General features: G+C 33.3%; 8 protein-coding genes across 8 annotated transcripts in view; 3 read left to right on the forward strand and 5 right to left on the reverse strand.

Moving 5' to 3' along the window:
- Nucleotides 1–2,254, forward strand: part of LOC137818261 (vacuolar protein-sorting-associated protein 11 homolog) — a 6,694-nt gene extending 4,440 nt beyond the window's left edge. Inside the window, exon 5 of the mRNA XM_068621563.1 lies at nucleotides 1,392–2,254. Within this exon, the coding sequence (XP_068477664.1) occupies nucleotides 1,392–1,781 (390 nt within the window). The 3' untranslated portion in view covers nucleotides 1,782–2,254. The remainder of the gene's footprint in view (nucleotides 1–1,391) is intronic.
- An 8,524-nt stretch (nucleotides 2,255–10,778) lies between these two features.
- Nucleotides 10,779–12,539, forward strand: LOC137818235 (hydroquinone glucosyltransferase-like). Its single transcript, XM_068621525.1, has one exon. It carries the CDS (start codon nucleotides 10,978–10,980, stop codon nucleotides 12,373–12,375), a length of 1,398 nt encoding a protein of 465 aa, XP_068477626.1. The 5' UTR covers nucleotides 10,779–10,977; the 3' UTR covers nucleotides 12,376–12,539.
- Nucleotides 12,540–20,002: 7,463 nt separating this feature from the next.
- LOC137818232 (hydroquinone glucosyltransferase-like) lies at nucleotides 20,003–21,642 on the reverse strand. Its single transcript, XM_068621523.1, has one exon. It carries the CDS (start codon nucleotides 21,512–21,514, stop codon nucleotides 20,093–20,095), a length of 1,422 nt encoding a protein of 473 aa, XP_068477624.1. The 5' UTR covers nucleotides 21,515–21,642; the 3' UTR covers nucleotides 20,003–20,092.
- Nucleotides 21,643–34,927: 13,285 nt separating this feature from the next.
- On the reverse strand, nucleotides 34,928–36,533 carry LOC137818233 (hydroquinone glucosyltransferase-like). Its single transcript, XM_068621524.1, has one exon. It carries the CDS (start codon nucleotides 36,469–36,471, stop codon nucleotides 35,053–35,055), a length of 1,419 nt encoding a protein of 472 aa, XP_068477625.1. The 5' UTR covers nucleotides 36,472–36,533; the 3' UTR covers nucleotides 34,928–35,052.
- A 3,979-nt stretch (nucleotides 36,534–40,512) lies between these two features.
- LOC137818236 (uncharacterized) lies at nucleotides 40,513–43,660 on the reverse strand. Its single transcript, XM_068621526.1, has 5 exons — nucleotides 42,753–43,660; nucleotides 42,439–42,664; nucleotides 41,919–42,355; nucleotides 41,488–41,837; nucleotides 40,513–41,404 (listed from the first exon to the last, which is right to left on the reverse strand). Exon 5 carries the CDS (start codon nucleotides 41,348–41,350, stop codon nucleotides 40,682–40,684), a length of 669 nt encoding a protein of 222 aa, XP_068477627.1. The 5' UTR covers nucleotides 41,351–41,404; nucleotides 41,488–41,837; nucleotides 41,919–42,355; nucleotides 42,439–42,664; nucleotides 42,753–43,660; the 3' UTR covers nucleotides 40,513–40,681.
- Nucleotides 41,907–43,163, reverse strand: LOC137813325 (uncharacterized). Its single transcript, XM_068615483.1, has 5 exons — nucleotides 42,753–43,163; nucleotides 42,601–42,664; nucleotides 42,439–42,555; nucleotides 42,332–42,355; nucleotides 41,907–42,154 (listed from the first exon to the last, which is right to left on the reverse strand). The coding sequence occupies exons 1-5, from the start codon at nucleotides 43,161–43,163 to the stop codon at nucleotides 41,907–41,909; spliced, it is 864 nt and encodes a 287-aa protein (XP_068471584.1).
- Nucleotides 43,661–47,034: 3,374 nt separating the features above from the next.
- Nucleotides 47,035–48,703, reverse strand: LOC137818231 (hydroquinone glucosyltransferase-like). The gene has a single exon (XM_068621522.1). The coding sequence runs from the start codon at nucleotides 48,544–48,546 to the stop codon at nucleotides 47,125–47,127; it is 1,422 nt and encodes a 473-aa protein (XP_068477623.1). The 5' UTR covers nucleotides 48,547–48,703; the 3' UTR covers nucleotides 47,035–47,124.
- Nucleotides 48,704–66,095: 17,392 nt separating this feature from the next.
- Nucleotides 66,096–67,895, forward strand: LOC137818230 (hydroquinone glucosyltransferase-like). Its single transcript, XM_068621521.1, has one exon. It carries the CDS (start codon nucleotides 66,184–66,186, stop codon nucleotides 67,618–67,620), a length of 1,437 nt encoding a protein of 478 aa, XP_068477622.1. The 5' UTR covers nucleotides 66,096–66,183; the 3' UTR covers nucleotides 67,621–67,895.
- Nucleotides 67,896–71,296: the final 3,401 nt, after the last annotated feature.

Consider the following 71,296-nt stretch of genomic DNA (forward strand, 5'->3'; position numbering starts at 1 on the left):
AACTTGTACTTGAAATTTAGAGCATTAGCAACTGGGTGATTTTGATTATTCAATGTGTGGCAGATATCTGTTCTCTGTTACTATATCTGTTATGGTCAGCATCTTCATGTTATAAAACATGCCTTATGCTTGTTATTCATGTAAAATAATAAAATATCTGATCTCCTTTAGATTCTAGTTATTTTTCAAAAGCTTCAACAAACTCAATTTACATTTTTCAAAATAGAATTGATTTTTATGAAAAAAAATGAGTTCTTTTTTATGGATAAGAAATAATTTCTTTTGATGTAATATAATTTAGTTTATGGAAAAATATTTCTCAAATAGTGATAGGTTCCCAAAAAGAAAGATAAAGATTCACTCCAAGAACACTGTTAATAAAATGAATAACTCTGTTTTTTATTCCAGCACTGTCACAAAACACACAGAACAATTACAAAGGAAAACTATTCCTTTCACACAGGTACTACCTGTCACCACGTTACACATACAGTCTGATCCCCTCTCCCTTACCCGGTTGGTCTTTATTTAAAGACCATCCGTAACTAACTAACTAACCCCCTTTATCCTTTATTCTTAAATTTCCTCGTATGATACACCCTCCATATACTGTCCTTATTTTCTTGCCTAACAAATAATCATGTATGAAGATAAATTTCTGTACTCTAGAGGTTAGTCTCACCTATCTGATGGGGTGGAGTATGGGAAAAAAGAAGAAGAAAAAAATACTGAGATAAAAGCCTTCTATGTCATGAGAATGTAATACTATTCTTTTTTAATTATTATTCTTTCTGTAAACTATATGGAAGTATTCTATGAAGAGTCTGTGCAGGAAATTGAACAATATATTTTTTAGTTTCTATTACTCTTGAATCATTCCTTCATAATTAAATATGAAATGCATGAAAACTTTAGTAGAAATTGAAGACATCGAAATCTGTCATGGCTGAAGACCCAAGTAACTATTGAACTGTTATGAATGAAAGACTCTTGTTGAAATTTAAACATTAACAGTTGGGTGATTATGATTATTCAATGTTGAAGCAGACACCCATTTTCTGTTATAATATATGTTTTAGTCAGCATCTTCATGTCATAACAGAACATGAGGCTTGTTTTTTCTTCAGTTGAGTTGAATTTTCATCACCTAGAACGCTTTGGTTCCGTTTAAAGATGTAGTGTATTGTGATGATAAATGGGAAACACAAATGATGATTTTGATAAAAAAAATCTTTGAATATAATGAAATTTAATTTATTAAGGAATAGTTCTCAAATGCTCCTTTTTACGTAGATAAAATTTCCTTTGCCTCATGAGTCTGGTGATGTTCTTTGTTGATTGTTATTCTTTAAGTAGTAAGGAAGGATTTACGTAGAAGTATTTTTGTGCAGGAAGACACACTGTCAATGAGAAAAGAGATTCAAGATCTTAGGACAAATGCTAGAATTTTTCAGCTTAGCAAGTGCACTGCATGCACCTTCACCCTTGATCTCCCTGCTGTGCATTTCATGTGCATGCACTCATTCCACCTGCGCTGCCTTGGCGATAATGAAAAAGAATGCCCTGAGTGTGCTCCTGAGTATAGGTCTGTCTTGGAAATGAAAAGAAATTTAGAGCAAAATTCTAAGGATCAGGATAGATTTTTCCACCAGGTGAAGAGCTCTAAAGATGGGTTTTCTGTCATTGCCGAATATTTTGGTAAAGGGATCATCAGCAAAACAAGTAATGGATCCACTTCTGGACCCAGATCCGGAACTGCATCATCCACTAGTGGTTTCTAAAGGCTTGAGATTTCTGCCACTGGCTTTTCAGCACTTCTTCATTTAACATCAAGCATGTTGGGCTCTGGATTTTGGATGAAATTTGGTTATTTTTTGGGTTTCAGATAGATCTCTTAATTGCTGCGTGTTGTCTGGAGTCCAGGGTTCATATTTTCCATAATGTGCTGAATGTTGTAAATTTTAACCAGGAGTGGTTCATCCCTGAATGGTCTTGCGCTTTCGCCATAGTATTGAACTTTTTGGGAGGATTTGAAGCACTGTTTCGTTTCAGCTTTTACTTGATGGAAATACAACCCGCATATTTAAGGCAATGTGAGATTTACTAGGTATGAATTCAGGTGATGCTTTTCTTTTTCTTGTTTTTCAGTGTAAAATTATGCCGGAATGTAGTCATGGAAATGAGATTTTTATTTTGATTGTTTTAATTTTTGTGAAGGGTATAATAGTAATAATATGAATTGTCTGCTTTAGCATACTGTCACTGATTTTCCTTTAGATTTGATATTGTATTTGTTATTATCTGTTCTATTAAAAATTCCATTTATTTTGTATTTCTTTAAACATACATTGGTTTTTACTCTGTTCCACGTGACAACATACATGTTACTTCTAAATTCTGATTTGGTTCACCTCAGAGTATATAATTGGGTTAGACATGTAGAAAATGATGAAGTTCTTGCTCTATCTGATCTTGGATGTTTAAAGTTCAATCCATTATTAGTTTTTTTTTCTCCCTCTTGCTTTGAGTGCTTGCACCTCCAATTGATGCTGTGTGACTGGGTTCAGACCATTAAATTTTAGTTTTCAGAGTAAATTTTGAATTTTGTGTCAAATCTGGCCTTGGGCACAGGAGAAATCTTATCTTAATCTTTGAGAATTATAAGTCTTAGCATTTCGAATCGAACACATTAGAATTTTTCATCTATTCACTTATTATTGTTACATTAAAATAATCTAATTTTAGCATATTATTTTTTTATTTTCTCATTTTTTCCAACCAAATAAACAAAAGTCTTCTATGATATATACCTTCATAAAAAATTAGAGAAAATATCGTCATCATGATACACTAATGGAAATAGATGTGTTGCATTTGTATCACATTTTTTTATGATTAGAAGAACAGTCAATGTAATTAAAAAATTATATTATTATAACATTTATAATAAAAAAATGATCAAAACATGAAAGATGAAATCGGATGAAAATGTGTAAAAGGAATATTACTAAAAAGAATCTTCTTTGTTACTTGATGATATAGATATTAAAGGAGAGGATAAGAACACAGGATAAATGATTACATTACATAGCCTTTATTTCTAGTATATTGATTAGGTTGAGTAAATTAAATATTCTTATTAAATAAGGAAACCGAGTAATATTTATTTATTAAAATACAGTCATTGCATTAAAAGTATAATAGTTAGTGTGATTTATACTATTACTGATTAGAGGGGTATGGATGTTAATTTTAGAATTAGATGGGTGTGAGTCTCATGTATAAAGATGTTAATCTTAAGACTCATAAATATATTTTTTTTTTAAAATTAATTATGTGTAATTTAATTTATAGAAATTATTTTAAATTAGTCTAAATACAAGATGATTTTTATTCATACATAAATCAACCCTGGTTAACATGAAAATTATCTTGAAACTTACTATAATATTTCTTTGAATATTAATTTTATTAATATATTTTTCATTATTGTAAGATAACAAAATGTTGTGTAATTTATATCATAAATATTATATAATATTAATATGTAGTATTATATTATATAAATACTATGTATAAAGGGTATTTTTTTTATGTACATATTTTACTTTTTTTTTTAAATAAAAGTTTTCATGTTAAGCATCATTATGCAATTTGACATCTCAGCTATGATGATACTTCATGACAATCATTTGTCAATATATGAAAAAAATACCAAAATATGGAGGGATTAGATCAAAACTCATATGTTAACAAAAATGATATATAGGTAGACTATCTATTCATAAAGAATTCTAAGAACATACTAGATGGTGTAGTCTATTATACCAATGAAAAAGTTCTCTATGAATAAATCCTAAATTAACCAACTTATCACCACACACATTTCCTTCACGAAAAATATGAGTAACTCTAAACCTGATTTTTTCACAGTAATTAAGACAAGTATTTCATCGATTACGAAGCATCCAATGAACATTGGCAGTAAACGCAACACAAACCAAAACAGAATCACATTCCAACCAAACATTAGTAAGCCTCATTTTATGAGCTTCCTCCATAGCATGGATAAGCCCATAAAACTCAGCAACCAGAGTAGTCTGAACTTCAAGAAACACAGAGAAAGCTCCAATAAATTCCCTCATACTCCCACGGAAAATACCTCCACAAGTAGTAAGACAAGGATATCTCCTAATTGCCCCATCAATGTTAATTTTAACCTAGCTTGGTGAAGGAAACTCCCATCTAACAGAGGACGAAGAACTTTACCAGTACAAGTATTAATACTAAAAAACTTGATCACGTTGAAATTCAACATATCATTCTTCATTGAAGCTTTAGACGAATTTTCCACTAGACGAGTTAAATCTTTAATAACTGAAATAGTCCTAGAAACCTATATCTTATCCTGAAAACGAGTATAATTCCTCATACGCCATATCATCCAAATAGAAAAAATTATCATAGAAGGCTTAATCAATTTAACCAAAGGACTACCATCACTCTTAATAAAAGAGAGAAAATCATCCTTCTTAGAGAAATGAAAAGTAGGAAAAATTCACCGAACCCAACTCCAAATACGCAAAACATTAAAACATTCAAAAAATAAATGTTGAATAGATTCCTCGTGCTTTTCACAAAGCGTACACATAGAACAAATAAGTAGATCTTTATTTTGAATATACTGAATTGTAGGAAGTCGTCCATGAAAAACTTTCCAAATGACAAGAGTTTTGGAAGGCAGAAGATATGAAGACCAAATAAATTTATCCCAACCACAGGGAACTCCTGGATCCAAGAAAAAAGTCTTAGCCGATTTAAGAGTGAAACGACCAGACTCATCTAGAATCCAATTAGGAATATCCTGTACCACCCTAACCATGATATGACTAAAAAGATGAGGCATCTGCTGTAAAGACAATGGAATATTCCAATCATCACCTGTCCAAAATTGAGAGACTGTATCCGGAATGCTAACACCATAAGATAATCCTACAATATTCGTTAAAGAAGTAGTGCCACGTCATTTATCATTCAAAAAATTAATAAAAGAACCTGTACCAACAGTCCAAGAAGTATAATAAAGTATAATAGAATAAACCTGCTTAAGTGAAAGATAAACAACCATGACTACAAGAAAGAATACGCTGAATTTTGGTGACAAATCTTGTCGAATTATCTATGGTGAAAAAACTACTCTTAGAATTATTAACATATTGACCTGAGAAATCACCATATGTTTTAAGAAAAATACTCAAATTTCTAAGAGACTTATTATGTGCCCCACAGAAAACAAAAATGTTATCCGCATATAAAATATGAGAGGGGGTGAGAAAACCTTGCAGACTAGCCATATGTAATGTCTTCTTATCATTTACAAGCTTTGAGAGATCTCTACTAAGAACTTCCTCTGCAAGACAGAAAAGTAGAGGAAACAAATGATCACCTTGTCTAACACCTCTATTACAAGAAAAAAAACTCACCAAACTGCCATTTATTCTAATAGAAAACATAGCTAAATGGAGAATAATACTAATCCAACTGACAAACGAGAGGTGAAAACCAAAACTTGACAAAACTAATAGTAAAAACTTCGATATATATGTACATATGTCACTTCTCTTGTATATGTAAAAGTCACTCTATTTATTTTTTGTTTGTGGTTTATCTATTGGGATAACTATTCTTCTTTTCTGACTTTATTATAAATTATTAAAATATTCTTAATAATTTGTAACTCTATTTTAAAAATTAATGTAATTATAATTTTTATTACTATTTGAGAATAAAATATATGTTCTTTTTAAGATTGAATTCACTTTTTTTTGTTCAATTCATATTTTTTAGTTATTTAGTGAATATGTGTATGAGTTGTTAGTTTTTGTTTGGGGATGAGAATAGTCAAAATAAGAAATGGTCCATCCTTAACCATCCCCATCCCTGGTTATCTCCTTCCAGCAGTCAAAATTGTACTTCGAATTCTTATTACATTTTTTTTTATAAGTTTTAAGTTTTTAACTCTCACTTTCCACAGTTATTTTCTCTTGTCCCGAGAACTTTATATTTCTTTCACCTTAAATTTAAATACCTTAAATAATATATTAACCATATACAAAAACAATATAAAAGAATACGTATAAAAAATATGATCACAATTAAATTTTAATATAATAAAAATAGAATGTTAGTAAATGTAAAGGTGTATTAGTAATGTATCTGTATTTGCTAGTATTATATAAATATAAATATAAATATAATTATAATGTAAAAGTTTTGGATTTCTTTTGTATCATAAAAAACAAGAATGGTATAATAGCGGAACCAAAATTATGCAATTTTATCTTGTATTTACTTGCATTTTTTTTTTAAATTTATATAATTGGATAAGTAAGTCGTGATTCAGCTACTCAATTTCTGATTATTTTTTTTAAATTCAAATTGTGTGGTCATACCACGATTTAGGTGTTGAAATGTATCATGCATAACATTGAAAAATGCCCTGAAGAATGTGGAAGACTTGTATAACTGAAGTGACTTTAATGTAAAATTTTACACTGAAATTATGTTGAGCATACACAATTTCAGCTTGCAGATATTTCACTAAGTGGTTCTTTATAGGAGAATATCACTGCTATTTAAAATTGTGTATAAAATTCAACATAAAAAGTTCTGATGTGGTCACAATTTCAAGATGATGAATTTTACTTTATGAGATCGATCCACTAAAATATGATATACCTATTTACTTAAATTTAAAAATTCTCCTTATTTTTATAAATAGAAGACAAGACTGCAGCATAGCAGCAGTGAATAGAAAAGCAAAAACTTTAACTTTTTGTGCATAGAGCCGTGTCTAATAAGTAATTTTGGAGGAGGGACTTAAAAGGCGTTTAAACTCAGTCATTCGGTTTTAATATTGGGAACTGAATAAAATATATTTTGTTTTGAAAACGATATGAATGTAATTAAAAAAAACATACTTTCATGTATTTTAATAAGAAATTAGTTTTTTAATACATCAGACAAGATGTATTTTGATTGAACACATAATTCAAAATATAGTTGAAGTGTTTAATTAAATAATTACAATTTTAATATAATTTAAAAAAAAATGTATATTAATTTTAAAAATTTAAATTTATTATATAAATTTTCAATATAATTATAAAAATATCAACTGTAAAATATATTCTAAAATAAAATTAAAATATCTCACAAAACAATTTATATAATCATAATTATATAATATATAAATTTGTATTATATGTCTTATAAGTATCTTTCTATTTATATCCATATTGCATTAATGTGTAGAAACATAACCTTTAGGTGGTGTATTTGGTTTTAAAAGATAAAATTTAAAGAAACGAAAATAGGAAAACGTTGAGAAAAAAAATGTTAAATGAAATTGCGTAGTAGAATAAAAGTATTAAAAAATAAAAAAGTAAATACTTTATAAATTATGAAGTAAATACTTTCAGTACAAGTCATATTTTATTATTATTATAAGAAAATAATTATAACAGTATAAAAAATTAATTTTATTTAAACTCGATTAATAATTAAGATAATTGAACACGGGTATTTAATAATTTTCTATTTATATTTGTTGAAAGAAAAAATTAAAATTAATATATAATTAACCTTGTTTGCATAATAAAATTAATTTTCTTGTTAAAAACATATAAAAAGAAACATATATTTAATCATTAATAAAATTTAAATAAAATCAACTAATAAATTTAATATTATTATATTAAGATTATAATTTTTTTTATTATACTAAAAATAAAATATGATGAATACTTAATCTACGTGAACCAATTATTTTCCTAATTTTGAATAATTGAAAACTTTTTTCTTGGCTGTTCTTCTGTGTCTTAACCAAACAAGACATTGACTAAAAATAAAAGAAAATGGTTAGATATAAATATATTCTCAAAACCAGCGTACCTTTGTCTCTCACGTTGGCGTGTTATATAAATATCTTAAATATTCTTTTTGTCTTTTAATAATATGACTTTTTGTTTCAATTTTCATAAATTTGTTTATTCATTCAACTCTTTATATTTAATAAGAATGATATCATTTTATTTTGTATCGTTAAGAATTAAATATAAACAATTTTTTCATATGATTGCCAAAATTAGAAACTACTTTTATACCAAAACTTATCATATTACTAAAAATTAGAATATTATTAGTTTCTGTACGACTATGGGTCGCCATCGCCAGGACGTGTTGATAGCGATACCAACCGAATCATTATATATATATATATATATTCGTATTTTTTAAATATTAAATATTATTAAGAAAAAATATGGTGAAAATATTTTTTTCCGTCAATTGTAAATTTAAACATACAGTTTTAATAATTAAATTAAAATATAAAATATATTAAATAAATTTAAATTTATAATATAATAAACATAATTAAATCAAGTACGTCATCCATTTAAATTTAACTTTCAAAAAGAGAGATATTATGTTTTTCTATTTTTTTTCTCTTTCATCTTCACGTTCTAAAAAATGGAAAAGCAGGTAAAAGAAATAAAAAATATTTTTACATTGAACAGAATGAAAAAAAAAACTAAATTTTTATAATTTACATTAATTTTTTTTATGTTTTTTTTCCTTTTTCTATTTCAATCTCTTTTCCTCACACTTTTATTAAAGTTTATAACATGTTTTTTTACTGTCAAGAAATTAAATATTTTATCTAAATAACTATAATAGAAAATCTTCTAGATATAAATTATTAAACATAAATACCAAACACTTTTTTAAATATTAAAATAACTTTTGCAAACACACTCTCAAGTGAAAGTTAAAAATTAAAAGACATGACCAAAGAAAGAAAAAAAAACATGATTAAAAATAAAAAATCAATTATTCCATCAATAATCCTCCGGTGTCTCACTCCCTCGTCATACGAAAACAATTTGATATATATCACGTTAGTTTCTTGAACATTCTTAATTTGATTTTTTTTATACCAGATTCTTAATTTTTTTATGTGACATATTTTTAATTCGATTATTAAAGTATATATAACACCATATAAAAACTAATTTAAGAAGTTTTTATGTGGGAAGACTAAATTAAAAATGTGTCACACATTTATCTAAAAAATTGAAAGTACATATCAAAGTTACTTTTAACTCGTAATAAAAGACTCTTGAAACTTCAAAGCACGTGGTGGATCAAATTTAATTTTAAATATTATTATTATTATTATTAAGAAAGAGTAGACTTTAAGTCTAACTCAACCTCATAAAACCGGCTCAATGAGGTGAGGTTTGCACCCATTTATATATTATGAAATGTCCTTATCTCTAGTCGATGTGGGATCTCCAACACACCCCCTCACGCCGAGAGTGATAGATAGAAGCTCGTGCGTGGGACTATATATTTTGGGTGGTCCGATAGCGGCCCAATAGCGGGTGGCACGATAGGCCCAACAAATACTCGTTAGGATAGGCTCAAAATGGCTCTGATACTATATTACGAAGTGGACTTTAAGCCTAACTTAACCCCATAAAACCGGATGAGAGCCTTTCATAGTATATAAGTGGGTGCAAATATGAATTGGCTTAAATTGTGGACAGCGAAGGCGATGTCTGGTCGCGTGTTGGTTAAGTAAATGAGACGTCCAATGAGTCTTCTGTATTGGGAGGTGGCAAGCCTTGGTCGGGAGAGAGACGGGAGGTGTGAGTCATAGGAGTGGCCACAGGTGCAGAGTCAAGCATGCCAGTTTCTTGAAAGAGATTAAGCGTATACTTGCGTTACCCGCTATCGGACCGCTATCGGACCACCCAAAATATATAGTCCCACGCACGAGTTGGCAGTCTCGGCGTGAGGGGTGTGTTGGAGATCCCACATCGACTAGGAATTAGAACCTTTCATTGTATATAAGTGTGTGCAAACCTCATCCCATGAGCCGGTTTTATGGGGTTGAGTTAGGCTTAAAGTCCACTTACTAATAATTATAGTAATATAATATTCTAAGTATAAATTTTAATTTAATAATATAATAATCTAAATATATTGAATATCTACATCACTTTCCATAAAAGAAATATTCTAATAAAAGTTGTTAGACTATACTCACAAAGTAAAGTGAATATATAATTCTTTTCAACCTACAAGCATGTGCTTGGTAACTTTGTGGAACCTTTAATATCAGTTATTGTATATCTATTTATTTTTCTACGTAATTTAAAATTATATATATATATATAAAATAAATATTACTATAAAATTATTAAATAAAAATCAATTTTAAAAATAAAAAATATAATTAATATATTAATTAAATTAGATATTATTTTAAAAAATAAAAAAATTATTAGTATAAAATAATTTCTATTATTAATAAATTTTATAAACTAATTTTTAATCTGATCTAATTACTTATCAAAATTCAACTATCATCTTTAAAATTTAAATTAATCAATATTAATTAAATATCAATTAAAAATTAGTTTATAAATTTTAATCCTAAAAACTAATTTATATATCAATAATTTTTTATTATATAAAATAGTATCTAATTTAGTTAAAATAACTAATTATTTTTGCTCTTGATTTCTATTTAATTTTTTATAATAAAATAAATAGAAATCTTTCATAAATACCATTATATTTTTTTAAAATAATTAAAATATGAAGTTGTCATTCCATCTAATTAATTTGTAATTTACAATGAACTAGTGAATGTTAAACAACATCTCTCTTCCTAGTTAGTTTACGAGGAATAAGAAAAAATTGTTCTTTTATGCCATGAAACGTGACTCGTTTTTTCTTCTTTTTGTTTAACTTATTTTTTAGTTCTTGTAGTGATAATTGAGTCAAACTTGTTAATATTTATAGGAATTTTTCTTGTGCAAAGGATCCAATATAAAGCCAAAAGCAAGAGTTCAGTTCCACCAAGTTCTATGTGAAGAGTTGTGAACTTGGTCACAGATATCATCCATGGAGAAAAAGGTTCACATAGCAGTAGTTCCTGGTCCTGGTTTTAGCCACTTGGTCCCAATTCTTCAATTCTCCAAGAGGCTTGTTGAGCTTCATCCAAACTTTCATGTCACATGCTTAATTCCCACACTTGGTTCTCCCCCAAGTGCCTCAAAATCCATCCTTGAAACTCTTCCACCAAACATCAAATCCATTTTTCTTCAACCTGTCAAATCTGAGGACCTACCACAAAGGGTTGCCTTAGAAACTCAGATTCAGTTCACAGTCACTCTCTCTCTCCCATCTATACACCAGACCTTGAAGACCTTAACTTCAAAGACCCCCTTTGTGGCCTTGGTGGCTGATTCTTTTGCCTTTGAAGCATTGGATTTTGCTAAGGAGTTCAACTTGTTGTCCTATATTTACTTCCCTTCATCTGCAACAACACTTTCTTGGTACTTTTATGTGCTCAAGTTGGACAAGGAAACATCATGCGAGTACCGAGACTTGCCTGAGCCTGTTAAAATACCAGGCTGTGTTCCAATTCATGGCAGGGATCTCAATAACCAAGCTCAGGACCGATCAAGTCAAGTTTACAAACTCTTCCTCCAACGCGTTCAGCGGTTCTTTTTTGTTGATGGGATTTTCGTTAACAGCTTCTTTGAAATGGAAGCAAGTCCTATAAGAGCATTGAAAGAGGAGGGAAGAGGGTACCCTCTAGTGTATCCTGTTGGACCAATTGTTCAAACTGGTGATGATGCAAAAGGGTTGGAGTGTTTAACGTGGTTGGACAAACAAGAAGTTGGTTCAGTTTTGTATGTTTCTTTTGGGAGTGGTGGAACACTCTCACAAGAACAAGTGAACGAGCTAGCTTATGGTTTGGAATTGAGTAATCACAAGTTCTTGTGGGTTGTGAGAGAACCGAGTAGTTTAGCCTTTGATGCATATCTGAGTGCAAAAAAGGATGTTGATCCTTTGCATTTCTTGCCAGGTGGGTTTTTGGAGAGAACCAAAGAGCAAGGTTTGGTTATTCCTTCATGGGCACCCCAGATTCAAGTCCTTGGTCACAGTTCAGTTGGAGGGTTTTTGACTCACTGTGGTTGGAATTCAATCCTTGAGAGTGTGGTGCATGGTGTGCCACTCATCACATGGCCACTGTTTGCAGAGCAGAGAATGAATGCCGTTGTGCTGAGTGAGGGTCTCAAAGTGGGAGTGAGGCCAAGAGTTGGTGAAAATGGGTTGGTGGAAAGGGTGGAAATTGTGGAGGTGATAAAGTGTTTGATGGAAGGGGAAGAAGGTGGGAAAATGCACAAAAGAATGGAGGAATTAAAAGAAGCTGCTAATAATGCACTAAAAGAAGATGGATCTTCTACAAAGACCCTTTCAGAGTTGGTACTAAAATGGGAAAACTTGGTTTAGGAAAATTAGTTTTATGCAATGCTTTTGTAGGGATCTTTGCTTTTTTACCTCTTTTTTCTTTTCCTGATTCTGCTTTCCAATAACTGCTAATCGTTGTGTGCTATGGCAGCAACTGATATTACATGTAAAATTATGATGTGGAATGAGATCATTTGCTCTAATAATCTGCTATTGTAGCATGCTCCTGTGAAATTTTATTATACTGTTAATTTGAGTTCGTCTTGTCTTCAATATATGAACCCTTTACTTGATTTGCTTACTAATGTATTTATCTTTTTTTACATTTTTAGAGCTTTGTCCTTTTCTTCTTGCATAGAAGAAATTGTTAGCTACAATGAAAGTTTTTTGTAGTTGTTCTAAAAGGTGTCATAAGGTTTATTGTTCTTAGTTTTGTATTCTCTTCCATTTAATCTCTATTGTTCTAAGCTGCACTAATACATTTTGTTATTGGCCACGAGTCAACAAATTAAAATAGTATTGCACTATTTTTAGCCTACAATTCCTAATAACATACATTTTATGTTTAGAATCTCGTTGACAAAGTAATGGTTGAAATGAAAAATATACATAAAAAAACACACTTAGCTTCTTATTTTTTCCTTATTTCCTATCTTTGTTGTTTTCGTTATTTCTATGCCCAATTCTCCTATTTTGATTTTCCCTTTGTTCCTTCCTTTGTAGTTGGTGTGTGCAATTTTTCTTTTCCCTCCTTTTTTTTTCTAGCTATGTGCAATTATTCTCCCCTTTTCTGCTATGTGACTAGGCCACGTTTCTCTCTTAAGAGAATGTGTTAAACTTTATAGAAAAAAGAAAACAGATTTTTCCTTTATTGTGGGTGGTTGTAGAATTTGTGATATATGTTAGGGTGTGAAGAAAGAGACGTAATATAAGTGTATGTAGGAAGGAGTGGGTTTTATATGTGGAGGAGAGAAATGATTGAGGTGGTTACATAATTTTTTTATTAATAAATTATATTTATTGAAAATAAAGATTTTTTATTTCAAATTTTAGATAATTTTTTTTCTTTTTAAATATATTTAAAATAAAAGAAATTAAAATATTTTATTTAACATTTTTTAGAGTTTTGTTAAAATAAAACAGTAATTTTTTTTTACAACAACTTTCACAGATACATTAAACACAATAATACACTTTAAGTCTTTAGTATCATTATGTAAGAGTGCAAAGTGCAAACACACTCAAAAACTTTTCATAATAGTCTTTATCCACAGGATCAAAAGTAATGTGGTATATGTGAACTATGCAAATCTTTTTTTTTTTTTTTTTTACCAATTTTGAGTTTTATTATTTGATGGACTAAAACAAATGTGTTTGAACTTCATCATTGTCTAAACAAAAAAAAAGGTCTTTTTACCTCAACCTCATACACTCTATCTATTAGCATCATATCATTTTCCTTGTGTTTGAACTTCAAACACAAGCTATTGAACATGATAAGTTCATTTAACTGTTTTACCCAATAATTTGATACTTATAAGTTTTATTCAACACTAACTACTATGCTCTTCCCTTCCACATGTCACCACACAATCCCCTCTTGTATTTCTCAATCATTGACCTTGTTCTCCTTCCACCATCAATCCTTCATCTACACCTCAAGTTGTGAGTCTAGTAGACATGATCAAACCAAAATACTCATTACCATGCAAAACAAAGTTGTTTGGTGCCTCCATTTGCTTGAGCATGATTCTTGTATTTAACCCTTTAGACATTCATTTCATTACTTACACCAACCTTATCAAATATAGGAACAATAACCTTACCACCTTCTCAATTTTGATACCATTTAACTCTATTTCCAAACTCCTAACATTTTTTACTTCTTAGAATTTGACAATCTCAAATTTATTTCCCCTTATATCTACCTTATTTTTTTATGAATATATTTCCTACATCCTTCCTCATCTCTTGAAGACTTTGCATAAGTCTTTGTCAGCATACCCTATTGAAATTTCATACAAGTAAAGAAGTTGTGATATCCTCTTGATTTAAGCCATCTATAATTCTTTTACTCAAACTACATATGGTCTTTGTCTCTACTCTCTATCTTAAATTACTATGATCACATGATTTTTAGTCTACTTTTAGATTGTAATGAGCCAACAATTAATATTTTTAATAGTATTCCCATTTTTCAATGCTTTAATTTAAATTTAGAATACTTCATATTTTTTTTGTTTTCTTGTAAATTTTATAATAAAATGTAAAGTATTAACCATATACTTTATTTTTAACAATTCATGAAAAAAGTTTTCAAATGTTCTAATTTCAAGTTTGTTGAGATAAAGTTATTATGATCAATCACCGTATTTAATGTATTGTTTGTTTGTTTAGCTCAGACCTCCATCATGGTTTTGTCCCTAAAAATTGTATCAGAGAGTTAAGAGAGGAAGGTGTATTTAAATTGTCTTTAGTTTCGACTCTTGAGTAATATAAGATTATTGAGCGTAGTGAAATAAACCCTCCAGTCGAGGTCTAAGGGGAATGGTGGTTTGTCTTTGAAACCACTTTTCCATTCTCCCTAGTTGAGGACAACGGGAACAATGGTTCATCTTTGGAATCACTTTTCCATTCCTAAAGACGACGCCAATGTTTTGGCCTCAAACTCGTCGAGACAACATCATTATGGTCAATCATCACATTCGAGGTATTGTCCGCTTAGGAACTGCAAACTCCTTCACGGTTTTGTCCTTAAAAGACACATAAAAGGATTAGGGAAATAATATGTATTTAAATTTCCCTTGACCTCCACCATGGGGCTTGGACCCATGACCACAAGTTAAGAGCCTTCCAATAACGTCAATATAGAATGTCACTTATATCGATCTTTCCCTTAATAATTATCTTGTTAAGAATTTGGCTCACTTGGCCTATACCATAGAACAACTTATGAAACTTGAACAATCTCTCCCTCGACAATTGTTTTATTAGGATTCAAACTCATGACCTTGGCTTTGATACCAATTTTTGGAATAATTGTTTACCACTAGAGTCAAAATTTATAGATGATAGCCAGAACACAACTCTTTTCATTTAAGAATATAATAACCCAAATGTCATGTTTCAATTGAAACATGGTCCATTTACACTATGGGATAATTGATTCTAGTTTTGCACGAGTGACATTGGATACATTCCAAAACAAATGTTATGTGTCAACATCCAATTTTGTCCGGATAAATAAAACTTTTGTTTCTAAAATTTTTGTTAAAAGTATGTGTTCAATTGATTTAGAAAAAAAATTAAAAGATGGGATTTTTAATAATAATAAAAAAGTAAAAATTGAAAAATTTAGAAATTTTAAAAAAATAATAAAGCTTAAAAATGAAAATAATAACAAAAAAGTTTAAATTAAATAATAATAATAATAATAATAATAAATTTGAATATTTAAAATTAGTTTTAAAAAAATATTAAAAAATCTAAAAAGTAGCATTATTTTCTTTTTATTAAAATTTCAAATGTTTAAAAATATATTTTAGTATTATTTTTTTGAAAGTTATTAAAAAAAGTGAAAACAACCCATTTTTCTTTAAACCTAAAACAGGGGATAAAAACAAAAATCAAAATTTTTTTCTCTCACAACTTCTTCTCCCTTCTCACATTTACCCAGTTTTTTCCCATACTCCCTCTTTCTCCTTCCTACACTGGTGTAGAAAAAGTGAAAAACGACGATTATTTTAGCATTAAAATGACGTCTCTCAGACCGTTGTGTTTAAACACGTAGTTTATTCTTTTATGGAAAAGACAACGACTATTTGATCGCCATGTTAATGTCACACTAAAACGACAATTTTTACCATAATTGTTGTTGTACACATTCCCCAACCTCAGCACAGATGATGCACTAAATCAACAGTTATTACCATAACCGTCATTTTTTTATGGGAATTTATTTTTAGTTCATTCTGTTTAATGTTAATTCCCATCTAAATTGGCCTATTCAATTAAAACCCAGCCAGTCAAATACATAAATCGAGAGAATCAAATTATATATATTGATACAAATGTATTACAAACACTAATAACATATTCCTATCTACCTATCTATCTAATTCCTACACTATTGATTAAAATTAAGGAAATATGTGGCCCAACCATGTCTCACATATTCTATGGCGGGCAAAGGTAGTGGGCTCTCATCCATAAAGAACTGCATTACAAAATAAGGTTCACATTAATTAGTGTTAAAATACATATATGTTAAAGAATTATAAAAAATAATTTAAATATTATTACCTGCTCCCAATCCCTTGTAATGCCTACAAATACCTACAAGTTATTAGTTAAAACATAATCAATAATAATTTAACATAAAGTAAATTGAAATATAGGTAAAGATACTTGCATCATAAAAATTGAATTATATTTATACTAAGCTCTTGGTCTCCAACTGCAAATTCTAACAAATCTGACATGTATATGTACAGTGACATGTCAGTGTCTCTTTCAAAAAACGTATCATCCCACAAAATGTCCATAGGATCTTGGCCAATCTCTTTAGCAACTGCTGTTAAGGAAGCTATAAGGTCGTCAATGTGAACCTCATGCTTATTTTTTCGGACTTGATTTTCGACGAGGTTTCTACAAAATAAAGAACATTTGTATTAAATTAGATGTAATATATAAATATAAATTAATATAATGAAATGAAATTATTACCGGAGATTCTGGTATAATTTGAACAAGGTGTCTGGGCCAGGCTATTACTGTCTGAAATGCATCGACCACAATGGTTACCTCATCTAAAGGTAGTGGAACCTGAGCATCAACTACTCGTACTTTTTCCATTGTTACACCACATTAGGAGAGAGAGGAACGTTATGTAGGGTGGTGACCTCTTGATAGACTTTTCCAATGGCCACCACCTAAGGAAAGATGTCGCCCTCTATTTGTAGCTCACATTGGCTTATCTGCCAATGACATCCCCCCTGACATTGTAGGAGCTGCACAACTCCCCTTTGTGTTATTGGGAACGGGACTAACATGCAGCTCAAGCGGCTCAACACAATGTTGTTACGATAGAAACTCTTGTCGTAACTCTAGCCGCATGTGTTTAGTCTCCTTTCTCATCTCCTCCATTAATTCTTGACGTATCTTACTCGTCAGTTCTGCTTTGGTCTCTAAGGCAGGGGAGGAGGATGAGTGTCGTGGTGCAGCTTTGAAATAATTTTTAATTGCAACCCTTTTTCTAGTTGCACGTACACAACCAGGGTGTTCAGGTCGTCCAATTGCTTCAACTAGGATATCTTGACGACCTTGAGGTACAAAATTACCTTGAGAGCTTTGCTCAACCAAGGAATCCTGCAAGATACCAAAATCATATCAGTCTTCAATTAGGGGACTTAGATAAACATATATGTCATTTCCTAGCTGTCTTGGATCGGATATCATCATGGACAACATCATGTATTTTCGCTTCATGCACAATCTAGGAGATAAGTTGTAAGTAACTAGTAAAACAAGCCATGAACTGTGATTCATACTCATATTACCAAACATATTCATTTCATCTGTAGTTAAACAAAGTCAGATATTTCTTGACTCTTTACCAAACTTTGGAAACTCGTCATCAAATTTCTTCCATTGAATAAAATCAGTTGGATGTCGGTACATGCCATCACATTTCCTCTCATCTACATGCCATCTAAGATTCTTAGCATCAATTGGGTTTGCAAACAAGCGCTTCATCCTTGGAATGATGGGAAGATACCGGATAACCTTCATTGGGGGTCCATGCTTTTCTATTTGTTCAATAGTATCATCATCTTTTTGTTTCAACTTATAACGTGATAACCCACACCTCGGACAATTTTTCAACAAATCAAAGTCTTTCCTGTATAATATACAATCATTAGGACATGCATGTATCTTTTTATACTCCATACCCATTGGACAAAGAATCCTTTTGGCAGCATAATTACGATTAGGTAGAGTATTTCTATCTGGAAGCATATCCTTCAACAATTGAAGCAATTTCGTGATCAATCCATCCATTTATTTATTGCCTTCAAATTCATCAGTCTTAACACCACCGACAACCGTGTGAAGTTAGTTTATCCAGGATACAATGGAGTCTCTACATCGCTTGACATACTTTCATATCTATGCACTTTTGCAAAAGACTCAGCTCCAACATCATGAATCATGTCCTCCATTCGATCATCATCTACTTCACCATGTATTTCATCATCCATTGTGGACCCCACATTCTTCGGATACGAAAACACTTGGTAAATTTAATAATTCACCATGCCATGTCCAAGTTGTATAAGATTGAAGAAAACCATCACATAGAAGGTGCTCCCCGATTTTGTTAACATCCTATCTAATTCCGTTCAAACAATTAACGCAAAAAAACCTAAAATTTACTCCCTCATGACCACTATTATTAGCGTTTCGTTGCGCAAATAGTATCAATTCTTCTACTTCTCCTTCATACTTATCATTTATGCGCACGTAGTTAATCCAATTTTGATCCATTATGTTATGTAATGGTCATTCAGGTGTTCACTAATGAGTGTGAATTCTCACGTTTGTCGAGGGTCGAACACCCACGAACTCAATACCAACACGTATCAATTGTCGAGAGTCGAACACCCTTAGACTCAACACCAAGACGTATCAATTGCCGAGGGTCGAACACCCGTAAACTCAATACCAAAATGATAATTCTATTCTAACTTAACAACTAACATAATATAAATTAATAATAAATACAAAATATAATAAATATTAAATATACAATTAAAAATCATTAAATTAATTAATACTAAATATTATAAATCTATTTACAATCTAACAATTTAATAATTATACTCTAACCTAACAACTAACATAATATAAATATAAATTAAAAATAAATACAAATTATAATAAAGACAAAATATACAAATTAATAATACTAAAAAAATATGAAAAAAAATTAAAAACACCACCAACCTTGTGCGTAAAGGCAACGATGGTGAAGAGCAGTGTCGATGAACGATAGCGACGACGATGACTAGCAACAACAAAGAACCAATGGTGGCAGAAGGAAACCAGTGAAAACAGCGGTGGAGCAATGAAATAGTAATGACAACCAAGAAAACCTTCACCAATGGAGGAAAGAAGCCAATAAGAGAAACTAATAAGCAATGGAGGAGAATGAAATGAGTGAATGAAAGAACTTACAATGAGTAGAGAGCACGAAGATGAAGAAGAAGAAGAAGTACAGAGCACAAAGACAAAATGCAAAGACAAAGGAAAAACAAAAGTGTAAGTGACACACTTCGAATTAAGGTAATAAAATGACTATAAAACAACAGTTTGTCGTTTTAGGCCAAAACTATTTGCTTCAAAACAACGATTGTGAGTGAAACTGCCGTTTTAGACCAAAGCGTTTGGTATAAAACGACGAATCCATCCACAATCGCCATTTTAAACCAAGCAGTTTTGGTCTAAAACAAGAGTTTCACTCACAACTGCCGTTTTACACTTTTTAATTTCAAAAATATCACCGCAGTTTCATGGATAACATTTAACAATAAAAGCTTGATTGATTCAAGGCGTGCAGTTCTTAGTTAGGTTTCCTAGAAAAATAAAGCTGCGAACCCCACAAACCATATCAGACAAAGGTACACTAAATCAGCATAATTATTGGTGTCATTACAAAGCAAAATTAAACAGAAACAGTGACAAAGCAAAGATCCTACAATCATTCAGAAAACTTGTTTTCGCATGCCAAACTTTTCCACTTGAATGCTAACTGAGAAAGGGTTTCTGTAGAAGATCCATGTTCTTTGAGAGTGTTAGCAGCAGCTTCTTTTAGTGCCTTCATTCTCTTGCGCATTTCCCCTCCTTCTTTCCCTTCCATTACACACTTTATCATCTCAACAACTTCTTCCCTTTCCACCAACCCTTTTTCACTCTCTCTTGGCCTCACTCCCACTTTCAAACCCTCACTCAGCACAACAGCATTCATCCTTTGCTCCGCAAACAGTGGCCATGTGATGAGTGGCACACCATGCACCACACTCTCTAGGGTTGAATTCCACCCACAGTGACTCAAAAACCCACCAACTGAACCATGTCCAAGGATTTCAATCTGGGGTGCCCATAAAGGAACAACCATACCTCTCTCTCTGGTCCTCTTCAAGAACCCTCTTGGCAAGAACTCTAAGGGGTCTTCATGCTTTTGTTCACCAAGATAAGCAGCATTGACCACATCATTCGGTGCTCTCACAACCCACAAGAACTTGTGGTTACTCAATTCCAAACCATATGCCAGCTCATTCATTTGCTCTTGTGAGAGCGTTCCACCACTTCCAAAAGAAACATACAAAACCGAACCATCTTGCTGCTTGTCCAACCAAGTCAGACACTCCAACCCAGTTGTACAAGCTGCTCCAGTTTGGACAATTGGTCCAACAGGATGCACTGGAGGGTACCCCCTACCCTCCTCTTCCAATGCTCTTATAGGACCTGTTTCCATTTCCAAGAAGCTATTCACAAAGATTCCATCAACAAGAGGCAAACTTTTAAGACGTTGTAGAAACAGTTTGTAAAAGAGACCAGTTCGATCGTGTGCTTGGGAAAATAGATCCCGACCATGAAATGGAAGACAGCCTGGTAGTTGGATAGGATGCGGCAGATCTTTGTACTCACATGATGTTTCCTCATCCAACTTGGGCATGTAGAAGCAGGTGGAGAGTGTTGTGACTGAGCAAGGGAAGTAAATGTAGCAGAAGATGTTGAGCTCTCGAGCGAAATCTAGTGCTTCAAGGGCAAAACCATCAATGACCATGGCCACGAGGGGTGTCTTGGAAGTGATGGACTTTAGAGTGTGATGAATGGATTGCATGGATCGAGCCATTGCGAGATGAATTTGGAGTAGTAAAGAAGTCCCTTGTGGTTGGTCGTTGAGGTTGACTGGTGGAAGCAAAATGGGGTTGATGTTTGGAGGAAGAGTTTGAAGGATGGCTTTGGAGGCAGGTGGGAGAGAGCCAAGTGAGGGAACAATGCAGGTGACATGAAAATGTGGATGGAGATGAACAAGTTGTTTGGAGAACTGAAGAATGGGAACTAAATGGGAGAAGCCTAGACCAGGAATAACTGCAATGTGTGTTGTTTTCTCCATGGAAATCTTGGGTCTACTTTGTAGCTTTTGAGGATGAAATAGAACAACTATTATATAGAAGTCTGCCACTCTCTAAGCTCCATCAGTATGTGGTTCTTAAAGTAGCCGCAGTGATAAGTTGGCAGCATTACACAGTTGTGGTTTTTGAAGAATCGTTTTCCTTCTCAATAAATGTTCATGGGGATTTGGACCTCAATAAATTACATTAATGCATTTATTGCTTTGTTTGGTTTAAGATAAAGAAAGTTACATTGTTTGGATTAAGATAAATAGAGTGAAAAGTGTAGGAAAAATTTATAAAAGTTTGTGATTGATGCGATACAAATTTGTCTTTGCATTTAAAAATTGATAGGATAATAGCTGAATGATAATATTCACAAGCTTGGAGAGACCCATTCTCCACTTTTTGTTTCGTCTTTCCTCTCTCTCTAATAATTGCAAACACTTAGATACAAACAAAAAGACAAAAAGTTTCCTTCCTTTTCAATCAGGATGAATAGTAATTGTTAGATACAATTAGATATTATGAAATATTATAGATATTACTAGATATCTCTATTATGTAATGGGCTTAACCCATACGTTTTTTTTCCTATATAAACATAACCCTATGTGTTCAATACACAAGGGATTTACCATATTCTTTCTTTTCCTTTTAATATGGTATCTAGAGCATATGGTTAGGGTTCAATTTTTTTGGTGAACCCACTGTTCACTGGAATTTTCCAGCCACCGCCCCATCGTCTCGCCAGAGCCGCCACCGTTGCCGCTTCGCCGGAGCCGCCGCCAGACCATCGTCAGAGCCGTCGCCGGATCATCGTTGGAATCTCGCCGGAACCGCCGCCGGAATCGCTGCCAGAGCCTTCATCTTTGTTGCTGTCGCTAATTGACCGGTGACTGGATTTTTCCTTATTCTCTATGGATTCTTCCGCTTCCGCTGCCACTTTGGCTTCTTCCGCTGCCGCTGTTGCTACTTCCGCTGCCATTATGCCGGATCCATCTATTTATACTAATTATGTCAATGTTCATATCTCAATTGACAAATTGGATGGAACCAATTATGACACTTGGGCCTCAGATATTAAGTTATGACTTAAGAGTTAAGGTTATGTTGATCATCATACCCATCCTAATGTTGCTGAAAATTATGGTGATCAAATTTTAGGATCTCCTATCGTGCCCAATTTTACTTCCACTTGTTCTACCCTTTTGCGTGTGCTAGGTAAACACACCACTGATATAACGTCTCGTGTTGATGACTCTTCTGCTTTAGTCTCTCAGCATAATGATCGTACTCGCCCTCACAAGTCGGGCAAAGGGCGTCACAAGTGTGATCATTGTGGCAAACTTGGCCATAAAATTGACAGATGTTATGCCTTACATGGTCGTCCTCCTAAATCTGTTGCAATTGCTCAAACTGCTCTTGTGCAACCTTCTATTGTGGACCATACTTCAATTGATACCCAGGCCAACTTGCTATTTTCAATGAAGTTCTTAAATGGTATGAGGATCGTTAGAACTCTAGTTCCACAGCTTCTGTTGCACATTCAGGTACATCTTTTGTTGGTCTCATTCACTCTACTTCCCTTGGCCCTTGGGTTCTAGATTCAGGTGCCACAAATCACTTTACCGGTAATCAATCTTTTTTCTCTTCCCTATCTCTTACAGGTTATTTACCTTCAGTTACCATGGCCAATGGATATAAGGTACCATCACATGGTATTGGTACTATTAACCTTTTTCCTTCTTTGTCTATTGATAATGTTCTTTATTTCCCTGGGTCTCCATTTAACTTATTATCCATTAGTCGTCTCACTCGTTCCCTTGATTGTGTTATTTCTTTTACCAAAGATTTTGTTTCTTTACAGGACTGGAGTTCGGGACGGATGATTGACATAGAATGCGAGTCTCATGGACTTTATCAACTACAGATCTCTGCACATGTTGGTGCGATTATGGATTTTCCATCTCTCATTCATGCTCGGTTGGGTCATCCTAGTCTTGCCAAGATGCAACAGCTTGTTCCAAGTTTGTCTAATGTGTCTAGTTTATCATGTGAGTCATGTTAGTTAGGGAAACACATTCATAGTTCTTTTCCTAGTAGTGTCTCACAACGTGCTTCATCTCCTTTTGCCTTAGTTCACTCTGACATTTGGGGACTAAGTCATATTTGTTGATAAAGAGTGATCAAGAGCTTTGAAGAATCTAAATCCAAGGTGTTTGATAAAAGGCTGGTGTTGCTGCTGTGTGTGGGTGGGATCTGGGTAGAATAAAGTGTGATCCACTCTTTTGTTGAATCTAAAACTGATGTGAATTAAAACCTTTTTGAAATTAGATGTTTTTCCAATTAAGTGAAAAACAACCTATTGTTTTGCTCTTAGATGTTTTGAAAAAGGTTTAAAGTTGTTTGACTTGGTTGACTTAACTGTCAAACCAAATCAATCGATTATTTTGTGTTTTCAACAGATTGTTTCTTTGAAAATCCCAACAAAATTAAGTTTTGATTGGTGAATCTGTCTTAAATGATTTCTAACTGAATACGCTCCTTCATTAAATGTTTTGACCAATCTTTGAAAAATATAAATAGTTTGTTATATGTTTTTGAAGAGAAAGAAACAGTTTTGAGAAATTCAGTTTGACATATTTGATCTCAAGTTTTCAAGATTCACATCAAGCTTTGGATTTTCAAGTGAGATTGGAATATGATTGCAATTGTATTCTTTTCAGTTGTACTTTGATCTTGTGTAATCCTTTTCTCAATCTTCTGTATTTCTGTTGTTGTATTGCCAAGGAGTGTTGTGTGTTCTTGGGGTGTTCAAGATCAATACTCTTGGTGTTGTTTGCCAAAGGTAGTGTGTTTCTTGAGGGGTTCAAGGTCGGTACTTTGGTGTGTGGTGTTTGTAATCTGGTTTGATTGCTTAGTGGATTACCTAGTGGCTTCTGGGAACTGGATGTAGCTATTGTTGTAATAGTGAGCCAGTATAAACTGATTGTGTGCATTTCTCTTTCTCTGATCTCCTTTAAATTATGTTTTTAAGTTGTTTATGTTTTAACTGGTATAAACAACCGATTGATTCGAAGAAACAACCAATTGTTTTTCTAAGTTTCACTTTAAAACAGATTGTGTTCTTGGCTAACTTGATTCCTCTTCTGGTTTTCTTCACTGAGTTTCATTAAACCTTCAAAAGTTTTCGAAAATCTCTTATAAACAATTCACCCCCCTCTTGTTTAAGGACATATATTCTAACAATTGGCATCACGAGCTTGAATCTTGAAAGATATTCAAGTTTGATCCTAAAAACCTTTTTCTTATGGCTGAAAAATTACCTTTTGGGGAGGGTGCCTCAATAAACAGGCCACCTTTATTTTGTGGTTTGAATTATCAGTTTTGGAAGGTTAGAATGAAAATCTTTGTTGAATCACTAGATAGAGGAATTTGGGATGCAATAGAAAATGGTCCTTTTATTCCTATGTTTGAAAAAGATGATGTTTTCTTTGAAAACCTTGGTCCCAATGGACTGAGAGTGAAAGTAAAATAGCACAATATGATTGTATTGCCAAGAATATTATCACCTCTGCTTTGAATTCTAAAGAGTTTTTCAGGGTCTCAAAATGTGAATCTGCTAAGGAGATGTGGGATACACTTAAAGCAACTCATGAGAGTAACAATGAAATAAAGAAAGCAAGGACAAGAAGTCAAGCAAGAAGGAAAAGAAAGAAAAATAAAAAGGAGCCAATTTGTGTTTGATGGCCAAAAAGGAAGATGACGTAAGTAGTGTAAGCTCTTGTACTTCTTTAAATGCTGAAAACTATAGTCAATTGCTTCAAGCTTTTAAAGAAACTCATGAGGAAGCTAACCGATTGGCTCTCTTAAACAACCGATTGAAAGGGTTGAAGAACTGGCTTGAAAATAGAGTCAAGGCACTGGAATAAGAGTTGGAGAATTCAAAAACTGATTTTGAAAATCTTGATATGCTTTACAAAAACTCTTCTTGCAAGTGTGACTCTCTTGTTTGTGAAAATTATGAATCTCTTGAAAAGAAGGTTCACTACCTTGTGAAAACTGTGGATAAACTTTTAAAGGGTAAATCCAACTTTAAGAATGTCTTAGCATCTCAAAATATTGTTTTTGGAAAAGTAGGATTAGGTTTTAATCCACAGAGCAAGCAAGATAAGTTTTCAAAGTCTTTTTCAAAACTGCCAGAAAAACAACCGATTGAAAAATCGAAACAACCGGTTGTTACATGTTTTTATTGCATGAAGGGAGGTCACTCTGTTAGATTCTGTAAAATTAGGAAATATTCTGTTCCTAAAGGTATTTTGGGAAGTTTGAACAAAATCTTAAGTGTTGAAGAAAATTTTATTATCCAGTCAACCCCCTTTGGTTGGCTAATTGTGCTGGATGGGAACCTGAAATTGAGTCGCTACCTTTTAAGGGAGTTATGTAGTAGGTGGGTGGAGAGAAGTCATGGTTTTGTAGTCAGCTCTAGAGTTGTCCCATTTACTTTGTTAGATGTTTGTTTAGGTATAGGTCTTAGAGTTGTGGGAGACAAACTTAACTTAGAAAAAACAGAAAACAATTGTAAGAGTAGGAGTTTTTTCAAAAGTAGTCATGTATCTGTGAAAATGATTTATGATGAAATTTTTAAATGTCGCAACGAATGTTCCATAGATATTAGGAATGTCAGAGTTTTTATTTCCAAGTAGAATGGGTTTAGTTCCTGGTGGGTTGTGGATGATCTAGGCGAATTGGGTAGGTTTAATTGGGGATGTTTAGTTTATGAATTTTTGGTTCATAGTTTGTGTTCAACTTCAAAGTGTATGAGGAGGAAAACTAATGTTACACATATCCATGTTCGTGGTTGTGTGTACTTGATGCAGGTAATTTAAAATGTTTACTTCGTATGTGTAATGACTTCCCATACATTTTCTGGTTACTGGCATTAATTTGACATGAATTGTGTAGATATGGGCTCTTGAACATTTGTTCTCTTACAAGCGGCAAATGTTGAGGATTGGAAATAGATATCCTCGTATCACACATTGGATGGATGTTAGGTTGGGTGACATTGAAATTGCATCTGGACTGCAACAGAATGTGATGTGTAGAATACATTGAAATTTTTATTTAATGTACAATACTTAGTTTTTTTTTTCATTTATGTTGATATTTGTTGTGTGCATGAACAGATTATTGTGTACTTATCTGCGTCCAATGAAGAGTTGCAAAAGGAATTCGTTGTACAAGCATTTGAGGTAGTTCGACGTGGATTTACAACCGACATGTAAAAAAAAGGACTATGGTAAAATGAAGGTGGAAGTAATTGATATACTTCGCCAAGCGAAGGAACAACAGGTCGTCATCAACAATTTGGAGAAGGAGTTGAAAGAGTTACAAGAATTTTTAAGTGCACGTGCAAAATCTTATGTGCGTGATAGTCCTTCTGTAGATGATGATGAACATCTGCAGACGTCTTACATTGATGATAAAGACAAACCCGGTGAGCAAGACATACCTGAAGAGCAAGGCATACCCGATGAGCAAGGCATACCCGAAGAGCAACATGTACCCGAATAGCAACACGTACCCGAAGAGCAAGACGTATCGAAGAGAAAGACTTACCCCAAGAGCAAGACGTACCTGAAGACCAAGATGGGGGAGAAGAAAAAGTAACATATTCACCCAAGTGAAGCATAGAGCAAGGAAACATGTGAAGTCGGTTGTGATGAAATCACCATGGATTAGGTATGGAAGAGGAAAAAAACGATTTTGTTAGTCATAATTGAAAGGGACTAGATAGTAATTTGAATATTTGACACCACTGAAGTGCACATCAGGTCATTTGGTTATTTGTACTATAACTTATTACAATTTTTTTTCCAGTAAATTTGTTATACATGAAGGTGTTTTGAAGTCATGTTTGTTATTCCATTGCAAGTAAAAAACAATGCACTCAGTAAATTAAACGGATGTGACAATGTTTTAAGGATGGAGTTTATGAATGACACATGTACAATTTTGTTATTTAATCTTGAGCAATTGTGGTAGATGTTCAGCCACCCACATGTAATGACTGGTTGTATATGTTTGTATGAATTTTTTTTGACCGTATTCAAAATATTTTGTAAGATTACAGTGTACATGGTTATCCCCAAAATGCGATAAATTTATTCTAAATCGATGTATTATGTGTGTAGTCTTAGCAATGATGCATTTTCCCTTGAGACACCTAATTTGAGTCTACCTAAAGGCAAACATTACTTGTATTTAAGCATTAATGTTTTTTGGCATGCACTAAATAATTTGGATTAAGCGAAAACGGTCTAGTGCTGAAGGGGTCCAATTTAGCTTGCACGAAATAATTAGGATTAAACGAAAATGGTCCAATGTTGAAGAGGTCCAATTTAACTTGCACGAAATAATTTAGATGAAGCGAAAACAGTCCAGTGCTGAAGGGGTTGAATTTAGCTTGCACGAAATAATTTGGATTAAACGAAAATGGTCCAGTGCTGAAGAGGTCCAATTTAGCTTGCACGAAATAATTTAGATTAAGCGAAAATGATCCAGTGCTAAAGAGGTCCAATTTAGCTTGCACGAAATAATTTAGATTAAGCGAAAACGGTTCAGTGCTGAAGGGTTCCAATTTAGCTTGCACAAAATAATTTGGATTAAGCGAAAATGGTCCAGTGCTGAAGAAGTCCAATTTAGCTTGCATGGAATAATTTGGATTAAGCTGCTGAAGAGGTCCAATTTAGCTTGCACGAAATAATTTAGATTAAGCGAAAATGGTCGAGTGATGAAGGGGTCCAATTTAGCTTGCACGAAATAATTTTGATTACTTCACACCCATATCATGCTCATGCATCGCCCTTCTCAAGCACTGCACTTTTCATAGTACGTCAAAATACAAAAATGTAGTGTGTGCAGAAACCTTGTCACAGGTCAACACATTTTCCTTTAGAGGTCACCATTTATTTCCTTCCAGCATGAGCCATGTCCATCTGTTATTTCACTTTTTTCACATCCATATAGGTGGCCCCATCCTCCCTCAATTCACACCCACATCATGCTCATGCATCTCCCTTCTAAAGCACTCCACTTTACACAATGGATCAAAATACGAAAATGTAGTGTGTGTGCAGAAACTTTGTCACAGGTCACCACATTTGCCTTCAGAGGTCACCACTTATTTCCCACCAGGTCAACACAATGTTTGACATGAGCCAAGTCCATCTGTGATTGCAATTATTCACATCCATGTAGGTGGGCCCATCCTCCCTCACTTCACACCCACATCATGTTCATGCATCGCCCTTCTAACGCACTCTATTTTTCACAGTGGATCAAAATACGAAAATGTAGTGTGTGTAGAAACTTTGTCACAGGTGACCACATTTTCCTTCATAGGTCACCACTTATTTCCTACCAGGTCACCACCAAGTTTGATATGAGACAAGTTCATCTGTGATTTTAATTGTTCACAGCCATATAGGTGGCCCACTCCTCCCTCACTTGACACCCACATCATGCGAATGCTTCGCCCTTTTCAAGCACTACACTTTTGACAGTGGGTCAAAATACGAAAATGTAGTGTGTGCAGAAACATTGTGACAGGTCACCACATTTTCCTTCAGATGTCACCACTTATTTCCTACCACTTGACAACAATTTTGTTTTGTTTGTTATTTTAAATTGTAAATATGATTAATTTTTCAGAAACATTAAGTTCAACTTTTGGATCCAATGTTGCTTATGCATAGTATCATTAACTTTTTTTCTTTCTCTCTTGGATCCTTGTTGTATATATCTTAGCCAAAGAGTTGGTAAAAAAGGGACCAAATTTTGTACCTTAACTTAATATTCTTCATTTTACAATTATTTTAGTGCACCAAAATGGGGAAATCTAAATATTTATAAGTTTCTTTTCACTCAGTCCAAGGAAGTCAGAACCAAGACATCCTTCATCAGAGACGGTCATAACAGTTACCTTCCAAAGTATGTGAGACCTGCTAATGGACCCTTTGGGCTCAATACAAATAAAACCACTTGTGGAAAAACCATGTCATAATAATCAGAAATGATGGAAAGTAATATTAATTGTAATTAGATGCCCTGCTGCATGTAATGCTACAACAATATTGGTCTTCATTTTTTGCATTAAAAATTTGTAACATTGTTCAAATGAATGCTAGTATTTGTACATTTCTGAATGCTCATGAGACCCTTACTACGTCTTTTAATACGTACTTCACACAACATTCACAAAAATTCATTGAACAACTGCATACACATTTCATTACAAAGTACATGTAAGAACTTGTTAACATCCTCTAAGACATCTAACAAATAAGTACCCAATTGCACGACATGAAACTTCAGATCCAGTGGACTCTGAACCATCATCATTTTGAACTACCACGAAAGTTGAATTGTTTCAAGACACTTTCGCGTTCTGCATTACACGCATCTAGCACCCAATTGCAAACCATTTCTGACAGAATTGTTGAAGTTCGTCCTGAAAAATTGTCAAAATAAATTTTCAATTAACAATAAAACTGACAACTTTTAGTCCAATAGTAAAGGAAACAAATACGTACAGTGTTGTATTTAGAGATCATCTTCCCCTGATAGTCAACCATACCATTCCAAAGCTCAATATATTTCAAGACCAAAACTCCACAATCATAATTGCATAAATGAAGGCACATGAAAATAAATTACATATTCGTATGCATCAAAATAAGAATAATTTTCATTGAAATACTAACCCGTTTGGATGCATAGGAATTTTTTCTTTCACTACTTTTATAGGGGGACTATTCATTCTACCAAACTACTGTAGAATTTTGTACAGATGGTCAACTTGCACAACCTGCAACATACAATACAAGAACATCACAAAGGAAATACCAAATTCATGGATTCATTGTTTACTAAACATCATGCTCTAGTCTTTACCATGAATTTATCAATTTTGTTGCGTCATCCCTTTCTATGACCGAGTGGATCCAAGACACACAATTCCCTACTATGAAAATTAAAAGCGTACACCCACCAATGGTCATTGTGCACCGTTGGGACGAACACCTAAAAGTGAATACTATAACTTAATTGAACACATCAAAAGTTATGCCCCCAAGCATCATAGAAAATTATATAATACAAACTTACAAAACCACAATGTGCTAGTGATTCAAATCTTTTGCAAACGAACAATAATCCTTCTTGTCCCACTCTTTCTTTTTCCGAAGTTGTATTCATTTCTTGAATAACACGATCCTTTAAGAAGCAAAAAATTTAGTGTTATTAACAAAAACTATACATATCAAAACGAAATTTAAATCGACAATTCACTCACAACAAAAAGAGGGTTAAAGGAAAAACGTTGAACCCTTCCATTCATTTGAAGTTGATCAACCATGAACAATCCCGTTGCAAACAACATAACCTAAAAACTATTTCAATGAAATAAGTTTTCAAACAATTGCAAAATACAACACACAACTATTACTTCTAATTATACCATGTTGTCAACTCTGGCTTCCGGAGATAAAGACTACAGGTCCAAACCGGTCAATATGTTGCCTTCAATGTCAACAACAACACTAAAAGAAGAAGATAAATTCATCACCATACAAAAAAATAAATAATTTATGGTACTTCACAATATTAACTTACCGGTTCCTATCCATTCTCACCAATGAACACAACGTTGTATACATCTTAAGCATGTCAATAGGATGTGGGCTTCCACCACTTGAATGTGGACAAGGTGACCTTCGAGGACGTGACCTAGTAGTGTCCTTAGGTACACCTGTGGAAGATGACCAATGGTTTTTTTTGTGCAACTTTTCTTGAAGCACTCTTAATTGGTTCTGAACATCACGTATCCTTTTGTTATTCTGTAGAAGTAGGTCTTCACACAATTTATGCTTGTTATGAACTTTCTCACACTCACTAAAAGAATAACCACTATATTCATGATGCTCCTTTCCAATTTCAAGGGCTTCTTTAACAATGTTCAATCCTTCCTCCACATTAGTCACTATCCAATCCCATACAATCTACAATAACAACTTTTTTGAATTGATGAAGATATAAAAATACACCAATGTTAGTTAAGGTCTTAAACACACAATTAAATACCTCAGCAACACAGAACACTTCATTTCAACTGTTTGATTGAATCTTTACACACGATCACTGCAAAAACTGCGGAAAACACATTCTATCCACAACAGGGATGCCAATGCCAAGATGTTGAACAACCCAAACCTGGTGCCAAAAAAGGAATGTTAGTCATTCAAAACTTCACAAATTTAATAAAGTTGAAGTACATATTCATTTCTTATAATTGCCACTAACCTGCAAAACAGGAATGCAACCAGCCAAATTTATTTCACGGTCATTCATTTGGTTGTTATATACCTCTGATGACCGTGTTAAACTCTAAACTAATAAGTCATATACTGCACCGCCCCAATTGTATGTCTGCAGTGCATCTAAATTATCTAAAACCTTAAAAGGAAAAGAAGAAAAAGTCCTAGGCAAAAAGAAAACATATAACAAAAGAAGTATGTACAATCGACAAAATTCATCAACATTTTTTTTTCCTATAAACTTGGTTCCCCAATTTTTCCATAAGAATATCTAACTTTATGTCGTCTCCTCCAAAAACCTTGTTCACCAACCCACCACCATCATCCTCCAAAGATAATTGTTGACCCACCACTGGCAACCCCAGAGCGAAACACACAACAAGAACCTTAAAAGGCAATAAATGTTGTCTTATCCTGAAACAATTATCATCGACACTCCACCTACTAATCAGTTCCCGAAGAACGGGACTTGATATGTAGAACTCTTCTTGTAATTGCAACATCCACTTAAAAGGGGTTGCCTCTATTCTTTGGCGTTGCAACGACGTCAAATTTCTATTGATTTGAACAATATGTCCAGTATGCACTCTGTGCCTTACTCGAACATAAAAGGGAAATGTTTAAATTGAATATAATTTCAAATTTTCAAAATTAAATAATAGCAACGTAGTAATAATATAAATGAAACCTTCATTCTCCTTCCTTCATGATCAAACCTTTGACTTTCATACTTTCCCATCGAACCGGAAGAAACCATCTCAAAACTGTCCAAAACTAAATATATCAACCAATTCATCGAATACAACAACAATTTTCATCGAATACAACAACAATTCACTAACTTCTTTTCAACCATAAACCATGAAAAAAATAAACCAATGAAGAAAGAATGTATTCTGTAAATGTGTGTGCAGGAACCCCTGATTTAACTCACTTTCTCCCCACCTCATGCCTCACCCCAACCAACACAAAAACTCACTTCAAATTTCCAAAAACAGTTTCCTACCTCTGTGCAGGAAGTCTAATGTGGGTCAACACATATTCTTATTAGGGTCACCACATATGCTACTCTCTAAATTCAGTGAATTTTGTGCTCACTTGACAGTGCCCTACACTCATGGCCTCTAAAGACCTGATCTAACACACTTTCTCCTCACATCATGCCCAACGCAAACACTCACTTCAGATTTTCACAAAAAGTTTTACTGGGTATGTGCAGGAAGTGTAATGGCCCAAGGATGGCTTTATTGTTTTATGGCCCAATTAGTCGCAAAACATACACTAATTATATGGTCTTCGATTATCACATACATTTTCCCCTTTACCTAAGATTAATTTTGATGACCTCTTCCTTGACATGGTTTTTTTGGCCTCATCATCAATTACACACTAAAAGTTTCTATCTTCACAATGAGTTGGACAATGACATTTAGATGGACCAAACTCCCAATTGAGACAACATTTATTCAATCTCTCTTAGACTAAGGATATTTGCTATCTAAAATACTTCCTCGAAATAGAGGTGGCTTAATCCAAGGAAAAAATTGAGAACTTATGCCTTCGATGTCCTAGAAAAAACAAGTTTAATGGATTGTAAGCTCATTGACAACCACATGGGTCCAAATCAAAAGTTAGAAAAGCAAGGCCAGACAAATTCAAATCCTAAAATGTATTGGGAAATAATTGGAATACTCATTTGCCTTAACAATTACCAAATATTACCAAGAATTACCAAACTCCTTTGTTCAACGCTTAGAGCATACAATTTATATGCTCGAGCTTTAGGAGTGTCAAATAAATATATCAATTTTATATCAGCTTGTCTAGTAATGGACCGGTCTTTCTTTTTCTCTTCATTTTGTGGCCTTTTCATGTAAAACTTCAAATTTAAGTGTAAACATTGGGTGAAATAACCACAATACCAACACCTCAGCATTGATGGGAGAAAAGGTTCAGACTTGCTTGAAGAGGAAACTTGAACTAAAGCTGAATCGTGAAAGCATACTACATGTTACTGTCTCTATAACAACTGGTGTAACACTAAGAAGACAACAGTCTTATGGTCTAATTCATTTTTCTCATGCACTGACAAACCAACTCTTCGCAAGGAATTTCTAGAACATGACAGTATTACTCAACGGTCTACACCACCATCTAAATAACACAAATAACAGAAAATCACACAAGATCATCACACAACATCAATGTTTCACTTCATAAACCAATGAATAAAAAATGTATTACCCTTATCACCCAACCATCGTGAAAAGAGAAGGACATGCCTCCTTGCAAACACCGATGACGACACTGGAGAACTTGAGGAGAGCACCAAGGCACTAACTGAACGACAACACCAAGCCACTGGAGAACTCAGAGAGGAGACCGCTGAAGCACGGGATCGACAATCGAAAAGTGAAAGAGGAAAGTGAAAGAAGAGAGTGGAAGACGAAAGTGAAAGACCACAATTGTAAACCTAATTTCACAATCGTAAAAAATTTTAAACTTTTCAAAATGTTTCATGGGCCCCACATGACAAATATAATATTAATATTTTTGCCAACGACATCAGTTGTATCCTGGAGCAACATGAGCACCGGTTGTTCACCCAGCATTTTCCTTTTCTAAAAAGAAAAATGATTTTTTGACTCCCCATTTTTTCTTTGCTAAAAAAATATCTTGATAAACTTCCCTCATCTTTTTCACTTAGGTTTTCATTTCCAAATTTTTCAGTCCAACACTACAGTTCATTTTATTATTTTTATATTTCATATTTTACTTTATATTTTATTTAAATTACTTAATTTAGTATATTATTATTATTATTTACTGGTGTCACATGGATGTCAAATAAAATTAGTCGTGTAAAAAAATACATCATTTTTCTAGGATAAATTGTCATGGTCTGAAAGACTTCTGGTTATAACACATGAGTTGATGAGTAATGTATTTCTTTAACTCAAAAATGGCTATATTATTTTAGTGATTTAAATAAAACTATCAATAAGTTCAATGCTAACATTTTAAACGTGCAGATAAAGTAAAACTGCAAACCCCACAAACTATATCATACGAAGGTACAATAAATCTGCAGAATTATTAGTGTCATTACAAAACAAAATTAAACAGAAACAGTGACAAAGCAAAGATCCTCCAAGCATTCAGCAAAACTTGTTTTCAGATGCCAAACTTTTCCACTTGAATGCTAACTGAGAAAGGGTTTCTGTAGAAGATCCATGTTCTTTGAGAGTGTTAGCAGCAGCTTCTTTTAGTGCCTTCATTCTCTTGCGCATTTCCCCTCCTTTTTTCCCTTCCATTACACACTTAATCATCTCAACAACTTCTTCCCTTTCCACCAACCCTTTTTCACTCTCTCTTGGCCTCACTCCCACTTTCAAACCCTCACTCAGCACAACAGCATTCATCTTTTGCTCCGCAAACAGTGGCCATGTGATGAGTGGCACACCATGCACCACACTCTCTAGGGTTGAATTCCACCCACAGTGAGACAAAAACCCACCAACTGAACCATGTCCAAGGATTTCAATCTGGGGTGCCCATAAAGGAACAACCATACCTCGGTCTCTGGTCCTCTTCAAGAACCCTCTTGGCAAGAACTCTAAGGGGTCTTCATGCTTTTGTTCACCAAGATAAGCAGCATCGACTACATCATTCGGAGCTCTCACAACCCACAAGAACTTGTGGTTACTCAATTCCAAACCATATGCAAGCTCATTCATTTGCTCTTGTGAGAGCATTCCACCACTCCCAAAAGACACATACAAAACCGAACCATCTTGCTGCTTTTCCAACCATGTCAGACACTCCAACCCAGTTGTAGAAGCTGCTCCAGTTTGGACAATTGGTCCAACAGGATGCACAGGAGTGTACCCCCTTCCCTCCTCTTCCAATGCTCTTATAGGACCTGTTTCCATTTCCAAGAAGCTATTCACAAAGATTCCATCAACAAGAGGGAATCGTTTAACACGTTGTAGAAAGAGTTTGTAATAGAGACCAGTCCGATCGTGTGCTAGGGAAAATAGATCCCGACCATGAAATGAAAGACAACCTGGTACTTGGATGGGATGCGGCAGATCTTTGTACTCACATAATGTTTCCTCATCCAACTTGGGCATGTAGAAGTAGGTGGAGAGTGTTGTGACTGAGCAAGGGAAGTAAATGTAGCACAAGATGTTGAGCTCTCGAGCGAAATCTAGTGCTTCAAGGGCTAAACCATCAATGACCATGGCCACGAGGGGTGTCTTGGAAGTGATGGACTTCAGAGTGTGATGAATGGATTGCATAGATCGAGCCATTGCGAGATGAATTTGGAGTAGTACAGGAGTCCCTTGTGGTTGGTCGTTGAGGTTGACTGGTGGAAGCAAAATGGGGTTGATGTTTGGAGGAAGAGTTTGAAGGATGGCTTTGGAGGCAGGTGGGAGAGAGCCAAGTGAGGGAACAATGCAGGTGACATGAAAATGTGGATGGAGATGAACAAGTTGTTTGGAGAACTGAAGAATGGGAACTAAATGGGAGAAGCCTAGACCAGGAATAACTGCAATGTGTGTTGTTTTCTCCATGGAAATCTTGGGTTTACTTTGTAGCTTTGGAGGATGAAATAGAACAACTGTTATATAGAAGTCTTCCACTCTCTAATCTCCATCAGTGTGTGGTTCTTAAAGTAGCCGCAGTGATAAGTTTGCAGCTTTAGACAGTTGTTGTTTTTGAAGAATCGTGTCAAAAGAAAATTTTCCTTCTCAATAAATGTGCATGGGGATTTGAATCTCAATAAATGACATTAAAAGATAAATACTTTAATGTTCAACTATATATGAGTCATGGCACGCACAATAATGAACAATCCGTATAACACTAGATGAGCAAATTTTATTATTGTAGTTTGAATTAATTTTGAAAATAAATATAACCACTAGGGCAAAATAATGTGTTTTGAAAAAAAAAGATACGAACCTGATTTAACTAGAATCGACTTAAACAAAATGGTGATGTTTTTTAAATATTTAAACATGTAATATCAATTGTAGGGGGGTAAGGAATCAGCAAGTTATTTTTTTTTTTTTTAATAACAAATGGTGTCACAATAAGGAGGAGGTAAAGGATAAGGTTTGTGAGTTCTTTGAAGAAAGGTTCGCTAGGAATGATGCTTGCCAGGTCAAATTGGATAAGGTTGAATTCAATTCCATTTCAGAAGCCGACAATGAGATGCTAATTGGTGATTTTTCGGAAGAAGAGGTCAGAGTTGAGATTTGGGGGTGTGATAGTTCAAAGAGTCCCGGCCCTGATGGTTTTAACTTTGGTTTCCTAAAATCTTGTTGGGACATCCTGAAGAAGGACGTGGTGTCAGCAGTAAAGGATTTTGCAGGTTACGGCAGTTGGCCAAGAGGTTCGAATGCGTCGTTTCTTTGTTTGATACCAAAAGTAGAAAATCATCAACAGCTAGGGGAGTTTAGACCTATTTCATTAGTAGGTTGCTTGTACAAGATGATCTCTAAGGCGCTTTCCTTGCGTTTGAAAAAGGTGATCAGAAAAATTAAAGATGTTAGACAGTCGGCTTTTCTTGAAGGAAGAGGTTTATTGGACAGTGTGCTAGTTGCAAATGAGGTTCTGGAAGAATACAAGAGAAAGAGGAAGAGCTACATTTTCTTCAAAGTCGATTATGAGAAGGCTTACGACTCGGAGAATTGGGATTTTATATTTTATATGCTAAGGAGGTTGGGATTTTGTGACCATTGGATTCGGTGGATAAAGGGTTGCTTAAGTCAGCTTCGGTTTCTGTCCTTGTAAATGGGAGCCCAACCAGGGAGTTCTAACCTAGAAAGGGTCTCCGCTAGGGCGATCCGCTTGCTCTTTTTCTCTTCCTCATTGTGGCAGAAGGGTTAGCTGGGGTGGCAAGGGTAGCAGAAGAAAAGAAGTTGATTGACAGTTTGGAGGTTGGAAAGGATAAAGTAAAGGTAAATATGTTACAATATGCAGACAATACACTGTTCTTTTGCGAAGCAAATACCAAAAGTGTTTTTAACATTAAGGCAATTTTGCAATGTTTCGAGCTATCCTCCGGGTTAAAAGTTAATTTTGCGAAGAGTAGGATTGGTGGGACGGGGTTGGACCAGGTCGTGCTTCAGCGATTCACAACTATTCTTAACTGTGATACAATGGTTTCCCCTTTTATCTACTTGGGTATGTCAGTTGGTGGGAGTCATAAGTGTGGCAACTTTTGGAATGGGGTGATTGAGAAAGTTCAGGCTAGATTAAGCAGGTGGAAGGGAAGATGTTTGACGATGGCTGGGAGGATTTTTTTGATTAAGTCTGTGCTCTTTTCTCTTCCGCTATTCTTTTGTCATTATTCAAACTGCCTTCTGGGATGGCAGGAAAGCTTATTAGGATACAAAGAAATTTTCTCTGGGAGTGGGGTGCAGAAGGAAGGAAGATTGCTTGGGCTTCCTGGAGATTGGCCTGTAAGCCTCGCGAGTTTGGGGGGCTTGGGATTATTGATCCAAAGTTGTTTAACTTGGCTTTATTGGGGAAGTGGATTTGGAGGTTGGGTTCGATCGAGGGTGACCTTTGGAGGGAGGTTCTCACTTCTAAATACGGAGGGTGGAGAAGTTTAGGAGAGGAAGGAAAAGGTAGGAGGTGCTCTCTTTGGTGGAAAGATTTGAAAGAGGTGTGGTCTTCGGAGGGTTAGGGAAGAAGCTTTGAAGACGGTTTCAAGTGGAAAGTTGGTGACGAGAAGGATATTTATTTCTGGAAGGAAAGTTGGTTGAATGGTGAGACGCTGAAGAATGCCTTTCCAAGATTGTTTTCTATTAGTTCTACCAAAGACGCAAAGCTGACGAAGCTTGGTTTTTGGTCTAACGGAGTTTGGGTTTGGCAGCTAGCTTGGAGAAGACTGTTTTTTGAGTGGGAGAAGTTGATGGCGGATCAGTTGAGTCAGCTTCTGCTTGAGGCTAGGGTTGCCCCGGGAGAGGCTGATAGTTGGATTTGGAAAGAGGGGGGTCTCCAAACTTTTTCAGTTAATTCTGCCTACAATCTTGTTAGGAAGGACAAAGAGGCAGATTCTTCACCGATTTATTGTAAGTTGTGGAGGTGCAAGGCAGTACCCTCTGCAGTGCTTACTGCTTGGAGGTTGAAGGAAAACAAGCTTGCTACTATGCCAAATATGAGTAGAATAGGGGTTTTGGTGGATAGCTCGAGGTGTTGTTTGTGCGGGAAGGAGGCAAAATCTTGTAGACATTTGTTCTTCGATTGCAGCTTTGCTCAGCGAGTTTGGTGTTTATGCTATAGATGGCTTGGGGTTCTGTTTGTGTCCAACATTGAGCCGAAGATTAACTTTGATCAATTTAGGATGAGTCTTTCTTCAGAGACGGTTAATATCGTATGGAACACAATCTGGGTCGGGGTGGTTAGCGAAATATGGAATCACAGGAACAACATAATCTTCAAAAGAGGAGTGGTTGATGCGTCTGAAGTATTTGCTTTGGTGCAAGTAAAGGTTTGGTCTTGGGTCTCTACAAATTTTCGGCCAGCTTCGTTTTCCTTTTCTGATTGGTGTTTAGAACCTATGGTGTGCATGAGATTAGTCGCTTGAGTTTGTTAGGTGTAGCAAGGGCAAGGTTTGTTTTAGTTAGTTTTGGAGGTTTTAGGCAGGAATCGGTATTTGGGTACCGTGTATAAGGGTTGAATCACTCCTGAAGTGGTTCCTATTTATTTATTTTTTATTGTCGATAAAAAAAAAATCAATGGTAATATAATTAGTGTAAGAATTGATATTTTAGTCTAATTATAAAGAAAAACTGGTGTAAAAAATGAAAATAAACATAAATTAAACTTTTAAATTTGTTAAAAAGCATCAATTAGACCAATTAACTTATGTAATATTCGTTAGCTATTTAAATTTTTTTAACCATTAAAATTTAAAAAAAAAATACATATTACAATTGTTGGAGTCTAGAACCAATGTAATGTGTTTTGTTTATGATTTTTTTTTTTTCATTTTGCATGTCGTGGTGTGCTTCATTTGTAGTTTCATGAGTGTTTAGCATTGTTTTTTCGCTGCAGTTTTTGTTTCCCTATTTTCGCTTCCGTTGTTGTAACATCCCTATATTTTTCCATATCTAATAACCATAATTTACAATATCTATAACTCTTTCATACAATGTTTCAAAATATATCCCTCTTCATAGGGATTTTAAATATATACACAAAGATTTAAAACAAAATATTCAAAACAAAAGAAACATTTTCATCCACCAGTTTCTCATTGGGAAGTTTTATCACCAGTAACATCATTTGCTTATGTGTAAATACACGATCATCACATATTAAAGAAAACAATCACAAAACAAAGCAAAGGGTAAGCTAGTTATTTTTAGAACTTGTAATATAAATATAACTTTAAATATTGACATAAACCCATCAACTCTCATGCATTTCCACATAACCATCAAGTGTCAATCAAAATTCACAATTCATCTTTCTCATGTCAAATTTCTACTGACTCACAACACATAGACATTTGATTATACTTTCGGAGAAACCCTAAACCAATTAAATGCAGTTATCAAACACAATTGTAGAAGTGCATAAACAAAATATTAGATGATGAATGAAAAGTGAATAGTTTAACTCCAAAAGTTCAATAATAACAGTTCTAGTGATAATTGTCCAACAAGAAACATACAAAAACAAATTACAGACCAAGTGAAATCAAATTAAGACATCATAAACTAAAGTAGAAGATATGGAGGAACTGCTAACGCATGAAATATGAAATCAACGCCTAGTCATGAATGCAAACAATTTGGTCATGCGACGCTCGTATGACATCCCAAATAGTTGCTTAACTCTTCCTGGATGCTCACATAAGATTTCGTAGCATTGATCCATGACTTGTTCGTCCTGGATGTTAAGCTCCACGAGCATTGCCCAAATATCAGACTCTGAGTATTGGTACGAGGCATGGCGTCGATGGTGGTGTACATGCTCAGCATATATGTCGTTTCTTCGTCTAATTTTGGAAGTTATATCTTGAGTTGTCGTTGCCTGTGCACGAGCAATATCCACCAACTGAGAGGCATTTTCATTTCCATCCTTAATTGATGACACGCATTGTTGAAGATTAGTATTCAACAATGCAAAATGTTCATCAATATCGTCCACAGTAGGGCCTTTTTCTCTTTGATCCTCGAGATGAGGATTTGCCCGCAGAGCAGCAGACGACATAGAAGGAGTGTTTGACGGCGTGTCAGAAGGAGTGTCACTAGATTGGAAGTGAGTAGCAGGTGATCGTGAGACGTAGTCATTTGCCTCCTCATAGTTCGAATCCATATTATTGTCCCCAAGGTTGACACTGAAATTGCTCATGTCAGAAGGTGAATTGATGTCACGAGTTGTCCTGTCCCGACTTCCCGTGGCTCTATCATTAGACCACAACTCCTCCATGAGGTCATAATGGCGAATGGGATTCACACGCCATTTCGTCGCAGATGGTTTGGCCTACATAGATGTCACATATTAGTAGTTTATGCCAAATGTGAAGTCAAATGTATTTGTTAAATAAAAAATACTCCTCATCGTACCTTAATCAACTCACTCCAAACTTCGTCCTCGGCTTCAAAACGTTTGGTGGTCTGGTTCCATGCGAAATCACTCAATCCACCAAACAAATCATGGAATTCCCTCCACTGTCCTTGAGGCTTTTTTGGCGGTTCTTGACATGATTTTTCTTAATACCCGATAAGCCAGCCTCATTTAAAGCCATAACTATGTTAGTGTATCCTTAAGTGGTCCAGCTACCATCAATTCTACACCCTTTTCGTACCTCGTCAATCATTGCATTGGGCAAAATTAGGTCCATCTTCGTCGTCTACTTCGTGAACTCTCGATAAGAACCTGATGAATTTGAAGCAACATTTTTCCCGCGATCCATCTAATTAACTTAAATAAAGTTAGGATGACTAACATTGAAAAATGGGAGAAAATATATTATTTCATGAAATTAATTGTTTACATAATCTTGCCACATTTCGTTTGCTATAGTGTCCCTAATATGACACCCTAGCCTGTAATCATGCTCACGAGCATGGGTGGTGGTTGCTTGGACATTATCTTGTAACAATTCATTATCTACTTCTTCAAGCAGAGACTCATCATTGTCGACCACGCGTAGAAAGTTATGCAGAATACAACAAGCTAAAACAATTTTTGTCATAGTATCCACATCATAATGTTGCTCAGTCCCACTGGCTATAATTGGAAAATGTTTTTTTAGCACCCCAAAAGTTCTCTCAATTTGATTTCTAAGTGATGAATGTCGATGATTAAACAACTCTTTTGCATTTTGTGGCCCTCTTCACGAATATTCTTTCAAATGGTATCTAACCCCACGATAAGGTGTTATTATATTTGCTTTTAACATAAAACCTGCATCACCAAGATAGTATTTTCCTACAAAGATTATGGAAAGTTTAGTTAGTATATACTACTTCAACCTATTTACTATTGTGCACACCCAATCCCCTAAAACTAACCTTCTGGAATAACCAAAGGATCATCTCGTACCAAAGCATCTTTCAATATCCTTGAATCGGAGGCAGTTCCTTCCCAACCGGCCAAGACATACGTGAACTTCTTGTCAAAGTCACAACCTGCAAATATGTTTTAGGTTGGCCAATCTTTTCTCCCTCGAAAACGAGGTGCATCAGCACGTGCAACCTTAACACGTACATGAGTCTCATCTATGATCCCTAAACAATCCTAATTTAAAAGACATTTCATAAATTTAATTAAAAAAGTCATAAATAAAACATTATATATAATTAAAGTAATGTTGTCATAAACAAACCTTAAAGTAGAGGTAAAATCGATTGTTGTTAAGGATGTGCGGTTCCACAACCGTTCCATTTGGTTGAATTAAGAATTTTCCTTCCAACCTTAAAATTGCACTCAAAACATTATGAAAGTGACGGGAAACAGTTTCTCCAGACCGATGAAAAAAGAATGACAAACTTCGATTCTTCACATTATGCCCAATAATGTGCAGAAATTTCGCAACTTGTTCTTCCACGGTTGATCGATATGCATCTTTAACAAGTCCAGTTCCTCGTATTCGTTGACATAATTCAAGGAAAGCTTGTGGTCCCATGTGAATAATATCACGAAATTGTTCAATTTGAACCAAGTACTCCATCAATTCTTGTCTGGGACGCTTTTTTTGTAGTTGGAACTCACTCATACAGTTGCTTCTAGTACGCATGGTTTGTAACAAATTCAATCCAAAACCAATCATACAAAGGATCATCACTGATGCACCTTCAGTATTTTTTTTTAATTTGTTCTTGTATTTGTGAAATTAAATTCATGTTTGCCGCAACAAGATCATCATAAATTGCAACCGTTTCCTCAAAATGAACCATCTCTGCCTCGTCATAATCGCTTGCAGAATTCATAATGTTATCCTCTAATCTTTAACTTTCATCCACCACCATGATTACAGGTAAGTGTGAATAGAAAATACCGAATGTGGTTACTGTTTCGATGTAAAATTACACCAATACAGTCACCCTAATACCTAATTTTAAGTAATTTTATAATAAACATTTTATTCTAAAATACTCTATCATTTTATTTATGTAATATAAATATACACACAAATTAAACGTATGAATATTATATTTTAATCAAGCAAGAAATAAATATACACTAACAAAATTACCAATTACACAAAACAATTCACAAATATTGAAATTTCCATTATTCATGTAATTAGATATACTCTTAATTTTTTTTATTTTGTTAATTACTACAATATTATTTACAAAATTTTAAATTACACTTCCATTCATCCATTCTGTAAAAATATTTAATTTAAACAAATAAATCTTTTATTTATAAATAATTAAATGTTTAAAAAATATAGCATTCAAGTTTTTTATTTCCATTCTGTAATTTGTTTCTATTTTTGTATTGACTACAATATTTTTTAAAATTTGTAATAATAGCATTAACAAAAAATTTGTGTTTGTGAAAAAAAATATATATCTATTTCATAACATTATGCTACGCCTATGTAAAATGTAATATATATATATATATATATATATATATATAACATCAAAAATTTATACACAATTCAGTAAATCAATAATTTAAAATAAATAAAAAATACCTATTTCAGACCAAAAATTAAATGTTACAAAATTTTAACTATGTACACATATTCTTAAAATTATGTAATTTTGTTATGTTTTATTCAATTACTACAATATTTCTAAAATAAATTTAATAATAACATTAAGAATTTATGTCAACGGTGACAAATCAATTATATCTATGTAAAATGTCAAAAAAACAATTATAACATTCAAATTTTATACAGAATTCTGTAAAAATAATAATTTAAATAAATAAAATATTTTTAAAGAATTATAATGCTCAATAAATATTAACTATCTACGCATATTATTAAAAATTCTAATTTATGAAGTCATATTTTTCTGTTTTCTTTTAATTACTAAAATACTTTTTAAAATGGCTTGCAGAATAACATTAACAATTTATTGTGAAAATGTGATAAATAAATTATATGTATTTTATAACATTATGGTATGTTTATGTAAAATGTAAAAAAAGTACAAAATGTAAAATTCAAACTTTGTATTTCCATTCTGTAAAAATAATAATTTCAAATAAATCAATTTATTTATTATAAAGAATTCAATCTTCAAACAAATATTAACTATCTGCACATATTATTAAAAATTCAAATTTATTATGTAATTTTTTCAGTTATTTTTAATTAGTACAATATTTGTTTTAATTTTTTAATTATAACATTAAAAATTTATGTCAATGTGAGAAATAAATTATATAAATTTGATAACATTAACGTATCTCTATGTAAAAGGTAAAAATATTAAAATCATAACATTAGAAATTTATATTTTCATTCTGTAAAAATAATAATTCTCATTCTGTAAAAATAATAATTTAAAATAAATATTTCTATTCTGTAAATTTCTTAACTTGATATAAAAAATTTATTCATTAACAGTTTAACAAAATTAAAAAAAATCTTAACTATTTACACATTCATAAATTTATTTATTAACATTCTTAAATGTTAAAAAAATCTTCTGCATACTTTTTCTGCTTTTGTTTTAATTACTACAACAATTTTTACAATCTTCAGACCTATAATTTCAATTGATATGACACAAAACAAATATTCAAAACATTACAATTTTTTCATAAGAATAAAAAAAAATAATCAACTTAAGACAATAATTAATTTAGTATCATAACTATTTTATTTCTCCTAGAAAATCACATTTAAAATTACGAACTAATTAACATCGATAACTACTTTACAATAATTTAAAAAAATTAAATTCTAAAAATAATAAACATCCAACACAATTTAAAAAAATCACATATACCTCAAGAGAGCACAACAAAATCACAACAAAAATCAACTCTCAACAAGATCAAACTGTACCTAAAAAAATGTATTAAAAAATTAAGACAAAAATCACAAAATGAAAAATCTATTAAAAACATGAACATAACTAATTATGAGACCCGTTTAAAACATCACATAATCGATTACCTGATTACCCACACATCTAAGATGCATAATCGATTATGGCCACAGTTCAAAAAGCAACATAATTGATTATCCAAAGCTTTAACATGCATAATCGATTATGCCCGCATTTTAAAAATCAATATAATCGATTATGTTGTAGGATAATCAATTATCAACACAAAAGCATAGCCCACACAATTGATTAAGTTGCCAAAACATTTACAGATAATCGATTATGTATTAAGCATAATCGATTATGAACCATTTTAAATAGCATAATCGATTATGTGCACTGTTATTTTTCACCCATAATCGATTATGATTGGAACAAAATGAATGGGAACCCTTACCTCAGCTCACAGATGAACGACGAAACTCAGTGAACCACCTCTGTGCTTACTCACGACCCTTTATAAGCCCCTATTTCAGCACAATGCAAAGTATGAAAGGAGAGTTTGATTTCTTTGGAGTGCTTAGTTCAATTGGCAGAATTATGTTATATAACATGAGCCACCCTACCCACCTCACCCACTCAGCTTGGAGCATTCATTACCAATTCAAAAATTGGTTAATGAGATTCCCTGGACCCGAAGTCATGAATCTCATGCTTGCTGGTGCCATTTTTGTCGTGGTGCAATGGATAGCCACAGTGTAGCCAGAGTGCTTCAGAGTGAAAAAGCATGGGTAGTATCGTAATTGGCACCGTCCTACGTGGCTTTCTACTTAATTTTCTCTCCTTTCTTTTCAATGCATCAAGGAACCCAAAAACCTACCATTTTCTCTTCACCCGCACCCTCATTCTCCTGCTCCCACTGAAGCAAAAGGGGGTGTCACACTCCCATCCATCTTCGCTAGAGTGTCACCCCCCAATCCAAACACTATCTTAATGTCTTATATAATTGGATTGTGATATTTTGACAACCCTTCTCTACCTTACAACCACAATAAATATAATATTTATAATAAAAAATTAAAAAAAAAATCATAAAAATATAAGCAAAATATCAAATATTAAAATTTTAAAAAAAATTAAAAAAATTATAATTTTTATAAATAATTAAATATTAATATTTATTGAATTATAATAGAACGCTGTCACATAAACAAACAATTTTGTATATAACTACCATCTCTTATCTGTACTCTAACGTCATGAGATAAAGGACCATGATAGGATAGAATAGGTTGTCATTCCCAAATTTTTCACTCCAACTCTTCATTCATTTTACTATTTTTATATTTCATATCTTACTTTATATTTTATTTAAATTACTTAATTTAATATATTATTATTATTATTTACGGGTGGATGTCAAATAAAAATAGTGGTGTAAAAAAAAGCATTTTTCTAAGATAAATTGTCAACACCTCTGGTTATAACACATGAGTTGATGAGTAATATATTTCCTCAACTCAAAAAGTGCTATATTATTTTAGTGATTTAAATAAAACTATCCATAAGTTCAATGGTAACATTTTTCACGTGCAGATCTTAGTTAGGTTTCCTAGAAAAATAAAGCTGCGAACCCCACAAACCATATCAGACAAAGGTACACTAAATCAGCATAATTATTGGTGTCATTACAAAGCAAAATTAAACAGAAACAGTGACAAAGCAAAGATCCTACAATCATTCAGAAAACTTGTTTTCGCATGCCAAACTTTTCCACTTGAATGCTAACTGAGAAAGGGTTTCTGTAGAAGATCCATGTTCTTTGAGAGTGTTAGCAGCAGCTTCTTTTAGTGCCTTCATTCTCTTGCGCATTTCCCCTCCTTCTTTCCCTTCCATTACACACTTTATCATCTCAACAACTTCTTCCCTTTCCACCAACCCTTTTTCACTCTCTCTTGGCCTCACTCCCACTTTCAAACCCTCACTCAGCACAACAGCATTCATCCTTTGCTCCGCAAACAGTGGCCATGTGATGAGTGGCACACCATGCACCACACTCTCTAGGGTTGAATTCCACCCACAGTGACTCAAAAACCCACCAACTGAACCATGTCCAAGGATTTCAATCTGGGGTGCCCATAAAGGAACAACCATACCTCTCTCTCTGGTCCTCTTCAAGAACCCTCTTGGCAAGAACTCTAAGGGGTCTTCATGCTTTTGTTCACCAAGATAAGCAGCATTGACATCATCATTCGGAGCTCTCACAACCCACAAGAACTTGTGGTTACTCAATTCCAAACCATATGCCAGCTCATTCATTTGCTCTTGTGAGAGCGTTCCACCACTCCCAAAAGAAACAAACAAAACCGAACCATCTTGCTGCTTGTCCAACCATGTCAGACACTCCAACCCAGTTGTAGAAGCTGCTCCAGTTTGGATAATTGGTCCAACAGGATGCACAGGAGGGTGCCCCCTACCCTCCTCTTCCAATGCTCTTATAGGACCTCTTTCCATTTCCAAGAAGCTATTCACAATTATTCCATCAACAAGAGGAAATCGTTTAACACGTTGTAGAAAGAGTTTGTAAGGGATACTAGTCCGATCGTGTGCTAGGGAAGTTAGATCCCGACCATGAAATGGAAGACAGCCTGGTACCTGGATAGGATGCGGCAGATCTTTGTACTCACATGTGGTTTCCTCATCCAACTTGGGCAGGTAGAAGTAGGTGGAGAGTGTTGTGAGTGAGCATGGGAAGTAAATGTAGCACAAGATGTTGAGCTCTCGAGCGAAATCTAGTGCTTCATAGGCAAAAGAATCAATGACCATGGCCACGAGGGGTGTCTTGGAAGTGATGGACTTCAGAGTGTGATGAATAGATTCCATAGAGCGAGTCATTGCAAGATGAATTTGGAGTCTTAGAGGAGTCCCTTGTGGTTGGTCGTTGAGGTTGATTGGTGGAAGCAAAATGGGGTTGATGTTTGGAGGAAGAGTTTGAAGGATGGCTTTGGAGGCAGGTGGGAGAGAGCCAAGTGAGGGAACAATGCAGGTGACATGAAAATGTGGATGGAGATGAACAAGTTGTTTGGAGAAATGAAGAATGGGACCTAAATGGGTGAAGCCTAGAGCAGGAATAACTGCAATGTGTGTTGTTTTCTCCATGGAAATCTTGGATCTACTTTGTAGCTTTGGAGGATGAAATAGAACAACTCTTATATAGAAATCTCTCACTCTCTAAGCTGCATCAGTATGTGTTAGGTTTGCAGTATTACACAGTTGTTGCTTTTTAACTGTGCAAAAAGAATTTTTTCTTTTGACATGGAAAATTGGACATCTCACCCCGTAATTAAAATAAGATATTTTATAATATATAATTAAATAATATTTTTATTTTATAAGGTGGTTTTTTAAAATTGAGTTATGTTTAAATTTTTTTAAGGTAGATATATTGGAAAACTAATGTACGGGTACAACTATCTATATGATAAAATATATTAATATTTTAATAGTTTACGTGCTTTTAAATAATTTTCTAATTTTGTTTTTTAGTTTCTATTTTATTGCTTTTTATTTTAATTTTTTTTCTTTGAGTTCTTCTAATAATTATAAAATTTATTCTTATGCAGAGTAAAAGGTTTGTTTTCTTCTATGTTAAAAGTTTGTGCTTTATTTTGATTTATTATTATTATTATTAAAATTTTATTATTATTATTAATAGTAATAATATTTATAATAATAATAATAATCATAACCGTAGTAGTAATTATAATAACTATAATAATAATAATAATATTAATAATAATAATAATAATTTTAATTTATTAAGTAATATTGATCTATCCTTGGTGTAGTCAAATATATTGTTAAATAAAATAAATATTTATCATAAGTATACTTTTGAATTGGACTTTTTTTACAATATTACTATGATTTTATTCAAAATGTTTTTTTTATGCTTAAATACAAATTGTGATTAGCTTTATTTTGAATGGTTTCATTTATTGAAGTACTAGCTAATTGGACTCGAGTATGGTTGAGGTTAATGTGTTGGTCATTCACAAAATGGTTTAGGATGTTGTGACTTGGTGTAAGTTTTTGCACTGTGGTCAGAAAGATGAATGAGATGAATTGAGTTTGTTTATCACATATGAAATTTATTTATCACATGAAAAAAGAAATTTATTACTTTAAACATTTTGAACATATAACATTGGCAACACATACCCATTAACTAATAAAATTGCCCAACCTAAAACATAAATATTGTACACAACTACATGTTCGATTGGTCCATTGTGATATTAGAGAAATTTATCTTGGTGTCCTCCACTGGGGTCACTTCACACTACCTCATACACCACCCCACCGAACAACAACAGGAAGCTCAAAATGTCGAGAATTTGTTCAGTGTGCAGAAAGTTGATAGCAGGTCACCACTTATTCCTACACAATCACCACTTATTTTGACTAACTACATTGATACTGAGATTAGAGAACTTTTCCTCGGTGTCCTCCATTGATGTCACTTTACACACACGTCATGGACCACCCCACCCAAGAACAACGTAAAAGTCAAAATTTCTAAAATTACTTCACTATGCAGAAACTTGTTAGCAGGTTACCATTTATTCTTACCTAAGTCATTACTTAGTGTATTTTCACTAACTACATTGACATTGAGATTACAAAACTTGACCTTGGTGTCCTACACTGAGGTCACTTTACACACATTTCATAAACCACCCCACCCAAGAACAACAATAAGCTCAGATTTTCAAAAATTTGATTAGTGTGCAGAAACTTGGTAACAGGTCACCATTTATTCCTATACAGGTCCTCACTTATTGTGACTAACTACATTCACACTGAAATTAGAGAACTTGAATTCGGTGTCCTCTACTAAGGTCATTTTACACACACCTCATGCACCACCCCACCCAAGAACAAAACAAAGTTTAAAATTTTCAAAATTACATCATTGTGCATAAAAATGGTAGCAGATCACCATTTATTTTTATCGTGACTAACTACATTGAAGTTGAGATTAAAGAACTTGAACTTGGTGTCCTCCAATGAGGTTATTTTACACACGCATCATGCACTTTCCAAGAACAAAACAAAGATTAAAATTTCCAAAATTATTTAATTGTATAAAAACTTAGTAGTAGGTCACTACTTATGCTCACAGGTCACCACTTAATGTAACTATGACTAACTATATTAACAGTGGCATTAGAGAACTTGACCATCGTGTCCTCTCCACTAGGGTAACTTTACACACATCTCATGCACTGCATCATCCCATCCAAGATCAAAACAAAGCTCAAAATTTCTAAAATTACTTTGTTGTGCAAAAAGTTGGTAGTTGGTCACCACTTATTCATACATAGGTCACCACTTATTAGATAATTATACCTTGGTGTCTTTCATTGAGGTCACTTTACACACACCTCATGCACCACCTCACACAATGACAACACAAGCCTATAATATCTAAAATTACTTAACTGTGTAGAAATTTGGTAGTAGGTCACCACTTATTCCTACACAGACCACCACTTAATATGCCTGTCTCTGACGACATTAATAGTCATATTAGAGAACTTGACATTCGTGTCCTCCATTACAATTAGATAATTATACCTTAGTCTTCTCCATTGAGGTCACTTTACACACCTCATGCACCACCCTGCCTAAGAACAACACAAAGCTCATGTGTTTACATAAGTGGTAGCCCTTGTATAGGATTTTACCTTCTTGATGAGACCATTGAAACAAGGAACACCCTCAAATATGGTTGGTTAAATTTGCTTGGAGTAGAATTGACTATATATATAACTTATGTTTAGCTTAGCGAGGTTTGTGGCGGTGCTGAAAATGACAACCATTCAAAAGGATTGTCAAATACAAATGAAGGCACACTGACCCTTTCGAATAAATGATTTTGAAATTCGCAATTCATATCATCATTTTGTTCTTTTCTTAATACTTCTTTTATTTTTAAAAATTGTGTGATTCTTTTGATGATAATATTTTGTTATATTGCATGTAATCAGTGTATATTATTATGAATATGTACTTTATTGATCAGGTTACAAGGTCAAACTTTTTGGATTTCTCGCAATAATTTAGGAAAAGTTTCTAAAAATGCATATTAACATTTTAACAAAAAAAGAATGCAAATAATTAATAAAAAATATTAAATTTTACTATATTAATAATATAACTATTTCGCAAGTTTATAATTTTGATGTTTAAGATTTTAAATTTTCGAATCATTTTAAAGAAACATTAGGTATGCGAATTTTTTTATACTTGAAGATTATGAATCTTATATATTATAAATAAATAAATTTGTTGGATTGATAAAATATATTATTCATAATAATATGACTTTTATTATTCAAATTTTCATTTTATTTTGAGAAAAAATGGATTTTCATATGCTCTATATAAATTATTTTTATGGAATTATAATATAAATTTGTTTGAAAACGTTATTTTTTGAAAATGTTACTTAAATATGAATTTTTTTTTAATTTTAATTTTTCATGTACCAACATCAGAGGTCCAATCTGTTTACATAGACACCCTCTCCGTGGTGCTACGTTATTTTTCATTGTTCATGCAACCTAACCTCTACGTACCCTAAAACACATAGGTTTAGGTTTAAAAGAAAATACTTACTTGACCTAGACTCCATACGCACTAAGTGAACCCCTAAGTCCATAACTACCCTCCATTAGTCATATGGGCTTCACGTACTAAAGATTATCTTAGTTATACAGAAAATCACTTACTTACACAACCGAGCCCAATTACATGACTCATGAATCGAACTAACTTACTTACTTGCACTTTGCATCGAGATCCAACCATCGAAAAATGAGTTATTAACACTCTAGTCCAATACAATTATAATGTAAATATAATAAATTGTTATCTTATCACCGTCCCATCCAAATAGTGTACTAAAGAGTGGACCCTACTCTACCATTTAAGAATGCATTCAAGACAAAAAAAAAATATTTTTAAATTTAAAATCCTAATAAATATTATTATATTAAAATTAATTGTTAGGTGGAAGTATTTTTTAGGAGTGTGAAAATATTATTTATGTTGATGGAAGAAAAGTGGGTCCACCTATTGGTACTATAGGCGAAAGAACGTTCCCCGCCGCTTGCATAAAATGACAACGATCACAAGCATAAACAGAATTTAAAATGTATTTAAAAGATTAAATAGAAAAAAGAGAAAAATTATCTTTTGTAATACTAAATATTTCTTTTATTCTAACAAAAACACTAAAAAATTAAATAATTTATTTTAAATATATTTTAAAAGAAAATTATATAATAAATAATGTCAAATTTGAAAGTGTCTCCACACGTAGCTTCATCTCAAACTTTTGCAGACACACAACTTTCGTCTCACAAATTGAACCAAAGTCAATTGATGAAGCTCTCAAGGATGAGAAGTGCGTTGAAACTATGCATGAAGAGTTGAATCAGTTTGCAAGGAATGAGGTATGGTTTCTTGTCCCTAGAACAGATGAGATGAACATTATAGGTTCAAAGTGGGTATTCAGAAACAAGTTGGATGAAGATGGTGTGATCGCAAGAAACAAAGCAAGGCTAGTTGCCAAAGGATACAACCAAGAGGAGGGCATAGATTATGGTGAAACCTTTGCCTCTGTTGCAAGGTTGGAGGCTGTGAGGCTGCTGCTGGCTTTTGCTTGTATGAGTGGTTTCAAACTCTTCCAAATGGATGTCAAGAGTGCCTTCTTGAATGGTTACATCAATGAGGAAGTGTATGTGGATCAATCACCGGGCTTTGAAGATCATCAACATCCCAACCATGTCTTCAAGTTGAAGAAGGCTTTGTATGGACTGAAGCAAGCTCCAAGGCAGTGGTATGAGAGGCTTATCAACTATCTGCTATCACATGGTTATGAAAGGGGAATGGTAGACAAGACTCTCTTCATCAAAAAATCAAATTCAGAAATAATTCTTGTACAAATCTATGTTGATGACATCATCTTTGGTGCTACACAAGATAGTTTGTGTGAAGAATTTGTGACTGCAATGAAAGGTGAGTTTGAAATGTCTATGATGGGAGAACTGTCTTTCTTTCTTGCATTGCAGGTTAAACAAACAAAGGATGGGATCTTTCTATGTCAATCAAAGTATTGCAAGGAGATTCTCAAGAATTTTGAAATGGAAAGCTGCAAAGAAGCAAGCACTCCAATGCCATCAAGCTGCTATATGGATGCTGATTATGCTGGAAAGAGTGTAGATCAAACCAAATACAGAGGATTGATTGGCTCTTTGCTATATCTAACAACAAGTAGGCCGGACATCATGTTCACGGTGTGTCTTTGTGCAAGATATCAAGCAAATCCTAAAGAGTCACACTTCAAAGCTACAAAAAGAATTATGAAATATCTCAAAGGAACATCAACTGTTAAGTTATGGTATCCTTCTCACTCTCCAATTCATTTAATTGGTTATTCAGATTCTGACTTTTGCAGGTTGCAAGCTAGATAGGAAGAGCACAAGTGGCACTTGCCATCTTCTTGGCTCAAGCTTAATCTCATAGCATAGCAAAAAGCAAGCATGTGTTGCTCTCTCTACTGCTGAGGCTGAGTATATAGCTGTTGGAAGCTGCTGTGCATAGATTCTATGGCTCAATCAACAACTTGCAGACTTTGGATTAAAGATCAGCAAAGTCCCTTTGATGTGTGATAACACAAGTGCCATCAATCTTACCAAAAATCAAATTAAGCCATCAAGGACCAAACATATTGAGATAAGACATCATTTCATCAGGGATCATGTAAACAATGGGAACTATGAAGTGAAGTTTGTGGAGACCAAATTGCAGTTAGCTGACATCTTCACTAAACCACTACCAAAGGAAAGGTTCTTCTTTCTAAGAAATAAGTTAGGTATCCTTGATCTTAATAATCTCTCTTAAATATGTTTTAATTACATGTTAAAGTTTATTTGTGAAGATAAATAGGGGGAGAATTATTTGGTCATGTGTATCCTTATCTGAATCTGTTTAAATCTGTTTAATCTCTGATATAAAACTGGTTGTTTTCGAGTAAACAACCGATTGTTTATCAAGTTTTATATTTTAAATGTGTGAAAAACTAACATGCTGTTGTAAGAAGCATTGGATGGTAGATATGTTATTCTTGCAGGTACTGCTTCAGATTCAATCAAGTCAAACACAAGCACCAGGAATTTGTTTTCATCAAATAGGGGGAGATTGTTGAACCAAGTGGTGTTCAAGCTTTGAAGAATCCAAAACCCTTTGAAGGATGTTGAAGGCTAGGCTGTGCTTGTTGTTGTTGAGTTCTCTTAGATAGGATCTAGGGTAGATTGAGTTTTGTAATCCACTCTTGATTGAATCCAAAGCATAGACATTCTCAATCTTTTTAAAAGAAAAAGTGTTTTTCAAGCTAAGTGAAAAACAACCTGTTGTTTTGTCGAAACAACCGATTGTTTTATACTTAAGTGTTTTAGAAAAGATTGAAAACTGTTTTTCAAATGGTTGAGCTGTTAAAACCAAAACAACCGATTGATTCGAGGAAACAACCGATTGTTTGTTTTGGTACCATAACAGAAATATGGTTTTTGCTTTGACTGAGCTTTAAATGATTTTCTAACTGATTATGCTTCAGTTTTTAATGTTTTGACCAATCTTTAAATGCAATGAATAGTTTGTTAAGATTTGATAACAAACAAAAACTTTGAATATATTTAGAAAAACATATTTGAGTTTTTCAATTAACACAAGTTTTTGAGATTTTGAAAAGTTGAGATTGCTTAGAGATTGAGATTGATCAAAGTGTGTGAGATAGGATTTCTGCTTGTATTGATTTCAGATTTGCTTCTGTAACAAGTGTAATCCTTGTATCTGTTGAACAAGAATCTTTGTGTGTTTGCTGAGAAGTGTTGTGTGTTCTTGAGGGGATCAAGATCATCATTCTTAGTGTTGGTGTGTTGGCCAAGAGAAGTGTGTTTCTTGAGGGGATCAAGGTCACTTTCTTGGTTGTGTTGTAAGTGATCTAGGGTTCATTGCTTAGTGGAATTCCTCAGGGTTGATTGTGTTTTGAAAAACTGATTCCTTAATCAAGATATTCTCGAAGTAATCTCATTCAAGGCTTAAAAGTTTTCGAAAACCCTCTTTAAACAATTCACCCGCCCTCTAGTTTAAAGCCATATATTCTAACATCAATGTCGTCCGGAAGCTTCCATTATTGAAAGATATATTTCAGAAGAATCTATTGATTTTGTTTCGAGTACTTTTCAAAAGCCAAATCTATAAGAGTTCCTGAAAAATTTTCACACTCTCGTAGATATAGAAGTAAATCTTCAAAAGGTGTACATGTCATAAGCAAATCTAGAGAAGAAGTTCTGCAAGCACACTTGTATATTTTGAATAACACTGATGAGGTGTTACAATACTTAGATACACACAAAGACATTGTCAAATATAAGAATCCAAGACAATAAAAAAAATGGGTGTTAATTGAGCATAACAAAACTTTCATGTCATGGTTTAAGCAACAAATCATGAATGATCCATCAGCATATGAAACATTAACATGGCTTGCAAACGGTATCAAGTTTAATGATTTATGTTGTTTTGGCTATGAAGTAAATGGTTGTTTGTTTTACACAAAGTCTCGAAATGATAGGAGTACAATGCAAAATAGCGGAGTCACCTTGGAGGCAGAGTCTATGCAGTTTTCAACTTCAAAGGATCAAAATCCTGTTGTGGGATCAATGCCTTATTATGGTGTCATAAGTAGAGATTTGGGAAGTTAATTATACCAAATTTACTATACATGTTTACTATACCTGGTGTCAAAATTGACGAATCAGAAATGACTTTGGTTGACTTTCGAAAGATAGGTTATCATGATGAACCATTCACAATGGCATATCAAGCTTCCTAAGTTTGTTATATCCAAGATCCTACGTCTGAACACTGGTTTGTTGTGCTACATGGAAAAAAGCAACATAATGACGCAGAAGATACAAACAATGACATTTGTGAGATTGAATCACTTACAAGAACGATGATCAATAAAGAGTACGAGGATGTTGCTGATGTTGTACATGCAACTTGAAATGATCATGACGAAGACATATATATTTGTATTTACATGTGTTTCACGTTTAGTTTTACAATATATAATTTTTATTATATTTCATATTTTTTATGCTTATCATATTTGTTTGATAACAGGAACATGGCAGATGATAAAGTTCCTCGTAAAAGAACTGGTAGAGGACCTACAAGATTAAAGAATATATGTAAGAAGATAAATGATGGTAAAAAAACCATTAACTATTGATGTCAACACTGGTGTGGCCACTAGGCCAAGTGCAAAGGAGTTTAGCAGTTATCTCAGAGTAGTTGCTCGTGAAAGGATCTTTATCTTAACTGAGTCTTAGGATTACGTGACCAAGCACGAGAGAACATGATTTGGCAAGATATCCTGGTATGTAATTGTTTTTACTTTGTTCAATCTTAAGTTCTTTGATACTTTGTTCAATTTGAAGCTTATTTGTGAACTACTTATCCCACATAATGTAGACGCATTACGAGATCCCAAATTTGGAAACCTTGAGAGCGAAGGTTCTTTCTAATGAGAGTGTCAAGTTTTGTCAGTTTAAATCAAAATTAACAACAAAATTTATATATGGTGGAAGGAAAGAAGAAAATCCTTGTACATTATATGCATCCATTGATGAAGAAACTTGGCAGCAGTTTGTGAAGATTCGAGAAACTGAGAAATGGCAGGTGAATATCACTTGTTATATTTGGATGTAGTTTATATTAACGTATTATTAACTTTTGAATGTTGATGATAGGATGTTCAGAAGAAAGCAAAATCCAATCAGGAACATAATGAGACCCCACACTTATTATCTCGTGGTGGTTATAAGATGTTAGAGAAAAATATTCTTGAAGAAAAGATTAAAGCACATTCTACTTCCATTAAGGAAGAGAATAATGTAGATTCTTTGAGGCCTCCATCCCCACCAGCCCGACATGAGATGTGGAAGGGTGCCTGTATAAAGCCATCAGGGACATGGAGTTCTACGGAATCATTAACGAATTGTAAGAAATATGTTATCAATGTATTATTTTAAATTCAATGTGTTGAAGTTTGACAATTTCTTTTAATTTGTTTTAGGATTCTCTTGCTGAGTAATCAACACAGGGGACTTTTATTCCATGTGATCGCAAAGATATTCTTAATGTTGCTATTGAACGACTTAAGCACCCTGGACGTGTTCGTGTAGCTTGATATGGGGTTGAGATTTGATCATACTTTGGACCTTCATCACATACAAAGGAACAATCGTCTAGTCAACCTAACCAAGAGTATTTACTACAGTTACATGTGTAGGTAAAGGTTGTGGTAACTCAAGAGATTAGAGAAAGCTTAATGGAGGAATTTAATAAGCGGATGGATAGGGAGTTTGAAAAGTGATGGGAGGGTTTAAGACTCTTGTAGCAACCACCTACTATGGCACAAGATGAACCACCTCTACATCCTATTAAGAAAGACAACACTAAGGGGAGTTGTTCGGCGGTTAATCTATCGGGGGATGACTTTGGCTCAACTAGCAAATGTGAGTTATATGTTGAGTATAATTCTTTGACCCAATTTGTTGCCCTGGGTAAGTGTTATGAAGGGGCCACATTATGGTGATGTTGCAGCTCCTTTGCTGACATCAAAAGTGACAATTGTAGCAAAGGCATTACATACTTCTGTTGCTTGGCATAAACATCTCGTCAGACCTATAGACTCTACGGTATATCTTTGCACTAATTTAATTATTTGTTTGTTTGTTGATGAGTAGCAGGAACCTAAGACAAAACTACCTCTACGAAAGAAGAAGAAATTCTCCACTGATGATCCTATGGCGGCATTGGTGGAAGTTGCTACAGCTTTAGATACAACCGTCGTAGAGGTTCCATGAGATGCCAAAGTTTTTGGAAGGCATAGTGATGTATCGTCGTACTTTCACATGTCTGATTTGTTGGATCTTGCATCTGCAAATCAACATATTAACATAATAGTTCTGCAATTATGGATGATGTAAGTTCAAATATTAAAATCTTTATACTTTTGATTTATTAAATATATTAGTACTAATTTATTGAAATTTAGGTATATTTTTGGATTATGCTTCAATGTGGGGAAACAAAATATATCGATTTTTAGACCCTCAACTCATTCAATCACTTGGAAACAAGAATTCAGAAACACAAACATACATCACTACTGCCTTAAAGAATGGAGGAAAATGAAATTATTTTGCTCCATACACTCATGAGTAAGTCCATATTTACTAAATAAATTATACTAAATTATTGAAATAAGATAAACTAACTTATTTGTTATATAGACATCATTGACAACTATTTATCATATCTATTCAAGACCATATCACTACATGGTTTTTCTCCTTGCATAAGAAACCCCCTACCTATTTTAAACACATTATAGGTATGTCCGACAATTTCATTTAACAATTATTATTATTTATACATTATATAATGTTATGTATTCTAACATGAAATCTTCTTATTTCAGTGCTTACTCTGGATATAACATGTTGAGTGGGAGAAGAAGTGCAAATGCACACAGACTCACTTGGATTTACCTTAAGGTATTTAAAGTATATATGTTCACTCAATTTAATATGTCTCATTCATTCATTTAATACATTTATTTTCACATGCAGTCCAATAGACAATTTATTTGGAAGTTAAGAGTGCAGTTATTATGTTATGTAGTGAATGTCGACTATTGTGCGAGCTACAATTGATAAAGGTTGGGATGTGGTAAAATACCTCAGTACAAAAAAAATTTAAAATTCGATTTTATTATTCATGAACTAATTCAAAAAAAGAAATTCAAATATCACAGTATTTCAATGACCACTAGCCGCTAGGTTCGGAAGCATTGGAGTACGGAAGGACAACATGGTCAAAGTATTTGGTGACCATGTATAACACCTTAGGATAGATAAATTATTAGAATGAGATAGAACTTTTTCATATATTAACAAAAAAAATTGTAGAATGTTATAATTTGTTGTATGTATTTTCCATATTTGAATTATGATTTTAAATATTTTTATTTTCTGGAAATTGGGTTAGGACAAAACTGTGACGGAGCTTAGCTCCAAAGTGGACAATACCTCAGATGCGGTGATTGACTTTGGTGATGTTATCTTAACGAGATTGAGGTCAGAACATTGGTATTGTTTGTGAAGATGAAAAGGTTATCATAGCCCTTAACTAGGGGGCATCGCTTAGGTGTCGAAGCTAATGATAGTTATATACATCTTCCTCCTTTAACCCACCGAGATGATTTTTAAGGACAAAACCGTGATGGAGCTCTGAGCTCTAAAGCGGACAATACCTCAAATAATTATTTTTTTTTATTTTTATATGTAGTTTCAATTTAATGATTTTTTTAGTGATTGTTTTAAATTATTATTGATAAAATATGTAATTATTGCTATTATTCGAAAATGTTATTTTTTAATTTAAATTATCCAAATCTAATAAACCAAACTTACCTCTTCCAAATTAAGGATAAATTAATAAATTTATTCTTTTATAACTAAAAGAAATGTGCATGGCATTCACCGGAAACAAGGTGTTAGTGTCTTGGGAGCAACAATAGTACGTATGTGGTCCTTAGTAGCTAGCACACCGAAACGTGTCAAGATTGTACATTATGGAGACACCAAAAAAATATATGACGAATCTAGTATAAGATTCGATGCTACCAACAATGGAGACAAAAATAATGAACACAACCTCTCAATAATTTAAATTTTATAAAGTGATTCCTCTGTAGGCCATTTTCTTTAAAACTGTCATAATAAATAAAAGGCTAACCAATATTGTTGTTCACCATTGTGTCCTTCTGACTACCTTAAAGATCCACGATTTCGACAAAAAATATTGGTTGTCGACGAGATCCACTATTACAACGTTTGCAAGTGTTTCTAGAATACATTGTTGAGATTCATGATCTAGTTAATAAATCTGGTGTCTGGCTTGATACCTCTAACACATTCAAATCTTCAATCTCCACTATATACTCAGAAAATGCATATACTCCCCCAAATGCCTCCCTATAATAAAGCCTCTCATTCCCTACCACGCCTTCCTCTTTCATGCTCTCCACAACCAAACCGTCTTTCTCTTCTCTTTTGCAGATCGTTTTGCACAATTGCAATGGACTAGGGAGGTTGTCCTATCTCAACTCGGGAGAAGTTCTCCCATACCGGTCGGTACCGGACGACCGAAGTGTGCACATTAAATAACTTAATTAAATAAGAAACGTGGTTACACATGAACCAAACACTTATAACTTTCGTTGAATAAGTCAAACACGTTCTAGAGCACTCCCTTGATTTTAGGAAGCTACCAGGCACGACTCAGAAACCACTAAGCATGTCTCTAGCAATCAGTTGATTGGCCCACACGGCCAAGGCCCAAGCCAACCTACTAAAGGAACTTCTGAAAGGGGGAAAATGTACGTTTTCATAATATTAGAGAATTCTCATTGAGCACTATCGCTGACTTGAGCATCGGAGTGCAATCGCAGGTACCCTCGTCGACCGGCCGAAGAACGCGAAGAGAAGAGAGACTTGAAGAATAGGACAGCTAAGAACACGACAACCATTGTGTATCGACGTGGATCAATATTGCTCAGCCCCTGACATCCATACATGTACACTTTCCATTTTGAAATTCAAGGAAAACACACAATCCTCATGGAAGTTCTCGTGAGAGGCTCCAAGACTATCTAGAGACAATGTCAAGAAGTTGATTTTTTATCTTTGGGGTTATGAGAGTTGTGGATGACAACTTCGTAGGCTTGTCGGCTTCCTCCTCTTATTGCCGATTTAGAGTGATTTTATTATTGATAAATAGTTTCTAAATTGATATATAATTAACTATAAATTTTAAAATCTAAATAATGGATAACTAAAACATTGATAACTAATTATATATCAATTTAAAAACTATTTATAATATTAAAAATTAATTTAGATATTAATAATTTTTTTAGTTCTAATATAATATATAATTTACTCAACATAATAACTAATTATTTTTTTATTTAATAATTTTTTAGTAGTGGAAGTTAAATAAAAGAAAACACAAACCACCTCTTTTAGGTTGTTTTGTTTGCATCCTCTAAAAATTCTTCATGCACCCTATCTATTCTGAAAAGACTGATTTATACTTTTTTTTTAAATGGATTTTGGATTATCTTTTCTAAAATCTTTTCCTCGAACCTATTTTCTGGAATTCATGAAATGTATCTGGAAAATATTTTCCAGAACATATATAATACGTTGCGGTATGTATTTTATAGAATATATTTGAAAAAAAAATGAATTAAATGGGATATTTGATCATTTCACCACCTGTTTGACAGAGTGCAGGAATAACTTTGATAATGAAGAAAGAAACACCACTCTATTTATATAGAGGGAGAGCAACATTTAATTCAAAAATAATTTTATTAAAAATGTAAACTACTTTAAATACTAATAGTAATATGATAATGAATTATTTTTATTTTTAAATTTAATTATTATTAATATTTTTTTGTTGTGACTTCACAAAGTTACAAGTGGTAGGGATACTGAAATAACTGCACCGGGAGATGATGTTTCTAATAATGGAGACAAAATAATAACACATGGTCTCATCAATATTTAAATTTATAAAAATAAAATTTACATAAAAGCATGCTCATTAAGACCTAAAATTTAGAAAAATTATTTACATTAAAAACATGTTAATATGTTATAAGAGCACTTAACTTTAAGATATTAATTAATTAAAGAGATGATTGTTTCACAATTAAAGAAAAGGATGTGTTAAGTTACACCTCGTGATTTGAACAATGAAATGATAGAATATTGAATTGTGTGATGTAGTTGCTGAGTGTCTTAAAGTAGATGTGTCTGAGTCTTTGAGTTTCATTCTCTATTGTATATATTTTAATAAATTTTAACTAAATATATCTATAAAGTATTCTATAATATATAATAACTAATAAATGTAGATTGATTTTTATAGCTACCTTTTTTATATTTTTATTACTTTTATTTTTACCAATACAGTTAACTTTTTTTCATTTTATAATCTTTAAGAAGTTATACCCATAATAATTACCACGATGAAAGATAATAATCACTGTAATTATAATAATTAATAAAATAGATTATTTTTCTAATTACTTTCTTTATTTATATATATATATATATATATTACTTTACAATTTTAAAATAATTTTTAATGACTATTTTTTATTTTGATAATTTTTATAATAATTACATTTTAATTATATTTTATTATTATAAAAATGTAGATGTTATACAAAGAAAATATTATGGTTGCAATTCTCTATGTGTTGCTTCTCTTCTTTGTGTCTTAAAGTTTTTGTGTTTTTTTTTTCTAAATGGTGCCATATGAATTTTTTATATTCTCCTTGACTTTCACCAATTTATGAACAGTTTATGAATTTAGTTATTGACAACAATGTCGAAGTGATTGACAATGAAAAAACTAACATAGGGATGGTGGTGAGTTCTTTTTCATTTTTTTTAAAGATCGGTGGTTAGGGTATTATAGTTAGTAGATTATGATATTTGATTTTAAATTGATAATTTTACTCCATTTTTGCAAGTAATTAGAGGAAATAGAGTGGTCATTGTTGAGCCGTTTGAACCCATCTATCATATTTATATTTTTTTTGGAAAAAAAAATTAAAGTTGAAAAAAAAAAAACATTAGTGATCACTTAACGTGACTATAACTAATTACCTTAATAGTCAGATTAGAGAACTTGACTTTTGTGTCCTCCACTACGGTCACTTCACATATATCTCATACACTACCCCACACATGAACAACATAGCCAAAAAATTTCAAATTACTTAACTATGCATAAAGTTAGTAGCAGATCACCACTTATTCTTACGAAGGTTACCACTTCATGTGATTGCAACTAATTAAGTACATTAATAATGATATTATAAAAATTGACCTTTGTGTCCTCCACTGGTATGACTTTACACACACCTCATACACTGTATCACCCTATCCAAGAATAATACAAAGCTCAAAAATTCTAAAATTACTTATGCACAAAGTTAATAGTAGGTCACCACTTAGTCTAACTTACTACATAGGCATTGAGATTAGATAATTGTACCTTGGTGTCCTCCACTAAAGTCAATTTGCACACACCTCATGCACCACTCCACACAAGAACAACATAAAGCTAAAATTTTCTAAAATTACTTAACTGTGCATAAACTTGGTAGTCGGTCATGATTTATTTCCCTAAGTCACCACTTAATGTGACCGCGACTAACTAACTACATTAACAATGAGAGTATAGAACTTTAATCTCAATGTGAATGTAGTTAGTCTCAATAAGTGGTGAACTTTGTTAGAATACGTGGTGACCTCCTACCAACTTACTCTACACTGAACAAATTTTCAAATATCAATATCAGTGTTAGTGTAGCTAGTTATAGTAAGTGATGACCCATGTAGGAATAAGTGGTGACTTGCTACCAAATTTTTGCATATTGAACATCTTTTCAAAATTTTGAGTTAATTGTTGTTCTTTGGTGAGTGGTGCATGAGGTGTCTGTAAAGTGACCTCAATAGAGGTCACCAAGATAAAATTTTCTAATTTTAGTGCCAATATAGTTAGTCACAGTAGTCAGTGGTGACCCATGTAGGAATAAGTGGTGACTTATTACCAACGTTTTGCACATTGAACAAATTTTCAAAATTTTGAGTTAATTGTTGTTCTTTGGTGAGTGGCGCATGAAGTGTGTGTAAAGTGACCTTTATGGAGGTTGCCAAGGTAAACTTTTATAATATTAGTGTTAGTGTAGATGTAGGAATAAGTGATGACTTGCTACCAACTTTTTGCACATTGAACAAATTTTCAAAATTTGAAGTTAATTGTTGTTCTTTGGTGGGTGATAAATGATGTGTGTATAAAGTGACCTCAATAAAGGACACCAAGGTCAAGTTGTCTAATCAAAGTGTGAATGTAGTTAGTCACGGAAAGTGGTGACCTTTATTGGAATACATGGTGACCTGCTACCAACTTTTGTACACTGAACAAATTTTTATAATTTTGAGCTAAGTGTTGTTCTTGGGTGGAGTGGTGTATGAGATGTGTGTAAAATGACAATTTATTTATTTTTGTAAAAATTAAAAACTTATCGACAAAATTATACAAAATCAAAACTTTTATTTTACAAAGAAATTATGTTTGAGTGGTCATTATAGACTAAATCAATCATGATTTTAATTTGTCCATGAGTAGATTTTCTTTGAGTTTGAACTCTTTTTACTTAGTTAAGTTTATTCTCAACCTTTTATCCTGATATATTATAACACACAATCTCCAAGTTCATGTCTAATTGAGGTTGCAATTTGTTGAATGAAATATAGGATATATGCACTTCAAATTTAGAGTAGAAATTAAACCTAAATAATTATAGTTTGATTCAATCATATCATAATAGAATTGAGTATGGAGAAGCTTGTAAGTACTGTAAATGTTTTCTTTCTATGTTTTTTATCCTCTCTTCAAAATTATCTCATAATTTAATGTGAAGAACCTCACATTTTTTTTTTTATATTCTAAAATTCATAACATGAGATTTTAAAATTTAGAAACTTAAAACTAAAAGTTAGCACAAATACGAAGTAAAATTTTATCAAGGTTACATTTTATATAATATAAAGTGATTAAACTAGAGCCTTATGAGGCGTAGCTCACTCATTTTCATTCTTATCTCTAGTTTTATAATTTTAGTTTCTATTTTTTATAATTTGTTTTACTTTGAGCAATCAACTAATTGGATTATTTAGGGCTCTTTACTAGCCTACTAAGAAATAACATAAACTTAGCTGAAAATTTTAAAATGAATTAGACTTTTTAAGAATTTTTTTATCAGTGAAAATTGAACACATGTCTAAGTGTGTTAAACTTTTAAAAATTTAAACTAAATTCGATATTTGATTTTTTTAAACAGGTAATATATTAAGTAAAGTTTTGTTTAACCCTAATTTTTTCAACGTGAAAGATAATAGTAGAAATTAAAATAAAAATAAAAATCAAATGTTATACAAGGAAGTATGTCCTAAAATGTGAATTTTTATTTTCCTCCCTATTCTTCTAAAATTGAAAATGATAACTTTTCTAATATTATATAACAAGAATGAACTATTTATGTATTAAATAATTCCAGGCAATAAATACAGTGTTGTATTATAATATCCACATATTTTACTTTAATTAATATTATTCACTTATTTATAGATAAAATATTAGTGAGTGATATATTCACAATCTTAATTATAACTTCCAATACTATTATTTTAATATATTTTTATATTATTTAATTTTAAATTTATCCTTTATTATATATATTTATATTTAAATCTATCATATTATATTTTTATATTATATTTTTATATTGTTTAATTACAAATTTACTATTTATTATATATATTTATTTTTAAATCCATCATATTATTTTCTCATTGTCAAAAAAATCATTATCGTTTTGTAAAAGTTACATGAACTTATAATTCAGTTAACAATAGTCCATTGGGTTCTATATAAACTCATCTTCCTCAAACCACAAAACCAGAATAAAGAGTTGAAGATCTTCTCATAAGGTTTGCATGAATGGCGAAAACAACTCACATTGTGGTTATTCCCAGTGCAGGGTTCAGCCATTTCGTTCCCATTATCCACTTCTCAAAGAGACTGGTTCAGCTTCACCCACATATTCACATCTCCTGCATCATTCCCATGCTAGGTTCTCTCCCAGCTGCTGCAAAACCCATTCTCCAAACCCTTCCACCAAACATCTCCACCATTTTTCTTCCGCCAGTGAACCTCCATGACCTCCCTCAAGGGCTTCCCGCAGTGGTCCAAATTCAGCTCGCCATGAGACACTCCATGCCCTCCATCCACCACACTCTCCAGTCCGTCACTTCCAACACCCCCCACGTGGCCATGGTGGTTGATTCTTTTGCCGCCGTAGCACTTGATCTCGCACACGAGTTCAACATGTTGTCCTATGTTTACTTCCCTATATCAGCCACCACACTCAGCATGCACTTGAATCTGCCAAGGTTGGACAAGGAAACAACTTGTGAGTACCGAAACCTGCCTCACCCTATCAAATTACCTGGTTGTGTGCCCTTTCATGGCCGTGATATCTATGCTCAAGCCCAAGATCGAACGAGTGAACTCTACAAAATGTCACTCAAACGGTACACACGGTGCCGTGCTGTTGATGGGATTTTCGTCAACAGTTTCTTGGCATTGGAAAAGGGTCCTATAACAGCATTGAAAGAGGAGAGAAGAGGGTACCCTCGTGTGTACCCTGTTGGACCGCTTGTGCAACAATCTGGTGATGATGATGATGATGATGCAAAAGGGTTGGAGCACTGTATAACATGGTTGGACACACAGAAAGTTGGTTCGGTTTTGTACGTTTCCTTTGGGAGTGGTGGAACACTCTCACGTGAGCAGATGAATGAGCTGGCTTATGGTTTGGAATTGAGTAATCACAAGTTCTTGTGGGTTGTGAGGGCACCCAATAATACAAAAGCTGATGCTGCTTACCTTGGTGGACACAACAACGTTGACCCTTTGCAGTTCTTGCCATGTGGGTTTTTGGAGAGAACCAAAGAGCAAGGTTTGATTGTTCCTTCATGGGCACCACAGGTTCAGGTTCTTAGCCACAGTGCAGTTGGTGGGTTTTTGAGTCACTGTGGCTGGAATTCGAGCCTTGAGAGTGTGGTGCATGGTGTGCCACTCATCACATGGCCACTGTATGCAGAGCAGAGAATGAATTCGGTTGTGCTGAGTGAGGGTCTCAAAGTGGGAGTGAGGCCAAGAGTTAGTGAAAAGGGGTTGGTGGAAAGGGTGGAAATTGTTCAGGTGATAAAGTGTTTGATGGAAGGGAAAGAAGGAAGGGAAATGCAGAAGAGAATGAAGGAGTTGAAAGAAGAGGCTACCATTGCTCTCAAAGAAGAAGGATCTTCTACCAAAACCCTTTCAGACCTAGCAGAAATGTGGAAAAAATTGGCATGGGAAAACCAGATTTATTGAATAATTTTCTTTATTAATTAAAAAAGTGTGCAGATTCTCACCACCAGTCTGTGTTGTATTAGAATTTCTCGTGTACAACGAGATCATCATCATTAAACCAGCTTTATGATATTGGTCTTCAGTTGGTCTTTCCTTCAACATTGTCAACTACTTTCGTATTTCCATTTACTTTTGCTTCTTTAGGTATGAAATTGCATTGGTCAACTTTGACAACTCTATTTGTTGGGAATTAATGTTCTGATTTTGAATGTTAAGATTTCGTGGGTTTTCATGAATGTGATGCAGCTTCTGCTGCTGTGTTTGTGTTTCTTGTTAAACTGATAGATCTTGTTCATTGGACATAAATGCATGCACCCAAACATTCATCCACACCTAGATATTCCTTTTCATACATATTACACATGGTTATTCACATTACTTTTCATTACCTTTCTATAGAGGCCAAATTTAAAACAGTTCAAATTTGGATTACTATAACTTCACCGTTATTAAAAAAAATCATACTAATTCAAAATTATTTAGAAGGTTATTGTACAAAAAAAAAAGGGACAATAATAGGACATACACTCCTCTTCCCTAAACATGTATGATGCATCTCTTGACTTTTACAGACAAAGAAAATGTCGTTTACTAGGAACCTTCCTGGCCCCATCGGCCAGATTACCTTTGTCACTGGTTGTTAAGAAATCAATTATAGGAATCTTGGTTATCTAGTTTGTCTATTCTTGCCTACATATATCAGGCACCTCTTCTCTAGATAGATTTCCTTTTACAAGGTATATGTTTTCACTTCTTTTCTCCCTTTCTCACTCTCATTTTCTTACATGGTATTCACAGCCAAATAGTTTAACCACAGCTACTCCATCTCTTACAGTGTATCCAGAAAAAAATTTCTGCTACCTCTTCCTTCATTCATCACACATTCAACACTTCTATCACCCTCAAACTATAGATTATGACAACTATCTGATATGGAAATAGCAAGTGATAGTTACCATAAGCGGACTCAAGGTTCTAAAATTTAGAATTAGCAAGGATATTATTAACAATATTATTAGCATCGAATACTCATACCCATCTATGAAGAGAAAAATCAACTTATCCTAACTTGACTTCTTGATTTTATTACGAAATTTAGGTCCATTTGAGTTAAATTGGTTATAAAAATCCTTAAGATTCTTAGGAACCCATTTTAAAATACCTTTGGGAACAAGAACTTTCCTCACTTTACAGAATTTAACAGAATGACCTTTTCTCATACAATAAAAACAGGAAACAATCGGTTGTTTCGACTTTTAAATCGGTTGTTTTCTGCAGTGGTTGAAAAGGGTTCTGAAAAGCCACTGTTTTTCCCCTGTGGTTTAAAACCAAGTCCAGATTTTCCAAAGACACATCTTTGAGATGTTAAGACATTCTCAAAGTTTGATTTTCCTTTTGAAAGTATGTCCACAGTTTTTACCAGATAATGAATCTTATTTTCAACAGATTCACAGTTTTTACAAAAACTTGAGTCACACTCATAAGAAGAGTATTTGTAAATCAGTTCAAGAGTTTCAAAATCATTTCTGGAGTTTTCCAGCTCTTCTTCTAAGGTTTTGACACTTTTCTCCAATCAGTTATTTAAACCTGTCAACCTATTACTTACACTACAAGAAAATCATGAAATAGAAACTAAATTTAGAAACAAAAATTAATTAGTTGCTATAGTGATTAAATTAGAGACCATTTTAGAGACTAAAAAAGTTTTTGGTTTCTAAATTAGTTATTATTATATTAAATGGTTACTAAATTGGTATCTAATTAACGACTAAGATTTTTTGTAGTTAAAAGCTTGTTAACTAATTAGCTACCAAATTTAGAATCTAAATAATTGGTAATTAAAACCTTGGTAGCTAATTAGATACCAATTTAGAAACTATTTAACAATAATAAAACTAATTTAGAAACCAATTTTTTTTTGTTTCTAAAATGGTCTCTAATTTAGTCACTATAGCAACTAATTATTTTTTGTTTCTAAAGTTAGTTTCTATTTCATGATTTTCTTGTAGTGTTATGAGGATCAATCTATTAGCTTCTTCATGAGTTTCTTTGAAAGTCTCAAGAAGCTGACTATAGTTACCAACATTAATTGAAGAATTTGAACTTACAGTATTTGATTCATGTTCTTCCTTAGCCTTCAAACACATATTGACTTCTGCATATTTTAAGGAGGAGCTAGAGGATGACACCTCATTGTCTTGCCAAGCTATGTATGCCTTCTTGGCTTTGCCTCTTTTCTCACTTTTATTGATTTCTTCTTTCTCTTTGTTCTCACTGTTGGGGAAATATGCTTTGATGTGTCCCTGCTCACCACAACCAAAAAATGTATACTTGTTAGTGTTAAAATCATTTGACTTCTTGCTATTGTACCTATTAGAAGAGTGATTCTTGTTGTTCTTCTTCTTCAAGAATCTACTAAATTTTTTGGACAACAAACTAAAGGTATCTTCATCACTATCATCACTTGTCTCTTTACACCTCTTATAGCCAACCGTCTTTAGAGCAATGCTTCTAATCTGTTTGTCTTCATTTTCTTGAATAAACAATATGTTCATCTCCAACTCATGCTCTCTAAGCTTCCCAAACAATGAAGTTGTTGTCATAAAAGTCAAATCTCTGGATTCTGAGATTGTTGTGACCTTTGGCTGCCATGTTCTGTCAAGACATTTGAGGATCTTGATATTGAGTTCCTCTTTCTCAAAAGTCTTTCCTAGGCTCATGAGATGATTGACAATGTGAGAGAATCTTTTCTGCACTTCAGAGATTGTTTCTCCCTTTTGCATTCTGAACATTTCATACTCTTGAATGAGAGCATGCTTCTTTGCCCTCTTTACGTCGTTTGTCCCTTCATGCGTGACTTCAAGGATTTTCCACATTTCCTTTGCAAATTCACATTGTGATATCCTGAAAAACTCATCACAACTTAATGCAGAGGTTATTATATTTTTAGCAATCCAATCAAACTTAGTTTTCTTGCTATCAGATTCAGTCCATTAAGAGCAAGGTTTTACAGTAAACACACCATTTTTTTCTATTTTTGGAATAAAAGGACAATTTTCAATAGCCTTCCAAATTACTTTATCTGTTGATTGCACAAAAAATTTCATTCTTATTTTCCAGAATTTATAGTTCACACCACAAAATAAAAGGTGGTCTATTGATATACGCTCATTCCCCAAAAGGTAACTTGTCAGCCATTTAAAAATTTGAAAACAGGACTTGAGTAAATTTCAAGAACCTAGCTCTTGATGCCAATTGTTAGAAATGAAGGGCTAAACAACAGGGGATGAATTGTTTTTGAGAAATTTTTGCGAATACTGGATAAAAATAAAAGTAAATGCAGAACTATAGATAAAGCAATCAGATCAACCAAGAAACATAATGTATTTAAACTGATTCCAGAAAAACAATTGGTTGTTTCTACAAATCAATCGATTGTTCTTACCAGCACTTCAACAAAAATAGATTTAAACAGATTTAAAAGTAGAGAGGGAGAAATAGATTTACACACAATGTTTTTATATTGGTACACTCATAACCTGAGCTACATCTAGTCCCAGAACAACCTCTGGAATCCATTATCTAATCAACAACAAACACATCAAAAAGCCTATCGTGATACCTTCAAGACTACACA

The sequence above is a fragment of the Phaseolus vulgaris genome, chromosome 10 (assembly GCF_000499845.2).
Source record: "Phaseolus vulgaris cultivar G19833 chromosome 10, P. vulgaris v2.0, whole genome shotgun sequence".
Taxonomy (NCBI): domain Eukaryota; kingdom Viridiplantae; phylum Streptophyta; class Magnoliopsida; order Fabales; family Fabaceae; genus Phaseolus; species Phaseolus vulgaris.

Excerpts from the sequence above, each read along its gene's own strand:
- LOC137813325 (XM_068615483.1), bottom strand. The coding sequence starts at position 43,163 with ATGCGTACTAGAAGCAACTGTATGAGTGAGTTCCAACTACAAAAAAAG. Across the intron at positions 42,665-42,752 it reads GATTTTACCTCTACTTTAAG|GATTGTTTAGGGATCATAGA; the intron begins GTTTGTTTATGA and ends CTTTTAAATTAG. Across the intron at positions 42,155-42,331 it reads ATACTATCTTGGTGATGCAG|CCAGTGGGACTGAGCAACAT; the intron begins GTTTTATGTTAA and ends TTCCAATTATAG.
- LOC137818230 (XM_068621521.1), top strand. The coding sequence starts at position 66,184 with ATGGCGAAAACAACTCACATTGTGGTTATTCCCAGTGCAGGGTTCAGC.
- LOC137818235 (XM_068621525.1), top strand. The coding sequence starts at position 10,978 with ATGGAGAAAAAGGTTCACATAGCAGTAGTTCCTGGTCCTGGTTTTAGC.
- LOC137818236 (XM_068621526.1), bottom strand. The coding sequence starts at position 41,350 with ATGGAGGAGTTGTGGTCTAATGATAGAGCCACGGGAAGTCGGGACAGG.
- LOC137818232 (XM_068621523.1), bottom strand. The coding sequence starts at position 21,514 with ATGGAGAAAACAACACACATTGCAGTTATTCCTGGTCTAGGCTTCTCC.
- LOC137818233 (XM_068621524.1), bottom strand. The coding sequence starts at position 36,471 with ATGGAGAAAACAACACACATTGCAGTTATTCCTGGTCTAGGCTTCTCC.
- LOC137818231 (XM_068621522.1), bottom strand. The coding sequence starts at position 48,546 with ATGGAGAAAACAACACACATTGCAGTTATTCCTGCTCTAGGCTTCACC.